Consider the following 72,089-nt stretch of genomic DNA (forward strand, 5'->3'; position numbering starts at 1 on the left):
CATATCAGAAAAGGTTAAAATATTTTGGATGTTTTAGTCTTAAGGCAGCTAAGGGTGGCGGGCATGATAGAAGTTCATAAGAGCAGGTATGGAGTACAGAAAGCTAATAGAGAGAATCTTATTTTTCTCTATCTGCCATAATTAAGGTTGGGTGGTGGAGGAGAGACTTTTTACTAAATATTTGGGCAGAGGATATTTACCAACTTTCTTTATAGAAGAATAAAGCACTGTAAGCCCTCTTTAGATTGTATCTGTCTCCAGTAATGTTTGCTAACTGATCTTGTAAATGGGTACCTGAGTTCTTTTACAATCTGTCATCATTAATGCAGATAAACAGGGTTTCAAATGGTTTGATAATATGCAAGTGATTCTGAATAGAAGCCATTTAATGTGGTCCATCAATGACAAAAGACAAATTCGGAAACTAAACCCAGTATAATTCTAAGTAAACTACATCTATGGTCTAGTTCACACATGTATATGCATCACTTGTTTTTTTTTAAGTCTTGATGACTGTTACCTTGCCAAAGGACTCTTGCCAAAATCATTTGACTAGAGGAGATTTTTAAGGTTCTGTGCATGGATATTCTGTGACAGCCTATCCTTACATGCAAATTATCTGTTATAGCCATGTCCTGAGGAATGTGCAGACCTATATTGAAATGCCACTGTGGGAACAAACCATTGAGGGAGCAAGGGGTCAGCAACAGCTGACCTATCAGCAAGTGGCTTAGTATGTGTGTCAGCAAGCAGCCATGCATCAAGTGATGATACCCAAGCCTGGTTTGATGATTCCAGCTTCCAACAGATAGATAGGAGAGGCATGTATCAATTTGTTGCCTGCATGAAAACAGCACCTATCTCCCTCACAGTGTGCCCCTCTCCCAGTGAGTGGCAGAAGCCCAGGACCACCCTAAGGGAAATCAATGTGATTGCTTTGCACTAAAAGTTTAAAGGATTAATAAAATGAGAGAGAAAGAGAAAGAGAAGGAGAGAGGGGGGGAGGGAGAGAGATTTTTTAAAGGAATTAATGGCTTAACAGGACTCAGGTGTATAAATAGTTTGGGTGATATCTCCCCATTACACTGTAAAGCACCCTCTGATCCTTAGATGATGGGTGGTTTATAAATTTAATAAATAATCATAATAATTTATCCATTTTCTTTGTACAAATAAACGATATTGATTTGAATAAAAATAGAGGACCACCTCTGCTCCATTTTCTGTTCCATTTCTGATATTCTATTTCTTCATGCCTAGGGCTGTAGCTGCATCACAGAGAAGAATATCCCTGGGTCAGTCCTTGACATCTCCATTTAAAGATCATTTACCAGGTGATGAGGAAGATCCTGAAGATCCTGAAGATCCACCATCAGGAGGCAAGAGCAGCTCCTCTCTAAATGAAAGTTATATTTGGTGCTTTTTTAAGTTTAGGAGTTGAAAGGTGAATTGGGGCACATATAGAAATCTACAAAAATATTCATGGATGGTGTGGAGAAAGTGGACAGGGAGAGAGAAAGTGTATGTGAGAGAGAAACGAGGTGTTCTGTTATAATATTAGAACTCAGGGTTATCCAATGAAGTTGAATGGTGCTTAAGGAAGATTAAGTCAAAGAGAAGTACTTTTTGGAACACCACATAGTTAAACTATGTCATTATATCTCTGGGTTCAGAGACAGCATACCTCTGAATATCAGTTATGGGGGAACAGAAGTACTGTATAATGTTGGAAAAATGTTGGTTACATGCCTTGCTTGCAGGCTTTCAATATGCAACTGATTGGCCACTGTGAAAAATGGGGTGCTGGACTAGGTAAGCCTTTGGCCTGATCCAGCAGAGTTTAGAGTAGTCAATAGTCTCAGCTGTATGGACCAGTGATCTGACCTGGTATAAAAGGCAGCATTCTATGTTCTCAATTAGAAATATTTTATTAGGGCAATTTTCATGTTATATGGGCACACTGGTTTACCTATGCCTCTGCTAGCTGTCTGTTTCATTGCTTTCCAATATCTGAATAGCTTGCTGTGCAAATATATCTTCTCTGAATTATCCAAGGTCCTGAATTTGTTTAAAAAATATGGCAGAAGTACCAAAGTGTTTTTCACAGCACTATTCATATTTTCTCGACTCGACAACCTATGCTTTTATCAAGTGTGGAAATGTGAATTGTATCCTCTTTCTATGGAGTCATTTATTTGCTATGGCAAAGAGAGGGTTACACACATCCATTCACTTGAGGTAGAATGTCTCAAATACAACTGACAGAAGTAAATTTGGTTTTTATGCAGGATCTAAGCATGTTTAGAATACTAATGTGCCCATAAAGGACATTCTGACTACAACCATTTGTCATTTGCCAGGCTGTGTTTACCGACAGCCTAAGAAGGGCTGAAGGAAGAGAGAATCCTCCAAAAAGCCAATTTCTTTATTCCTCTTGCTTTATCACATTTTTGTCTCTTGAAATTTAGAAATGGTGTCTGGTAATTTAGAATGTGTCACCTTCCCAAACCCACAGTCCAGCTGGACGTATAATCGATCACCCCACACCTACATAGACACAACACAAAGACTTGTCTTCTGCTTTGCTGAGCAGAGGAGCTGCATAGAAATGCAAAACACAATAAATGCAAATTAATATACATTTCAACAAATGTCAGCACTTTATTATTTTTCACATTTATAATTATCCACATCTTTCTCACTAAAGCAGGGATGGGGATAGTACTTCAGGTGTTGTTGGATTCCAGCTCCCATTATATATGGCCTTTGATTATGGTGGCTAGGGATAATGAGAATTGCAGTCCATTGGAGAAACACAGCTTCTTCTTTCCTGTCTTAAAAAGAGGTGGTGAAAAATCACTCTGGCCATAACTGCAACCTGAATGTACAGATAATAATAATAATAATTTATTATTTATACCCCTTTATTATTTATACCCCGCCCAACAGTTTCCCCAGCCACTCTGGCTGGCTCCCAATCAAGTGCTAAAAACAATACAGCATTAAATATTAAAAACTTCCCTAAACAGGGCTGCCAGATATGGAGACTGATCTAAGAGTTGGGAGGAAGATGCCAATTGCCCTGACTGCTACACCTCACTAGATCCAACACAGCTGAGTGTAAACACAGCTGTGCCAGATAGGGGTAATATTCCAATATTCTTTGTGAAAACCATCACAAAATTTAGGCTTTAATTTAATTTAATTTAATTTTTTTTTAAAGAAGCATGACATTATTCTTTATTGTCCTTAATTGATCTAAAATCTGCAACATTTTTTGTCCATACTTAGTATTCTCTGTGTGAGAAGTGTATGGGAAATATTTTAGATAGTTAAATTTTAAAGAAGAAAGCCCTTGTGGTTATTTTATCATTTTTTGTTCCATTTCCTAGAAGAAGAAGAGTTTGGATTTGATATCCTGCTTTATCACTACCCGAAGGAGTCTCAAAGTGGCTAACATTCTCCTTTCCCTTCCTCCCCCACAACAAACACTCTGTGAGGTGAGTAGGACTGAGAGACTTCAGAGAAGTGTGACTAGCCCAAGGTCACCCAGTAGCTGCATGTGGAGGAGCGGAGACGCGAACCCGGTTCACCAGATTATGAGTCTACTGCTCTTAACCACTATACCACACTGGCTCTTTATTCTAAAGCAGACCTGAATGGAACCTAGAGACAAGAGGAAACATCTTATGTACCTGTTAGGACTCTGTACTAGTTGACCGTTTTAAAGTTCTGATCCAAACTGTCTGCTGTATGTCAAGTGCTGTAAGATCATGTCTGCAGCAGATGGAGAGATGGGACTGCTGGGCTTCTCCATGGGCTCTCCAATTCCATCATGCTCCTCTTTCTTCAACTGTCATTTGGGAGCAAGCATTCCATCAAGCTAAATGTTCAGACTGCAACATGATGGTTGTAGCAACTGATTTAAAGATGAAATGTCTCTCAGCCATTTCTATCTTCCAAGAATGGTGTGAATGTACCTTTTATTACACAGGACCACTCCAATGGCTTTGCTGGGAGTCCAGCTCCAGCTGGCTCCTTCTCTCCTTGAACTATTTTCCATTCCAGCAGGTCATTATGAGAACTATGTATCTTTAAGAACAGGTGCCTAAGTTTGCTTGTTCCCCTCTACTCTCTCATTCCCCTTTTCCTTTTGTGCTACGTCTTTTAGAATGTAAGCCTGCAGGCAGGAACTGCCTTGCTTATTGATCTCATAAATGTAATAAAGTAGGTATGAAAACAAGCCACCATGGGGGCTTCTTCAGTAGGGCCAAAATGCTTTAAACAAACAAACAAACGAACGAACGAACTATAGGCAGAGCAACGACTGAACAGAGAGTTCGACTTGGCTCTGACATTATAGCCATTTGATGCCTTTGAGCAGCAATTTGTAGAATGATCTAAAAGAATGCAGCAGTATTTACAATGAGCAGCAAATGAAAAGAATTCCTTTATGAGTCATTAGATATATCTCACTAATTACAGAGAAGGTTTTGCCTTGTTTTGGTCTTTTTTGCTACCCTGCTAATAAGTGATACAGTGCCTTTACTCAGAGTAGGTATGCCAGTCGCTAATACAAGGAACTTCATCCGTTGTTACATCCTTTGAGGGTATGTGTGTGTGTTTGGCAATAATTGTTAGATAGCAATTGCAGGGTGTGAAGATCTGGCAATTAGAAACATAATCAAGATCATGTAACAAAATCCATCTTAATGTGGGTGCAAACATTGTTGAAGATATTTGCCTTTGTATTCCATTGGATTTAGTCAGAGCAAACTTTAGTGAAACAAGGCATTGTTCTTTAGGTTCTGTATTCCTCTCTAAAAGCAAAAGTACATCATACAGCTCCATAAATATTAAAGGGATGTGTTCACAGGCTCATGTTTTTACCATGATCTTTTTGCAATGCAATCTTATGTATGTTTGCTCAGAAGTAACTCCCACTGTGTTCAATTATACTTACACCCTAGTACACGATTTAGGATCGAAATTTAGCCATTACCATTTGAATCTATTCATCAGTTACTGGTGATTAGAACTTGTAGTCCTGTTTCCAAGAGATGTAAAAGAATAATCACAAGGTCCATCCAGCAGACCTAAATGAACTCTGAAGAAGTTATAAGGTTCTATTCCAATCAGTGTGAAGACAGATATATAAATTCACAGTGGGTTTTTCACACTTCAATGTCTGTCTTGCTTTGCATCTTACATAATAGCCAAACCTGGATGCTGGTACTGCCAAAGGGAACACAGCCCCAGTGAAGCTCTAGCTATACTTCTGGTTCCCATTTGATGGGAACTGGTTTGTGAGGGGATCCTTATTTTTCAAAATGCTGCTGCCCACCCATGTTCACATTTGGTTAGGAACTGGCTAAAGCCTAACTGAGCCTGTAACCTCAGGAGTTGAATTGCTTTGAGGGACTGAGGGGAGAAATCAAGCTCATGATTGGCTCAAACAAATCATCGCTTTCACAGCTAGCTTCTGCTGGTGATCTTTTCTTAGCTGAATGGTGGGTGGAGGGAGAGAGAGAGAGGAAGAGGAAGTGTGAGGTGATTTAATGTGATAAGAGTGCTGCTCAGCCACTCTATAAATCTGCCCTAACCTTCAGGTTTGTTGGATTTTTCTTCTCTGCATTAGTTAATTATTTGGGCTGAGCTACACATTACACTTGACACAGGTGACTGCCAAAACCAGCATTCCAATGCTGAATTAGTCTTATTGCCTCCTCCATTAATCACAAGATCACTTGCTCTATATCTTGACATCAACACATCATGTATTTCTACACAGGCTAATTATGTGGAGCATAGAATGAGACATGCAAGATGGCAACATCAATATGTGGGATAATTGACCCTAGATGCAATGGGAAGGGAGAAGGAGAACTTGATGTAGGTGTGCCCTTTGTTTAGTGTAACATAGAGTTCAGCCCTTATTATCAACCTTTCTATAAGTCAAAATGGTTATTTTTTTATCATCTCTGCACACTCACTCAGATTCTGTGCGTTCTGGAGGAAAGTCAATCATTTTAGCCTCCTATAATGGTGAGCCGGAGGAGAAAGTGAAAAGCTGGAGGCAATGGAAAGAATGTATGATCACAGGCAGTATGGTTCTGATCCTGCACACCTGGAAAGTTAACAGGAAGATAGCATATTGCTGCCGTGGGCTCCTTCAGAAGGAGGGAAGGGTATGAATTGAATCAATAAAGGAATATTAAAGGAATATGTCCACAGAGGCTCATGTTTTTACCATGATCTTTTTACAGTGCTGTCTTATGTATGCTTGCTTCAGCCTTTAAACTCTTCCATTTCTGCAATTGCATTGTAGCCACTGAATGTGTCAGACTCAGAAGCCTCAACTGGATGGCAAGCATCTGTGGCAGAATAAAATTATAGCATGAACATTTGGTGAGGCTTGATTCCGGAATACATTTCTTTAAGTTCATTTAAAAAATAAATGCCAGAGACCTTGAATGCTGACAACTGCATTGTTACAAAACATGTTTTCTGGGAAAGGGGAGCATTCATTTAAAAATCACGGACTGAATGAACAAATTTAGCTTATTACGGTCACAGACCAGCATAAAAAACACAGACTAAATTCACACTTTTATCTATTTATACGCCCAAGTTGTCACAGCCAAACAGTTGCAGCAAAGTTGGTGGCGTTCTCTCCAATTAATCTCAAACTGTTGAGAAATACCTCATTCCTCCACTAACTGTGACCTAGTTTAACCATAGATGTGTTAATTTGCTCCCTTTTGATCCTCCTCACTTTTATGTAAATTTTGTCAGCCCAGCTGCTATGGGACAGCAAATATACAGTACAGTACTCAGAAAGTTCTAGAGTTGGTAGAACCCACAGAGAACAGAACATCATGACCTTTAACATGCAACATTACAAAATGCTGTGTGAGTTGTAAGAGGTATGTTGAGGTTTGGTCCTCTTTGTAAACTCCACCAGACTTGGAAAGCTCCAGAATAATTGTGGAAGAAATTAACCTTATCCCTAAATTTACATGTTTTAATTTTCACCCAAATAACAAAGCTCTGGCTGTGGCTCAATAGCTCTTTTGTCTTCCACAGGGCCTGCAATTACTCATTTTTACTCTCAGGTTGGCCTGAACTGAAATATCTATCATCCATGACATCATCATGACATCACCATGAATGAAAGTTGGACTTGGTCTGCTTTATAGGAATTTGGATGGATGAAGTAGAGAGAAAGGAGCGTTCTGTTTGATCTCAATGACTTTTAGCCAAATATTCTGCTCAGGAATGACCAATAGTCAGTGAATGAGGTAGTGGTAGTCCATAAAGAAACCAGTCTGATACAGCACATTTTGCATATGTATACCTTGTGTTGAAGATTACAGCAGAATAGAGCTATTAGGTGGTGTGCTGACCTCCCCACATCAAGTATTTTACCTGAGCTGAAGAAGGTGATTTCAGATTTGATCTTAATAACCCTCAGATTTACAGTTCCTGGGATTTCAGGCTTTTTAACAGTGAAATACAGTGGTGCCTCGCAAGACGAAAAGAATCCGTTCCGCGAGTCTCTTCGTCTAGCGGTTTCTTCGTCTTGTGAAGCAAGCCCATTGACGGATTAGCGGATTAGCGCTATTAGCGGTTTAGCGGCTTTTAGCGGCTTTTAGCAGATAAGCGGATAAGCGGCTTAGCGGCTTAGTGGCTTAGAAAAAGGGGGGGAGGGAAAAAACCCCGCAGGAACTCACAAGACATTTTCGTCTTGCGAAGCAAGCCCATAAGAAATTCGTTCTGCAAAGCACTTCCAAAACGGAAAACTCTTTTGTCTAGTGAGTTTTCCGTCTTGCGAGGCATTCGTCTTGCGGGGCACCACTGTAATCAGATAATTCATGGCAGATATGGATCTATATGAACCTATTGCTGAGCCAGCCCATCTGGCAGATTATACCTAGGATGTGGTGTTTTGTACTGGACAAGATGGAGATAACTGATTGGTCAGGGAGCCTCTGATGACTCCTTTGTCATTGACAAATAACTACAGGATAGGGTTTGAAAGATCTGTCCATTCCAGTTCTTCCAGTTTCTCATTTTCCCCATCTTAAATTCATGTTTCCACGGTAGTTTGTGAATAGTTTTGAATAGTTTTAAAGGGGAAAAGACTCATGAAATTTCTTCAACATTTTAGTGTGAATTTTTCTAGTAAACACATCTTTGGATGCAGTTCCGAGTAATTTACACATTTTTTTCAAGCAATTTCCCCTAATACAATGCATTTCTGTATGTTATGTTCACAAATATATTAATTTTATATACCCTTTCCCCTAATATATGCATTGTTGCAAATATTGGTTTGTCAGAGAAGTGCATTGCAAAATTCACATTAGTGCAATGATGGAATAGAAGCTCAATCTAGCCAAGATAAAGGTTATTATGATGTTAGGGGCAGTTCTGGGGTTAACATTCAATCCTGCAACTTGGTGGTACTCCTGGACTCAGCACTCATATGTATTTGTAGCCAGAAGTCTCTTTTACTGATTTTCATGCTGTACCAGGGCTGGTGCTGAAGGCAGGTTTGAAATCAGCTGATTCATAAAGCAGTAGCACATATTTTGTTAGGTTTATACAGGTCATTTAAAACTGATCTTTTTTAAGCTTATTTTTTTAAAAAATACAAAATTCAAAGCATTAAACCCATAATGGCTTGAGTCTGATAGAGTTCGCTTCTATCATACATCAAGCCATCTTATGAGTTGGGCTCCACTGGAAAGAATTTACTTCAGGAGTCACCCTCAATTTGAGGTAAAATTGACAACCACTAGAAATAGATTTTTTTTCTCCGGTGGTATTCAGACTTTGGAAAGGAGGGAAGATCATAACTCAGTAACAGAAAACATACTTTGCAAGCAAAAGATTATAGGTTCAATCCCTGGCCTCCCCCAGAGCATTTGGAGAATGTGTGTTCGATACCCAAAAACACAGCTGCCAGTCAGCATAGAAAATGCAAAACGAGATGGAACACCCTCAAAAAATATAAATATAAATATAAATATAAATATAAATATAAATATAAATATAAATATAAATATAAATATAAATATAAATATAAATATACGTTTGGTCCTCAATTGCTTTCTTTTTGTGTATGACATGGGGTGATTTCTTTGAACTTGCCTTTCAATCTACAGCCCGCCATCCTGTGCCATAGACTACACCATTCCCAATGGTTCTCCAATCCATGGGGGCACATTCATGGGCTGCAGAAGCAATGGGGAGGTGGTGAAACCCTGCTCCTTTCACAAAAGTATAGTTAAGATCCAAGCAATACAACCACACCACACACACACAAACAGATCATTGCCCTCCTTAATCCATTATCTGAGGGACGCGGGTGGTGCTGTGGGCTAAACCACAGAGCCTAGGGCTTGCCGATCAGAAGGTCAGTGGTTTGAATAACCGCAACGGGATGAGCTCCCGTTGCTCGGTCCCTGCTCCTGCCAACCTAGCAGTTCGAAAGCATGTCAAAGTGCAAGTAGATAAATAGGTACCACTCCGGCAGGTAGGTAAACGGCAGCTTAGGCATGCTGGCCACATGACCTGGAAGCTGTACACCGGCTCCCTCGGCCAATAAAGCGAGATGAGTGTCGCAACCCCAGAGTTGTCCGTGACTGGACCTAACTGTCAGGGGTCCCTTTACCTTTAATTCATTATCTAATATTTAAAAGATTACACTTCGCTAATATTAATTGTACTACTAAGATGCAAGAGGAATCTTCTCACATACATTCCTCACATGAAATATAGCCACATAAAATGTCATTGTTTTATTGAGAGCTGATTAAAATCAGCACTAAATCATTCATTCATGTAAAATTGCCGCTCACTGTTAGTCAAATTTGCACAGAAATGGAGTGACACAGAACAAAAATGATTACCGGTATTTTATTTTTTTAAGCAGTTTTCTCCACATACCTTTTGTAACCCTGTTAAATATTTCTGCTAATCTGACACAAATTATTTGCAAACATCATATTAGCAGTGTATAATTATGGTTATAAAGCATATCAATTTAAAAATCCCTATAGTAAATAAATGCTGTTAAAATGTCTCAAGTAGGTTACTAGCCTTAGTGTTTATTCAAATAAGGCTTTTAATGTGGGTGATTTTGCAAAAACTGCTTCCTGTCAAATTCATTGCTTCCTAAAGGAGACAACTGGGATCCAACAGCATGTCGCTGTGGCCGTGTCCCTGATGATGTCACTATAGCCTTGCTACCTATGGTGTTACCATAAATGTACTGGGGAAGACAACTGCTGCTCAAAAATAATAATGGGTTTTGCAGTTTCTGTTTGATGTGGCTTAATGAGAAGTCATCACATATAGCACAAAGAAAGGCCATTCTCTTAACACAAATGTTAATAACACTTAAGCCCATTAAAATCAACAAGGGTAAGCATACTTAATCTGTGCTGAAATACTGTATGACCAGCATTTCAAATCACTAAGTAGGTCACTTCACTCTCTAATATTCTAGCAGTGTGGATGGAGACCTGGGTGAAATCCAGTCATCCTAATTCAAAGACCTTAAGCACACTTAAGGTAAAGGTAAAGGTAAAGGGACCCCTGACTGTTAGGTCCAGTTGTGACCGACTCTGGGGTTGCGGCGCTCATCTTGCTTTACTGGCAGAGGGAGCTGGCGTACAGCTTCTGGGTCATGTGGCCAGCATGATTAAGCAGCTTCTGGCGAACCAGAGCAGCGCACGGAAACGCTGTTTACCTTCCCGCCGGAGCGGTACCTATTTATCTACTTGCATTTTGACGTGCTTTCGAACTGCTAGGTTGGCAGGAGCAGGGACCGAGCAATGGGAGCTCACCCCCTCATGGGGATTCGAACCGCCAGCCTTCTGACTGGCAAGCCCTAGACTCTGTAGTTTAGACCACAGTGCCTCCCGCGTCCCTTAGCTACACACTTACTTGGAAGTAATTTAATTATATTACCATGGGAAGTGAGACTTGGTGAGCTGCCCAAAAGTGTGGAGAGAAGCCTGAAGCATATTATTATTATTATTATTATTATTATTATTATTATTATTATTCAGATGCAGGATCCGCTTGTGTTCATCATTAGTTCCACCCAGTGCTATTGTTCTATAAAAAGAGGTGCCAGAACTCACAATGAATGCCTCACTTGTTCTCTTATAATGGCAATGGCACCCACCTGAAAAGGTGCTGGAACTGAGTTCCGGCTGAAAAAAAGCCCTGGTTCCACCACTCTGAAAGCCTATTAGCTCCCCTGGTGTGGCCTAGTGATAGATGCATGTGGATCAGGCTGGATCTGTGTCTGGACAACAGCCAAATTCCATCATTTTCTGTTAACGCTCTTCTGACCCTTTCCAAATCCCTACACTCCTGTCTTTATTACCTATTCCCAGACTTTCTGTCTGCCTGCTTGTCTTCCTGAGTCCCTCTGGTAGATCAATCCAGTGTCTCCCACCAACTTTCAGTCTCATCGTGCTCACTGTCATTCCCCAGCAATCTTAATGTCCAAGAAAATCCAAGTCAGATTGCAGTTTTACATCATTATCTTGACCATATTGGCTTCGGTTAAGCTTTCTTTCCAAGTACTTGTTCTAAAGATTGCGGGCTTTCTTGGATTTTGTTTCCATTTCCTTCATATCCTTACAGATAAGTATGAATAAATAAATATAAAACCACAGCTTCCAAATCATGGCTGTGCTCAAAAGTATGCTCTCCGCTTTCCTTTAGACTTACACAGTTTGTCTCTTTTTTCATTCTTATTTTTATTATATATTATTAAACAATGAGCTTTATTTGTGATAATGGTAATTGTCGAAATGCTCTCTTAGCAAGTTACCAGCTTTTCATAAATATTAAATTCTTCCTTTCTGTAGCTGAGCTCTAAGACTATGAAAATTTGGTAATTTTAGAGGATGAATTATTTATCCATTTTATAATTTGCATAAAGAGAAATGCTGTTTGCTCATTAAATTTAGAACGACAAGGATGGGGGGGGCAGTTGGCTATTTCATCTTCATAACCAATTGCAGCATTATTATTATTAGAACAAAATGAGAGTAAATGTACAGTATGGAGGATGCTCTAATATTGTTGGAAAACTGATTCACCCCTTTGCCAATCTGCACTCACATAGGTGTCAGCCAAGTTAAAGCTATCATCTTTCCTTATTTTTGTCTCTCTGCACAGGATTATTAACATTTCAAATTAGCATTAATTTTCTTCCAAATATGTCTCTTTTCTTTTTTCTTTCGGTTGCTAGCAACTCATCCGTCATATCGCTAAAACCCACAGTAGCACAAGAAGGAAAATAAGCTCCATAAACCATGTTATTGATGAGTCGTTGCTTTCCATCAGCATAATACCCACCCACATCTCTGAAATAGAGATTTCCAAGCCATCCTCATTGATGTTTCAATTCTTTGACGTTTCAATAAGGCTCCCATCAAGACTACATCATGCCTATTATTTCTTCATCACTACCACACAGTAATAGCTCTCGTTTTCTCCTCCATTATATATGCAGGCACAGTGAATGCAATGTTTTCTTACAGCCCAATCCTATTAAGTGTTAAGGTTGGATCACATGAAATACTTTTCAGTTAGCTGATGATAATAATAATAATAAACCACATTGTGATACTGCAGCAGCAGATACACTGGCACCAATACTCGGGATCAAAAATGGTAAGTTTTAATCTTAGGAAAGCAGTGTTTATTGGAAAAAGCATTCAATGTGTATATTCTAATTTCTTAATAGAAGCCACAGGGATAATAGGAAGATCTGAGTAGGATCTGGATGATGGTGCGTGGAGAGGATTTTTAAACCCCTTTCCCTGTGTAGTTCAGTCCCACCAAATACCTCTCTGAAATCACTCACTGCTGCCAAGGGGAGCTTGAGATGAAAAGTGGGAAGACTTCAGTCCTATACTTCATTATCTGGTGTAGGAGATATCAAACAGCATGTAGCTGTAGCTTAGCCACATGAACAGAGAAAGGGAAGGCAGATTGCTGTTTCCTAATGAGAAGCCAAATGCACAGAAATTAGAGTGAATGAGGCTAGAGTGAATGTAAGAAAGAGGAACCCGTCCATAATATATTCCATGAGGGCACATGGATGTGCCACATGGAAGCATGGAAGAAAGTGCTCAGAACAAGCAACTAGGGATATGTAGCACATATCTGGCATCTGGGGTGTAGGCTAAGGGGGAAGCTGAGAGAACCATTTGGGTACTGGAATTCCCATCAATATCTTTTATGGAACCCCAGTGATTTAAGTCCTGTATTAGTAGGGATAGAAAGGTAAAATGAGTGTGAGTTGTTTGGCCTGCACACTGGTGGATTGATTTAAGGATTAATCCTTTTAAATACTTGGTTGGGTTGATGTGTTTAATGATGCATTGGACTCACCACTGCTACCTAACCTCTACTAATTCAGAACACAAGAAATGCCTCTTTTCTTGTGTCCTCTTTAGATGTGTGAAGTCTATATGGGGCAGGGTCTCTCTGTGTGTGTTCTTACTAAAGCTTTTGTCAAATGTTAAGCTCATTTCATCTCGGCTGCACTAATGTGAGGCCAGCGGATGGACAAAGCCCCAAGAATCAGGGAAGAGAAGTTGATAATGAGGTTGGCAGGAGACCTCCAGACCTAGTCCTGGTAGCCAACTAAAAATCTTGATCAAATCTAATTTTTATGCTGGAAGTAAATTTCAGTGAACTTTACTTGCATGCATGCATAGGATTGCGAAGCAAGGAAGGCTATCACGGTTAACAAGCTCACCCATTACATTACTTGTACAGTGATACCTCAGGTTACATACACTTCAGGTTACAGACTCCGCTAACCCAGAAATATTACCTCGGGTTAAGAACTTTGCTTCAGGATGAGAACAGAAATCGTGCTCTGGCAGCACGGCAGCAGCAGGAGGCCCCATTAGCTAAAGTGGTGCTTCAGGTTAAGAACAGTTTCAGGTTAAGTACAGACCTCCGGAATGAATTAAGTACTTAACCTGAGGTACCACTGTATTAATGAAGAAGTCCTCTTCAAGCAAGGATAGTGTGCAGGTCATATCTGCTCATACGTTGAAATAAATGTGCAGTCTACACCTTGAAGGCCTTTGGTGACTGAAATGGCACGTTAAATGTTGGCATATGCAAACATTATTGTTTTGAAAAAGGAAAAAGAAACAGTTTTTTTGCAGGTTGGGTTTTATAAGGAGTGGAAACAAAAATCCTGAGATCTCTCCTTACAACCCCATCTGGCTACTGTTTGTTTATAAATGAAAACCTGGAGGAAAATTAAATTACACTTAAATTTATACTTCACTATATTTTTTATATTATTGCAGACCACTGTTTGTTCGTTATATGAACCTCAATGCTATATCTCAATGAATACCTCCATGGGTATTGGAGGCACTGTACTATATTGGTTCTGTACTTGCTTGTAGGGTTCATAGAGTAACATTGGGGGTGGGTGCTCTTAGACCTGCTGGCGTTTGTGCTATTGTGTTCGGCAGGGAATGTCTGAAACCTTAGACCAATGGCCAGACTCAGTATAAGGCAGCTTCTTATGTTCCCAACTGGGGAAGAGCAAATTGCTTTCAGAACAACAGTATGGTTTCCTAATTTCCATAAACACGTATTAAACATTTTCTTCACAGTGGGGAAAAACGATGAACACTAAAGATAAAACAGCAAATCCCCTTTGCTCTGAGCAGTGGGTGCATGGCAAATTTGCAAGAACAGAAGCTTTAGGCCTGCTGAAGTAAAGGAGTCATGGTGATAAACATTTTCGGTGAAAAGATTTCATACAATGAACATCTGAAAAGAGTAAACCCTTCCTTTTAATGTCAGACTAGATTAAGGGTTTTGATGTGAGATGCATCTACCTACAAGCTATCATTTGAGTGATGCAGAGGCCACCTCAAAACTCTTACAAATATATAGGAGCACAAGAAGAGGAGGAGATATGTAATTTTTCTGTTCAGGTGTTCAGGTATTTAGAGATCTTGCAAGACTGTCTTATAATTTTGCTCAGGGAACTGCTACTTTTCAAGGCTCTTTTAAAAAGACCCAATAAGGGTAAAAAGCAGGTATGTGGCAGTATAATAATAATAATAATAATAATATGCTGAAACCCATAATTAGAAGACATAATGAAGACATAATGCAGGAAACAATTTCTATACCTGTTCAAAGCAATTAACATCCATCCATCTTTCTATTAGATTCTTATACGACCCTCATACCACATACAATTATAGGTGCAGTTAAAGTAAAATCTGCTGGTGCTTGGGCAAAAAGATGAGCCCAGCAAATCACGAATCACATACAGAACATAGTGAAATCAGGGCACCGCATCATCAATCAGATATAATTAAATGAGAGGTGAACCTAGGGTCCATCTTTCAGTCAGGGGGACTGAATGGGATTGATGCCTCCTGTCTCAGTCTGCTGCATCAATGCAGTGATTTCATTGTTTGTAAAAGAAAGACTTTCATGGTGATCCAATGCTAATCACATGTAAGCCTTACTTAGGTATCCCAGCTAGTCAACCACCATCAACTTGACTGTGTTGTGCCACATTGTTTTTTCTATTCTAGCAACAAATCCAGGTCAGCAACTGCAAAGAACAAGTGTCATCTTGAAAGTCATTCAGGTTTGTGCTTGTAACAAAAATAATGACTGTCTCCCAAAGTGCACAGTTGAAGTAGAGATACCATAATGAGGAAGAAAAATACAAAGTGAAACTGAAAGAAAAATGAGGAAACTAATGAGCCCTATCTTGGATCTTGTTGGTTACCAAACCAACTGGTTCAGTTAACATTGTAACAAAGGTGAGTGTTAAAAGGACATTAAAAAGAGAAACAGACATTTTGGAAATGGTTCTCTATTACATGCTCAGTCATCAGTTATTGCCTTTGGAAGATTGGAAAATGGGCCAATCTGTCTTTCTAAGCAGCCCACTGAAACAAAACAAAACCAAACAAAAATACCCCTTGAAACATTCCAGAAAATTGCAGAATATTTACAAAGGAAATTGTCAGTTGGTTGACAAGAGAAGTAAAGTGGTTGTCATTTGCTGTGGAAGCTCCAAATGTCAATGCAGGAAACATCAGAAAACTGTCCCTCTGCTACATCTTGTATTTAACAAAGTAAGAAGGGAAGAAGAAGGAGAAAAAACCCCAAACATTTTAGAGGAATATTAAATGGGAAGCTACAAGGAAGATAATTTAAAAAAAATGTTAGGGACATAGAACAAGTGTTAGTCACAGATATCATTTAGGTTTGAATGCTTGAGACAGGATTTGCATTATTAAAGGTGGCACTGAATTATTTTTATGACTAAACACTTCCCTGGATTTCTGGTAAGCCTTTAAATTATTTTCTTTGGCATGTTAACAAGCAATAGATTGTGAAGCAATCCTCCGGATGTGGCATCGCGGTCACTCAAGTTGATCTTTTGTTTCTTCTTTCCCTCAGGATGTGGGATCTTTTGATTGTCTGAGGAAATAATTTGAATGGCACATTACAGTTTGAACATGGAATGTACCTAATCTACACCCCCTCTTTCTGCAAACAGCCAAGAGCTCAGAACTCCCCTCTCCACGCATATCAGGATTATCTACAGTTCAAGATTAGTTTCTGCAGCATTCAGAGTACAAACAGAAGAAAGGCTATTATCTTTTTTTCCCTTCTCCCCCAGGCCTAATTAGCCAATTAAATCGGACCCTGGTAAAAGCTGGATAAATACTTCCTGATTGTATCCCATTTAACTTGCTTGTTTCAGAAATATAAACACATCTCCAGGTGACAGGTTATGCAGCAAAGGCTATTCTAACAGCTTCCTTTTCTGTCATTCTGTTTCTGTGTGTACATATTGTAACTGTTAACCTGAGGGCGGGAACCGTAAGTTAGGCTCTGTAACAGATAGGAATGAATATGAAATGTGTACAGCTGGCAGCGGAGAGAGCAATCTATAACCAAAGTGCAGAAACACAGGAGTTCGAAAACAGAAAGAACTGCAGAGACAGTAAGAGCTTCTTCATCGTAATTGGAGCGTTTTCATTTCCCTTGAAGAATTCCTGCTACATTACATGTACTCTGTGGCTAATGAAGCAAATAAATATGTCATGGTACCCAATGGAACTGCACTAGTGCCACAGGTTGCAGAAGAGGAGAGCTAAAAAAATATACCGTCAAACATCAGCCTTCAGAGAAGGGCACAGCAAGACAAAGGACCCAGTTATAGAGCTGCAAATAAAATGTTTTAAGTGAAATATACAAATGTGACACTAGAGGCTGATGGTGAGCTATGCCGAATTCAAGGTATTTTTCAAAACGTTTTTTAAAAAAGCATTTCCCCAACTTTTTTATATGTGTGTAGATTCTACCAAAGGGAAAGCCAACAGATTCAATGAGTGGGTTTCAAACACAAACAAGGAGCTTTAACCTGGACTTGTTTATCAGGCTGTCCCTAGCATCCAATTACTGAATCTTTGCTAATATGCATGAGTCAAAGAAAACTGGGAAGCTCAAGGAGCCAAAAGAACTATCCCTTACACTTAACTGCATCAGAAAGCCAGTGTGATCATGGCAGCCTTCACTAAAAAGATGTCCTTTTAAAAAAAATGGACTACACCTCCCATAATGCCCAGCCCTCATGGCCTTATTGGCTGGTGTTGATGGGAATTGTAATCCAAATCACCTAGAAGTTACTAGGGTTGGGAAGGTTTGCTTAGAGTTTGGGACTTGGACTGGAGAAAGTTGGCTTCTCATCGTGGTTCATCTCATGGGGAGATCTCTGCCTAACCTCTAAGGGTGGATTTTGGAACAGACTGGGACACAGCTGTATATCCCATGGTACCTTGCAGTATTTTTGGCAGGATGGAATGGAGGTAGCCCATGTATACCACTTCTTGGAAGAAGGATGGGATATAAATGTGAGTAATAATAATAACCTAAGAATTGATGCTTTTGAATTATGGTGCTGGAGGAGACTCTTGAGAGTCCCATGGACTGCAAGAAGAACGTATCCATTCTTAAGGAAATCAGCCCTGAGTGCCCACTGGAAGGACAGATCATGAAGCTGATGCTCCAATACTTTGGCCACCTCATGAGAAGAGAAGACTCCCTGGAAAAGACCCTGATGTTGGGAAAGATGGAGGGCACAAGGAGAAGGGGACAACAGAGGACGAGGTGGTTGGACAGTGTTCTCGAAGCTACAAACATGAGTCTGACCAAACTGTGGGAGGCAGTGGAAGACAGGAGTGTCCAGCGTGCTCTGGTCCATGGGGTCACAAAGAGTCGGACACGACTAAAAGACTAAACAACAACAACAATAATATAGATCTCATGATGTATAATTTGGGAAATAGTAAACTTCCTTAAGTCAGATAATTGGTCAATCTAGCTTGGTAGTGACTCTGTACTGATAAATAATAATTTCAAAGTTGGGGACAGACATCATAGTAATTTCAGGGTTGGGGACAGATACTAGGAACTGAACCCCTGTCACAGTTGGTAGTTCACTAGGCTTGTGTGTTCTTTTTAAAGGAAGGCAACAGTGTGTTGGGAAGTTCTCCTGGAAATGCAAATATTGCAATTTTATTCCCTGTGCAGATGTGGTGTCTTTTAATCAGAAATCTAGGTAGAATAACTGGACAAGAAGGTATTGTAGGCAACTGATAGCATCCTTGGTAAAGCGATTCTGCAGCTGAAGTTGAAGTAAGTGGCTTGGTTAGGGATTAAAATTATTTTTGTTTTGTTCTCATTACATCTATTGGAGAAAACATGGCTATCCCTAAAATCCAAGGAGCAGTTCTAGTAAAATCCTTGACTTCTAAGTTGATATGGTCTCATTGATTTTAGCTGGCTTAAACCCAAGTACTCTGGCTTAATTGATCTGTGTGAATTCCGTTAGAAAAATATTGAATCGACGCTTGGCAGACTGAGACATAAAAAAAAGTACAGCAATATATGACCTCATTTAAAGAGCGTTACAGAAATTGAAGAGTAGGAAGCTAAAACACCATTTTAGAGAAAAGGGATATGAACTGATCAATTTGTGGGGGTGGGGAATGGGGAGGGAGAATTTAGTTTAACAGCTGTATTCAAGCAGGAAGGAAAAATAATTGAACAAGATATCCATAGACAATTTCTTGAGGAGTGGTTTCATGCAGGGACCACGCCATCTCACAAGGAGGCACTTTATTTATGCAGAAATTCACTAAAAAAAGAAATTCACAGAAATTCTCTCCCACACTGATCCCTGGATCTGCATACTCTGCTCATGGATCTAGAGTGTGGATGGGGAAACTTTTCCAACCTAACTTTCTGTCATTTTTACAATGCAACAATTAAAACTACAAAGACAGGAATTAATTTGAAACAGGATTCGCCAAGGTTTACCTGTTCTGAATACCAGGGTTTCAGTGAAAACAAACAGCGCCTCTAACCCTCTACACCTCATCACTGAGTAACCATAACCTTGCCTTAGACATCTGGGATTCAGGACAGGTCTTCCTCTTTTGTCACAAGGCTATTGTTTCAGGGATTGTTCAAACTAGAATACAGTGGTACCTCGCAAGACGAATGCCTCGCAAGACGAAAAACGCGCAAGACGAAAGAGTTTTCCGTTTTTTTGAGTCGTTCCGCAAGACGAATTTCCCTATGGGCTTGCTTCACAAGACGAAACGTCTTGCGAGTTCTTGCGAGTTTGTTTCCTTTTTCTTAAAGCTGCTAAGCCGTTAATAGCTGCTAAGCCACTAACAGCCGCTAAGCTGCTAAGCCGCTAATAGCCGTGCTTCGCAAGGCGAAAAAACCGCAAGACGAAGAGACTCGCGGAACGGATTAATTTCGTCTTGCGAGGCACCACTGTACTAGAAATCAGGAGACAGATCATACCCCCTTATGCTTACAACCCACTCTTCAATCCAGACATTAGCAATAGATGTTCTAAAAGAATTTAATGCCACTGCCAGCACATTTTAGACCAAACCACTTGGATTTTTACAAAACATTTTGGCATATAAATTAAATATGTATTAATTAACATTTTGATATGAAAACTGCACCAGGGTGGGGAGCCTGTGGCCCTCCAGATGTTTTGGGACTCCAGTTTCCATAATCCCATACCATTAGCCAGACTTTCTGGAGCTGATGTGGGGCTGGAGGAAAAATTTGTTCTGTTCACATTTAGCTGAGGCAGCCCAGAAAGATGGGCAGCGTATAGATAATAAATTAATGTTGTTGTTGCTGCTGCTGCCATTATTATTATTACTATTATTATTAGGCTTTGAACCAGTCTTCCTGATTTGAAACTTAGTATCTTAGTCCCCATGCTACACTAGCTACACAGTCAATTTAAGAGTTCTTTCTAAATGCAGATACAGGAGTACCTCGGGTTACATACACTTCAGGTTACATACGCTTCAGGTTACAGACTCCGCTAACCCAGAAATAGTGCTTCAGGTTAAGAACTTTGCTTCAGGATGAGAACAGAAATCGTGCTCCGGCGGCGCAGCAGCAGCAGGAGGCCCCATTAACTAAAGTGGTGCTTCAGGTTAAGAACAGTTTCAGGTTAAGTACGGACCTCTGGAACGAATTAAGTACTTAACCCGAGGTACCACTGTACATGAGGAACTGAGAAGGAACCAAGGAGAATTTACCTACGTCTTTCCAAATTTCCCAGTGTTTCACACCTTCTTTCAAGTCACTCAACAAACTTTTGAAGTGGAAAGAAATCAACAAGCCAGCATCTGTCAAACGAGTGTGCTACTCATCTAAATAATCAGTGCATTGAAATGGTAGATAATCTCCTCTGTATACCTGACTTAATGGCAGATGTAGACTTAAATGCTTTTGTGATCACGAAGCATCTGCTTAGAGAGCAAAGTGGACAATATTTTCCAAAGGTTGCCTAAATCTTTGTTTTACGTAAACCCTAGACATATGCCAGATTGGCACTCAAGGGCAGGAAATTATGTGGTTAAAATATTTATACAATGCCTATTTAGGTTGTGCTGTGTCTAGAAATGTTAAGAAGTGGAGTTGCTTACTAATGGCTCCTGCACACCAAAGTGAAAACGAAGGAAAGTGAGGTGTTCGATACCAGTCAGGTATCAGGGGAAAACAAACAAAACAAAACAAATATGGCCTGTCTGTCAGGTAAGTTGTCTGTTATGGGCTGTTTTGCAATTTGCAGAAGGAGACAGATGCCTGCATTTCCACAGTGTGTCGACCAGAATCTTTTTTCTCTAACACACTGGAAGAAGTGATGCATTTATGCAGACATCTGGGTTTGTGGGGAGGGGGAAGAGCCAGAGAGCCTTGCCCAAAAGCAGTTGGTGTGTCAAAACAGTCAAGCTTCACCAACACATCCCCTTAGGCCCTCAGGATGAAGATGAAGGATGAGGAGAGAAAGCATGCAGGTTTAAAACCTCCACATATAATTAACACTTCCAACCTCTGGGAAAAGTGTTTGCTTCTCTTGAAAAATTATGAGGAAATGTCATACTGATGTTTCTTATGCTGCTTTTTGGCCCTCCTTATAGGACAAGGTAGGGATGCTGGTGGCGCTGTGGGTTAAACCACAGAGCCTAGGGCTTGCCAATCAGAAGGTTGGTGGTTCGAATCCCTGCGACAGGGTGAGCTCCCGTTGCTCCGTCCCTGCTCCTGCCAACCTAGCAGTTCGAAAGCATGTCAAAGTGCAAGTAGATAAATAGGTACCGCTCCAGTGGGAAGGTAAACGGCATTTCCATGCACTGCTCTGGTTTGCCAGAAGCAGCTTAGTCATGCTGGCCACATGACCCGGAAGCTGTACGCCGGCTCCCTCGGCCAATAAAGCGAAATGAGTGCCACAACCCCAGAGTCGGTCACGACTGGACCTAATGGTCAGGAGTCCCTTTACCTTTACCTATAGAACAAGGTAGGATTGTAGAACTCTGGGAATGGTGAGCACTGTCCTTTATATCCCAAATCCATGATTTGTGATACTTTTGTTAAAACTAACCAATATATCGGAAGTTAGCAAGCAGACTTTTAAGGCCTCCAGCATTCTTCACCAGGCTGGACATTGTGCAAATCAGATGGTACAGGGGGTGGCAGGTGGATCCAGAAGTGACTTGATGCTCAATCCATGAAAGCCTTATTCAGGCATTTAGAACCCATGATAAATCTCCATGTGCATGTTGAACATATAAAATGCAGCAGTTACACAGATGTGTCTCCAGCCCCAAGCAAAACACACCAAGAAAGAGCAACACCATAGATGTTGATTCTCCTTCCTTGCCAGAAAGAACACTCAGCTCCAGCTGTCCTGTTGCCCTGGAACTGCAGAAGCGAGAGGAATGGACACTCTGCCCCCATCCATCTACCAACAAGACAAGAGTCTCCAACTGCTCTTCAAGTGTCAACACTCCAGCAAAGAGAAGATCAGCAGAATACAAAAATATAGCATGCAGCTCATTCCACCAACATTCATGCTTGTGGAGAAACTGTCAATCGCCACAAGTGCTCCTTATAATTTTTGTTTCTCAGAGAACAGTTTAAAGATACAAAGTTTCTCCTCTCCCCATTTTTCATTGCGGCAACCCCAAATCGAAAATAATGTGCATTGACTATAAGGAAGACGGTGGAGGGTGTCTGGGGACAACTTTCCATTTATTTTGCTTCAGTGATTTACTGAATGCAGAAGAGAGAGTTTATATGGAGGGGCTGAGAAGGAAGTCTTTCATAACTGCTATAAATGAACATTTTGTGAGGATAGAAAAGGATCTTCTTCCTTTTAATCATTGGGTCTGTCTCATGGAGAGAGAGAGAAAAAACCCCGACAGTTATGTGATGTATGTATGAGCACCATTACCTTTTACTGTAATATACACATGTCAAGACATCTCATATATAGCTCTTCTCTCTGGTGGATTAGCTGATGGAAGTGGTTCTTTAACTCACTGGTTAGGGACATGTGTTTTTTTGAATCTCAGCAGCGCAAGTTGAGATTTCTGTGTTAGAGGGCTATGCAGTTGCCTGGTGACTGGAGTGTGAAATAAGGTTCTGCCAGCTCCTGCTTTCAAGTACCTATTTTTCCTCTGCAGAACTGTCATGATTAACTGGCAACCCATTTGTTATGTATCTATCTGTAAATGCGAGCAGAGGGCTACTGAAACTTTTTACTTTTCTAAAGTGTAAAAATAACTTCTCTAGAAGCAGGTACTTAATACATGCCATTTCCTCCAAAGCGGGGGATATTTTAACACTATATCAAAATGGGAAGCCCACCAATATGGACAGGGATTAGCTGAACATGGAGATAAACTGCACCCACCCACATCCACATACTAAATTACTCATCTATCTTTTGATGCCTCTTTGAAGCCATTCTGTCTTTCTCATTGGAAAGGCATGGATTGGATCTGTCAGACTTGGACAATCCATACATGTTAGCCTTGTAAAGCCACTGAGCCAGAAATGAATGAAATGGAAAGAAAGCTATTGGTACACTTTGTTTGGTAGAGCCAAACCAACCAACCTCATGCTCCTTAAAATTCATGGACGATGAGGAATGGAAACCTTAGGAAACCCAAGTTCTCATCAGTATCATCATACTTGAATTCCATGGACTGAGGCTTTCCTGAACTTGTCCTTATGTTGTCCTTGTGGTATCATATAATATAGCTGGATAACTGCTAATGGCCCAGTATAACCTCCTTATCACTGCCCTCTCCATGGGAACATAGGAAGTTGTGTTATACTGAGTCTGATCATTGGTCTATCTGGCTCTGTATTGTCTAGAATGAGTGTCAGTCACTCTCCAGGATTTGAGACAGAAGACATTCCCAACACTCCTAATTATGGCTGAACCCTGACTCCTCCCCACTACTGCCATTGCTGCTTCAACAGCCACCTGGGGAGTGAGGGAATAGAGTCTGGAAGTGTTTTTTCTTCCCTAGTTCAGACTGAAATCTGAACTAGAGAACTTTGGTATGAGGGTATGCTGGCTAGCAATACTGACATGCTTCATGACATGAGCATGCCTACTGCATATTAAGTTTGACAATATCACCACTATTGGCAACACAGAAGCTAAAGATTTCTCTCTGTGTTTGTATCTATATACAGTGGCACCTTGGGTTAAGTACTTAATTCGCTCTGGAGGTCCGTTCTTGACCTGAAACTGTTCTTATCCTGAGGTACCACTTTAGCTAATGGGGCCTCCCACTGCTGCTGCTGCCGCGTCACCACCGCACGATTTCTGTTCTCATCCTGAAGCAAAGTTCTTAACCCAACGTACTATTTCTGGATTAGCGGAGTCTGTAACCTGAAGCGTCTGTAACCCGAGGTACCACTGTATGTTTATCTATCTATCATCTATATCTATCTATCTATCTATCTATCTATCTATCTATCTATCTGTCTGTCTATCTATCTATCTATCTATCTATCTATATCTATACACACACACACACACACACACACACACAGTTGCCTTGCAATCTCTTGTAGATAAATGGCTGTAATAACAACCTTCTTCTTAACCTGCTTAAAGTCCCTGGGAAAATATGTCCCAAGGTTTAAATTATGTTTACATCCTGGCATTGTCTGCTACGAAAGAATCTTCTGAAGATGTATCGGGTTACTGGAGAATATTTCCATTTGATAACATCCATAGTATAGTTCAAAGTCAAGGTCAAATGCAAAGGAACTGCATGGAGAAATCTGTTCGATGAGACACACAGAAGAGGAAGGCAAACAAAGCAGGCGAGCGTGTATCTTCTTGTTAATTAAGATTTGCTCAGCTCGTGTTTATATTTCAGTAATGACAGAACAGTTCTTTTTATTATAAGTTGGATGGCTCTCAGGGTTGTTGAAAGGTTTACAAAATGGGTTGGTATTAGTGTGGTTCATGCAAAATAAACAGAGGAACTATCAGTTCCAGATGTCCTCCCATGCTTTGAGAAATCAAGTTGCTTGCCAAAGCTTTACTGGCTCTGCACCTTCATTTAGTGAATCTTGAATGACATAAACAAGATTGTTTTCTCCCTAAAGGGAAAGCCATATGCTCATAGATCTAGCAAAGCCCTCCAACCCAATGGATGCAGACAGTGCAGTTGTCTTATGGCTTCTCCTCTAGCAAGTCTTTGCTGTCAGTTTGTTCAAACACTCAGTCATTACTAACTTGTTTTCTGTAAACACACATGCACACAAAAACTGCTTCTCGGTTGGGAAAGCCTCTCTCATTTTCCTCACTAATTCTGGTTCTTCTCTCTGTGTTGGAGCAATTGAATGGCAAAATCATTTGCCAAACTGTCAGTAGGAGATGATTTTTTTTTTCTTTTTGCAAAAGGAAAAATGGGAATTGCATTACCTTTGTTGCATTGTTAAAGAGTGGAAATTTAAACTCAGAAAGTTAAAGTAAAGGGGAAGCAGTGGTCTCCTACCCTAAACATAGGCATGCTCCAAATCCAAAGTACACAGAGTGGCGTCACTGAAGAAATTTTCCCAAATGTACTGGGGTTGGAATTTTTCTCCCTCTTGTCTTATCCCCACAATCTCCTTGTGCATGTGTACACATATACAATTACACAGTGCTGAAAGCTCTGCTCCACTTGTTACATACATTCCTCTACTGTTCAGCCATGTGCCAGTAAGCTAACTATTTCATTTCTTTAAGAAACATACCTGCTTAATTAGAATGTAGAAACCCCCCAATGGGTCTTGTTGGAGAAGACTGCAGCTCCAAACATGCAGAAACATTTACAGCTGGGTTAGCAAACATTGAATAAAGTAGAATGGAAACTGCAAATGGCAGCAGTAATGAAGCATCTAAGTCCTAACCTGTTCTGCTAACAGAAAAGCAAAAATGAAGTTATACTTTGAAAGAATGATTGTCCGATTGTACACTAGATGATATCTTAGTATCCATGCGGATGTTTTCAGGTGTGTGTGGCTTGCTGTTTGCTCTGGTGGAATTTTACATAGTTAATTAAGTTATCATTCTATTATTCCACACCTTTTCATTTCAATGCCAAGGCCATTCATTTCAATGCACACGGGGACAATACAGGCATCAACTATGTATCATTTATGGACAGAAAACAAGTGACTATCAATGCATTTGTAGGATTGATATTTTGTTATGGATGTAAGCAAATATTTCTGTTCTTGTTCACATTTCCTGTCTGAGCACTCTGACATTCTTAGTCAAGGCAGATAGACGTGGCTTGGTCCACCATGCCACATGGAAAGGACCATAGGCCAGATGTTCCCCATCACTGATGTAAGAGGAGATAGCATTTTCCAATGTCCCCATCAAATTTGGATGTGTCCATGCCTCAAAACAGAAACAGTTGGGGCATTTGAAAATGAAGTAGACTGGAATTTTCAGTAATAAGATTAGATCACCTGCTTTTTTCTGCTGTTTTGTCGAAATGAATTTATTCCTCAACCCAAATGTATAGGTTCCCAAGTCCAAATTTTACTTCAGCTTCAAAGAGCCTTGTTCTGTGTTGTGTTTTCCCCTCAGAATCAAGAGAAGTTTAGACTCAACAGGATGGTGTCCACCTGAAGAAAAAGCAAAGTAAGCACATTAACCAATTAGAAGAGATTCAGTTCTAAACCGAAAGATAAGGAAACGTCTGCTTCAGCAGCTGGAAAAAAAAGTTCAGCTGGGTCTTGTGAAGCAGAATGTTCTCCTTTCTGGCCTGAGGGAAGAAAAGATCTGTCATCCTGATATCCCTGCCTTTTCCTTATGGCAGTTCCAGTAATGATGCAACTTGAAGATAAAGCACTTCAGAATTTACCCATTATCTAAGAGCCAAGATTTCAACTTCAGGCTTGTTCCCCTTGATTTTCATTCCCTCTCTCTTCTTCCCACTCTTCAAATCTTCTCCTTGGTTTTTCCTTTCCCTCCACAACCCACAGCAGCATCTGCCTTACATAGGGATGATTTTTTTTTCTTAAAACCTCAATTCGTGTGAATTTTCTTCTTCCTCCTGAATCACTCCTTGATATCAATGAGATGTGAGGTTTTCGTTTAATGGTTTCACTAAAAATAAGAAAGGGACAAGGCATTTCTAGCTTCTGCCCACTTCTCCCTCCTACTGTCAATTACCAGTTATTCTTGAGAGTACTTCTTGCCCCATTTCCTGTCCCTCCACAAAAGCATTCCCATCTGGATCCCTTGTGGGACCTTGCAGCAGAGAGCAGTATTCTTTATATAAACAGAGTTTTGTGATTTTCTAAAGAATATCATACACAAGCACAAACACATACTTGTGCACATACTTATACTTATTTATTAATACTTCTAAAATTATGCTGCAGAAATATATTATATGGAGCTTGACCCTTGCTTTCTTTTATTTCTTTAAAACATTTATAAACTGCTTAATATTTGATGCACAATATATGTCTTTTTTCATAGACTTTTATCTATAATACAGTTAGTCAGAAGCATACCACCACAGCATAAAAGATGCTCTGAGATAAGGGCCTGGAACCAGAAGAGATGTCCTGTATTGTCCTGGTCCCAAGAGGGTTGACTTGTGTCTGTATGTTGCTGAGGTCAGTAGTTGACAGGATGAGTTAAAGAGTGAGAGATTAGGGTCTCTTCTGATGTAGTAGGGGTTAAAGTGCTAGTGCTGCTAATGACTTGGAGTTTGGTGTGTGTAGCCTTCTACCACCATTTCAACTGATGATCATACCAGTAATGAAAAGTGTCAAAGTACGTTTCCAAAATAGCCCACCCATTTCATAACATTTTACAGAGGCAACAGGAAAAGGTTGCCTACCTTTGGCCAGGAGGGCACCACACTGGAGGAAGGTAGTTGCACTGAAACAACAACCCACTGCAAAGTGCTATAAACTTCAATAAAACTGCTGCTCACTAAAAGCCAATGTCTTCTCTCTTCGTTCCATATGTGTGTGGGTGAAATTGATCTCACTTTCTCTTTGAATCAGGGATGAAACAAAGCTTCAACTTTTAAAACTGAATAAATCTGAGCTGCTTTTTCTTTAGAAAAAGAACAAGAACACTTTTAACAGTTTTTAATAGAATATTTAAAGAGAGAAGTAACTGGATGTTCTTATTTTGAAGTTTAAAAAGTTTGTGGCATACCAAGTCAGAAATCAAAGTTAAAGCACTTGCAAAATTAGGTTCATTGCATACGTTTAGGTAGGATCAGGCAATCCAATAGCTGAATCTAAGTCAGTATTTGAGATTTTATCCTAAGAGTCCCCAAGCCAAGTTTGGGGGGACAAACTGGGATCACACCAAATTGTCTAGCAGCAGGACAAGATCAAAATCAGGTGGTCTGTTTACAAAGTGAATGGGAATTTATGTGCTAGAGTAGGAAATAGAAAACTGGAGGATGTAGGTATAAAGCATGGCCAAATATGCAGTCATTTCACATAATAGAAGATACATCTCAATATAGCCACGATCAAAGGAATATATTACAACTCTAGGACATACCACAGGAAGCCTGGAACTATTCATGGTCAGCATTGAGCCAGAATCCTAAAATATGGGTGTTTCTCTTGGAGTAGACTTCTGGGAGTTTGAGCAGCCAGACCTTTAATAAGAGAGTGATCCAGGTCATAGGCCTGCAACTCTTCACAATTACTAGTTTCAACTTTCAAACCTGGATGCTAAAGACTGGTAACTGCGCTTCCCCGGGAAATGTAAGCCAAGCAATTTCATTCTTACATTTTCTAACCTCAAAATTTATTCTGGTACATTGATTGCTCAATAACGCCGTATTAATGTGCTAAAGTAAAGGTAAAGGTACCCCTGCCCATACGGGCCAGTCTTGACAGACTCTGGGGTTGTGCGCCCATCTCACTCAAGATGCCAGGGGCCAGCGCTGTCCGGAGACACTTCCGGGTCACGTGGCCAGCGTGACATCGCTGCTCTGGCGAGCCAGAGCCGCACACGGAAACGCCGTTTACCTTCCCGCTGGTAAGCGGTCCCTATTTATCTACTTGCACCCGGAGGTGCTTTCGAGCTGCTAGGTTGGCAGGCGCTGGGACCGAGCAGCGGGAGCGCACCCCGCCGCAGGGATTCGAACCGCCGACCTTTCGATCGGCAAGTCCTAGGCGCTGAGGCTTTAACCCACAGCGCCACCTGCGTCCATTAATGTGCTAGAAGTGGTTAAACCTAGTGTGGTGGGGCATCAGCACTCACCTGACCTCAGAGGCAATTCAGTGTTTTGCAGGTCAGAAGAGTGGCACCACCCCACCCCACCATCTACTATTGTTGAAATCTCACCTTAAATAAAATGAAATACAACTAAAGGATTTCCATTTAAGAACCCAATTGAAGAGCCTATGAAGTCAGTTTTATCCTTAAAATGAAGGACTCTTCACTGACATCCACTCTTGGATTTCCTCTCATGTTGTTTAACTTACGATGGTACAAAAGCCTTGCTCTCTACCTCATTCCCTCCATAATATACCTTTAGCTTCTGATCCTGCTTCTGCTTTATGAATGGAATATCGAACCATGCAGAATGATAAAATATTGCTTCACAGATCATCTCTACATAGTTTCATTTCAAGATGGAGAAGAAAGTTCTCCCTGTAAGAATCTTCCAGCTAATGCAATGGCTGTTCTCAAAGGTGAAATGTCCAAAACTTAATTTTCGCTTCGTATTTTGATGGGTCAGGCTCTTTTTAATTATGGATGTTGCACTGGGCATGTGGTAGCATATTCCTTCTCCATTCAAGAAAATTAGAAAGACTGATCCCATTTTTTAAAAATCTCAGGAGATTGCTCATGTCCTAATCATCCACTTGGTGTATGTAGCTCATGAGCAATATGAAGAAACACAGGTCTAGACAGTGACATGAATGCAAGGGATACATTCTGCCCATTCTTAAAAAAGAGATTCACTCTCACATTTGAATCAGTTCACATTTAAAGGTGAACTGACGTAATTCCCACTTTCTGAAACAAATCCCACCTTTGGAAGTTTCACTTATTAAAATGTTGTAATGTTGTTCTCCAGTTATGTGCTAGCAATGCATCTAGTAGCGTAAGTAAGGTAAAGGTACCCCTGCCCGTATGGGCCAGTCGTGTCCGACTCTAAGGTTGTGCGCCCATCTTACTTAAGAGGCCAGGGGCCAGCGCTGTCCGGAGACACTTCCGGGTCACGTGGCCAGCGTGACGAAGCTGCTCTGGCGAGCCAGCACCAGGGCAGCACACAGAAACACCGTTTACCTTCCCGCTATAAAGCGGTACCTATTTATCTACTTGCACTTAAGTGTGCTTTCGAACTGCTAGGTGGGCAGGAGCTGGGACCGAACGACGGGAGTTCACCCCGCCGCGGGGATTCGAACCACCGACCATACAATCGGCAAGTCCTAGGCGCTGAGGTTTTACCCACAGCACCACCCACGTCCCATCTAGTAGGGTAGAATATAAATAAAAATGAATATGCATGTTCATATATTCAAATATACATTCATATGAAAATAAGAACATGCATTATGTTAGGGGAAATTGCTTTGCAGAAATGTGTATATTAAGCAAAATTGCATGCAAGCCTGTGTCTATTAGGAGAAATCCACACTAATATGCTAGTGAGATTTCACGAGCACTTAAAAAAAAAAAGAACTCAGTGTTTTTTTCCCCCCTAGGGTAACTTAAGGTTATGCATTACCAGCACTTTCCCCAAAATGTTAAAAGTCCACTTACTGTAACAGCATGGTGAGTACCAGCGCCTTTAAAAAATAAAAATCACTGTGCCAGCTGATGTGGAAATGTGAAGAACTGAGCATAAGATTGGAAAAATGCAAAACATAATTGGCGGATTAACCCATCCCTATCTGGGAATAAGCCTCATTGACTTTAATAGAGGTTACATCTAAGTAGACATGGTTAGGATGGTGCTGTAAGCAAGTAAGGATTTCCTCCTAAGGATCTCCCCCCCCCCAAGAGAAATATGCCAGTTCTTGGCTCATACAGGGAGGCCTATCAAAATCCTTTCACTCTTTATGGAAAGCCCCAACACACTGTGAAACCTTGCCAAGAGCTGACATCTCTAATTGGCAGCTGCTGCTATCACATGGACGGCTGATTAATAAATTAGTAAATTCTTCAGCAGCAAGGAGCTGTCTGATATTATTAAGAACTACTTGCTCACCACAGATGCTCAGTCTGCCTATTTTCCACATGAGTTCAATGTGGAAAGACTGTGATCCGTGTTGATCATTATTCAATGCACAAGCAATGGCTATCGACAGAGATTTATACAGTCTCAGCAGAAAAGAATAATAAAAGTAATAAGAAGCCTCATAAACTGTGTGGGGAAAGGGGAGGTGGCTATGGAGGCATGTACAAGCGCAATTGAAAGAAACTATGAAGTGAAGAACAAGCAGCTACAGTCAGCAGCATATCATATCACACACACACACAAACTTCTTACTAAATAAGAAATTCCTTGAAGAACTGATTGTCAAAGTAAAAATGGGGGATCTTTCTCATAAGTGTGTTAAGAGATGTCTTTGTATCCACACTTTAGGGAAAGTTACACTAAAAGCCAATTAAGTCCCACTGATTTCCATGGGTGAATTATCACATGCTTATATATCTTTAACTGAAGCCAAGTGGGCTTATGGTGAACTCTTTTGCATGTCTACTCTGATGTAAGTCCCAGTGAGTTCAATGGGACTTACGTCCATTCCAGAGTTTATAGGCTACCGAGCTCAATAGTTCTCAACTTTGGCTACAACATTTCTCTTTTGTCTTTTTAAAAGGGGGGTTAAATATAATTTGGGATCCCCTAAAACAATACAGTCGTGCCTTGGAAGTTGAACGGAATCTGTTCTGGAAGTCTGTTTGACTTTCAAAACATTCAAAAACCAAATCGCTCCTGCAGCCAATCAGAAGCTGTGGAAGCCCCATCGGATGTTTGGGTTCCAAAAGAATGTTCGCAAACCAGAACAATCAATTTCGGGTTTGCGGCATTCTGGAGCCAAAACATCCGAGTTCTAAGGCATTCAGCAACCAAGGTACGACTGTAATAGAATATCCACTGAAATAACAATATTCATCTCAATACTTTTCTTAAGATGGTCAAAGGAGCCATTCTAAAGAAAACTGGTTCTATTTATTCCTGATAGGGACAGCAACCTATACATGGAAGTTAAGTTGATTTGTTGCAGGTTTTCATGCGGGGATGGTTCTTATTTTCACCAGGGGGGCGCAGTTTCATTCCTATAAATAATGAATCCATCGTTTATGGATATATTTAATCTGGGAATTGATGTACTGTCATTTGTAGTACTGTCATTTGTAGCGACTCACTCAACACAAGAAGGCTGCCTAGACTAGCGTGATTGAAACCATGCAGCACAAACAGCTGAACAGACCATTGTGCATAGATGGCACGAAAGACTGATATTATTGGTAACTGTGGGTCTAATTATAACAGTGCTAAATAATACAAACACTGAATGAGCCATATCAGCGGGGAGAGAGAGGATCTGTCTCCAAAGACGAATAGCACATACCCAGATAATGTGGTCTTGCTTCCAGTCAGCTGATGCTTATTCCAAAATCAAGAGGAAATATCTATAATTAAAAGCAGCTCAATTTTGTCCTGATATTTGCAGGTATTTTGTAAAAGAGTACTTCTTCCTTCCCAGAGGGGAGTGGATGCCTTCTTCATATTCAGTAGTGCAGGTATGCATTGCTCTGCCCCCTACAGTCAAGGTGTTTGGGGCACCTATTCACATCTCTGGAACATCTGTCACTGGTGATGAAAAACATAGCACTTGTCTGCAGTCCCATCCTCCTCACACATTCCTTGACAGAGAAGAGGAATGAACTGTTTAATCACTTAAAGCTTCAATTTAATTTTAGGACTAGTGCTACACAAGCCTAGCAATTCTTGGTCGCATATAATCTTTGTGCCATTCCTGGATTCCTGTCAACACACCACTCATACATATCCAAAGTTGAAAGTACCTCATTTTAAAGTAGTTATGTGAGCTGTTTTGTCGGGTTCACAGGCAAGACACTCATACATTTCAGTGTGACATGTTAAATTGGAAGTTACATTAGTGTGAGCCAGTGGCGTAGCGTGGGGGGTGCAGGGGGGGCCGGCCGCACCGGGCACAACATCTGGGGGTTAGGGTTAGGGGGCGCAAATCCACGGGTTAGGGGGCGCAAATCCATGGGTTAGGGGGCGCAAATTACTTGCCTTGCCCCAGGTGCTGACAACCCACGCTACGCCACTGGTGTGAGCTTCTTAATATGGGTGAGAAGACACCAGAGACAAAGGAATGTAATCACTTTGATGCAGATAAATTGGTATAGGAAGAAACAGGGCATCTCTTCAATAGGAGAACAGAAAATAAAAACTTTAAATAAATTTTAGGAGATTCATACAATCAATAATGATGAGATTCATACAGTGGTACCTTGGGTTACATACGCTTCAGGTTACATACACTTCAGGTTACAGACTCCGCTAACCCAGAAATAGTGCTTCAGGTTAAGAACTTTGCTTCAGGATGAGAACAGAAATCGTGCTCTGGCGGCGTGGCAGCAGCAGGAGGCCCCATTAGCTAAAGTGGTGCTTCAGGTTAAGAACAGTTTCAGGTTAAGTACTTAACCCGAGGTACCACTGTATAATTAAAAAGGTACCCAGGACGTCAGCCCTGCTGTGTCTTACTGGGGCCTTCCTGCTCATTCTGCTCAGGCAGGTCTTCGACTGCTGGCCTCCAAATCCTACCCCAGCCACTGAGCTCATTCTTGAGTCTATTACTTGTATTTCACAGCTTCAATCTTTTCTTCTATTTTCTTCTTCCTTTTCTCTGTAACTCCCTGTCTCCTGACATCTTCACCTCCTCTTCTTGCTTGCAACTGCTTAAGCATCTGAAACAAGTACCTTAGTTTAGAAAGAACCTCTAAAATCTCACTGCACCACACTGGCTAGGCTACAGTTGCCCTCCGCCCCACCCAGTCAGCAGAAACATAATCATTCTCTCCCCTTCTCCAGCCACTATGCTATTTTATCATCACAGCAAACCTGTGGGGTAGGTTAGGATGGAAAGTGATGGGAAAGTGACTGGTCCACACCCAGTCATCCAGTGAGCTTCATATCTCGGTAGGGATTTGAACCTTGTCTGACATGCTAACCATTATACCACACTGCTCCCCTTCCATGTTTTGTTAGTATGATACGTATTGACACTTAGATTTCAGAATTACTTCCAAGCTGGTACCTTGCCCTCACAGTTCTTTGACTTCAAATTATAAACAGTGATTCTCCCTCTGAACACAGCCTAATGCAGGAAGGTGGGGAGGAGAAGGAAGAAGAGCACTAAAGCAAGCCATTTTAGCATCTTAACGGAAGCATCTCTGACAGCAACAGGGAAGGAGACTATTTCACCAGCCAGCACACATGTGTGCAGGTGTGGGCGGGTGAAGTTATAATGCCATTACTTGGAAACCTAGTGCCTAAACATTTCAAGTTGCAGCTCTTTAAAGTGTATCATGTCATTCTTTGTTCGGAATCAAAGCCACTGTTTTGCATTTCTTCCCCACCCCCTTGTGGTCCCCTCGTGGTCCCCTTTGGTGTCCTTTTTTTTTAAGAACCCACCCCCTTTTTTGCTTTTAGATTATTCTTCAGTGGCAGCTTGAACTAAACAACAAATTCTTCTCCTTGCTCCCTCACTGCAAAGAGACAGTTTATCATACATTTTGCATAGTGATGCATTATACTCTTGCGGCACTCACAACTTCCCCAGATCAGCAAAAGACAAGAAAAGAGTCGCAATTAGAAAGGAAAGCACAGTGTGATCTGAAATAATGTATGCTGAGCTTTAGATGGCAATGAAAAGTGGGAGGGGGAAGGCATCGGTGTGAGCAAAGTTCTGCAATGCTGAGATTTTGCAGCATGACTCAAAGCTCATGTGTTGAAAGCACAACATGCATCCAGGACATGCTTCTTACTGGACCCGCTAGTCATGTGCTATGTGACTGTTGTCCCCCCCCTTTTTCAGACGGTACCACCTCCTTCACACTGCATACCACTGCACTGAAACTAGATAGGATATAGCAAGAGGCGAGAGGAAGCTCTGGGGTTTTAATTGTAACCTCTTCAGTGTGCAAGAGGCTTATATGACCAGAGTCCGTGACTGATTGACCTAAATCCTTTTGTTCGGAGTTGGTTGGATAAAGGTGAAGCCATGCCATAGCAAAAAAGCTATTAACTTTTGAAAGCTAAATGGCATTTCCCCCTTCCTTGGAGTGGCTTGTGACAAGAAAACAGCCCCTTTCACAGACACAGTCTGTGAAAACTATTTCTCCGAAAGCAGGGATTGTTTTCAACAGGAGCAAATGGAAGGAAAGGTGACTTTGCTTACCTCAAATGTTAGATGTCTATCTAATATGTACTATATTAACAAAGAGTGAAGTGACAACACAGTTTTCTTTTATGTATTATACTGTTTCCCAGACTACTTAGAATACCTTTTATTGACTTCCAACCAGAGGCTGGAATACCTCCACACATTGCAGTAGTCTGTCACTTTTCTCTAGCTGTTTAAATATACCCTATCAATGTAACAGGGTGGTAATTTTAATAAGCAACTGATGGAGAAGGGGAGATGGTTCACCACTACAAGCCTGAAAAATATCCACTGAAGTTAATGAGGACATATAAGTATAACGGGCAACAAAAATTAATTCTAGTGTATTTCTAAGGTGCTAAATCAATGAATACCCAACAGCAACAACTATTGCTGGGTTTGCAATAATATGGACACACATTTTTGCATGTCCGTATTGCTGATTAATTGCCTCCTTTCATCAGTTCACAAGCCTAATATTTGAATGTCAAGGTTTACAGATAGGGTTGCAAATCTCACAAGGCATATCTTAGGGGAAGCCAGTGTTGCCCAACTCCCATCAACACCAGCCAGCATGACTGCAGGGCCTAGAAATGCTGCTCTTCTGCCTTCTGCCTAATTCTGTCTGTTGGTATTGCTGGGGTGTGACCACAGGTTTGTCATTTTAATTTCTGTTATGTCAATGATGAATCTCATACTGTCTTAGTCCATGTCAGTATCTTTTTTGGAAGAGGGCACCTCTGTCTAAAATTCAGGTATGTCCAAAATCCGTTTCGGTGACCTAATCTGGCCCGCTGGTTGGTTTAATCCAGCCCCTGTGGCAGTTTATTTTCTGGGGTAAAATCCTAAAGAAAACCCCAACAACTTCAATCCTAAAAAAAGTTTAACAACTTGATCGGCCCCTTGGCTGGCCTTCACGGCCCTTCACTTCATCAAATCTGGCCCTCTTTGAAAAAAGTTTGGACACCACTGAGACTCTAAATCAATGTTCATTGGCTTGGCAGCAAATATCTATCCCTTGATATCTCCTCCTCAAATTCTCCTGCTCTAGAAGCACTTCATTATTACTAATTTAATATATCTAGCTAGCTAACTGCCTATCTATCTCCCAAGAACAACTTTAGTATACAAAGTAGTAGCACATATAAATCTGAATCATCTTAAGAAGTCTATTAAAGGCCAAGCATGAAAACAATGTAGGTCCAAGTATAAGAAGAGTCCATGTGAGAGGAATAGGAATGGGCAAATGTGCCAGTTTTGATTTCTCCCAGTTCCTTATTTTTTCCAATCTTAAGTTCAGTTTTCCATATTTCCACATAATGTAGATTTTATTTAAAATCATGAAATTTCATCATATTTTCCTAATATACCCATTTTTGTATCCAATTTTCCCTGATATATACATTTTTTTCAAAACTATTTCCCCAAATATTATGCATTTTGCGCATATATATATATATATATAGAGAGAGAGAGAGACTTTACCCTCATGTGTGTATTTTTGTATGCATTTCTTTGCTAAAGACTGCTCACCATTCATGGTGGGTGGCGTTGCAGCTGGGCATCTAGGCCCCTGTAACAACCTGGCTTGGGGGTGTGGACTGCACTTCAAAATTCTGAGAAGTGTAAAATTTAGAAGATTTTTGTGTACTTTTTCAGAAAGGGTGGAATAGGTAGATTTGCCTTTAAATGTGAACTGAATCATAAGACCACATTTGTTAAAAAGCCAGAAGCATTTCTGTTAGGTATTACAGGCCAAGACATGCCAAAAGAACAGAAGATATTATTTATGTATGCAACAACAGTGGCTAGGATTCTACTAGCCTAGAAATGGAAAGATGACAAGACACCAACTAAAGAAGAATGGCAAGAAAAACTGATGGAAAACTTAGAGACAAGGACAATAGAGACTTCAAAAAAGACTGGGAACCATTTATATTATATTTATAGAAAAACTATAAAGAAATAGACTCTCTAGCAGGGCTTGACTAAACACTTACAATTAACAACATAGAAATTAAGAGGTAAAAAATGGGAAATAATAAAGGTTAAGTGGGAATGTGAAAACAAGTATGGTATAAAAATGTTAAGAATATAATAATATTTAAATTAAAGACTGCAATATTAAGGTAAATGAAAATAAACAGGGGAAGCAAAGTCTCAAGAACCAGAAAAGGAAGTTGAGGGAAGTCCTGAGGGGGTGTGGTGGGGAATTATATTGTAATTTTGCTTCTGAAATAATGTTGATTATGATTGACAAAATTGTAAAATTTAATAAAAAGTATTTTTTAAAAAAGTGAACGGAATCATATTTATTCCCCATACCTAGAGAGGATGTACTGGTACAGAGCCTGTCAGGTCCCTTGGATAAGTTATGTTGCTCTCGAAGGGAAAATAGTTCTGGGAAAGTTCAACATTTTGCCTGGAGCACGACATGTTTTCACCGGTAGGTTCACAAGGCCGTGTCAAAGATGATGGTGACAGAAAGGATTGATATACTAGATAAAACACCACAAGAACACATCCATTTGGACCAAAGTTTGTATTGTTAGATATCATGTGACAAATTTCAAAAAGAACAAAAATCAAAATCAAATTACAGGCAACCAAGTCACAATTAAGACCTTTATTAGGAGAATGAGGGGAAATCTAGGAATTTGATGAGGTATACTTTTTCTCTCTCGCTCCCAAGGCCAAAAATGCAATGATGAAAGATTACTGAGCTACGAAATAGTGCTGTCAGCATTTCTCCCATGAAAGATAAAGGATCGCTTTAAGATAAGGAGGTTGCAGATAAAAGAAACATAAAATTAAAAATTAAAAACACTGCAAATGTTTAGCGCTGCACAATAGGCCGCAAAATCAACAGGGGAAAAGTTAAATATCATAATTAAAAGAGGAAGTCACCATACCTGTGCTAGACATATGCTATTAAATTATTTAATGCATCTTCCTCATTAATTCATTGTATGATCAGTATTCAGATTAGCATGGAGGTAATAAATCAGCAGATTAATAAGTGTTCTCTGGGGATACATGAAGAATAGCTGGCAGAAACCTCAAGTCCCAGGTCTTAGCTCTGCTTCATCAACACTCATAAAGTCATGTATGGATTCGTATTGGTGTTATAGCGACATGGATCTGTTTCTATGAAATTTTATCTTTGTCTAACTTTCTATGCAACCCTGGGCATGTTGACTCACAATTAAGGCTGCAATCCTAACCCCACTTCCATGAGAGTAAACCCCATTATATACAATGAGAATTACATCTGAGTAGACATGGTTAGGATTGTGTTGTAAGTCCCCTTAGGGTGGTTAGGAACTGTGTTTAATATTACAGCACTAATCACTTAGGATCATTTTTTGATTAGGTGGCAAATAAGTCTTGTTAAATAAGAAATATTACATATTTGACTCAGTATGTTGCCAAGCACAATTCAAAGTGTTGGTGCTGACCTTTAAAGCCCTAAACGGCCTCTGCCCAGTATACCTGAAGGAGCTTCTCCACCCCCATCGTTCAGCCGGACACTGAGGTCTAGCTCCAAGGGCCTTCTGGTGGTTCCCTCACTGTGAGAAGTGAAGTTACAGAGAACCAGGCAGAGGGCCTTCTCGGTAGGCATGCCTGCCCTGTGGAATGCCGTCCCATCAGATGTCAAGGAAATCAACAAAAATCTGACTTGTAGAACACATCTGAAGGCAGCCCTGTTTAGGGAAGTTTTTAATGTTTGATGTTTTATCATGTTTTTAATATTCTATTGGGAGGTGCCCAGAGTGGCTGGGGAAACCCAGCCAGATGGGCAGGGTATAAATAAATAACAAATTATTATTATATTATTATTGTTTGTTGTCGTTTTGAAGTTTTACCTGCACTTTACCCTGACATCCCATGGCAGGTCTCAGCAATTTAAAATACACTATAATTACAATCACAAGTTTAGGGTGACTCCTAAAAATAGAAATCTTGAGTGTCAAAAGCCAAGGTAAAGATGTATTCAATGAAAACTGTATGGTGAAGTTGCCAAACACACCTCTGTGGGGAGCTAGCACCACAACTCAGGGGCTGCAACAGAGAAGGTCCACTCCCAGGTCACCACCAACCAAGCTTCTGAGGGTGAAGGAACCACCAAGTGGTCTCCCTCTTCTGATCTTAACACCTGAGAGGATCTGTAGCGAAGAAGACTGCCTTTCAGATATTTAGGATTTAAGTTTAGGACTTTAAATTCCAATGTGAGTGCCTTAACTTGGCCCCAGAAATGAACTACCAACCAATGCACCTGTTTTAAAACAGATATTATACAAGTTCTAAGTGGAATCCTACCCCAGTAATCTGGCCGTTGCATTTTGGACCAAGTGAAGTTTTTCAGTCGTCTTCAAGGGCAGTCCAATAGAGAGCACATTATAATAATTTTGTCTGGACGTTACTACAATATGAAGTCCAGTGGCCAAGTCATTTCTGTCCAAAATAGGTCATAGCTAGTGAACCGGATGGAGTTGGAAAAAGTCTCTTCTAGCCACTGAGGCAGCTTCAGCTACCACTGAAAGTGTCAGATCTAGGAGTACAGTGGTACCTTGCGTTACATACGCTTCAGGTTACATAAGCTTCAGGTTACAGACTCCGCTAACCCAGAAATATTACCTTGGGTTAAGAACTTTGCTTCAAAATGAGAACAGAAATCGTGCTCTGGCGGTGCGGCGGCAGCAGGAGGCCCCATTAGCTAAAGTGGTGCTTCAGGTTAAGAACAGTTTCAGGTTAAGAACGGACCTCTGGAATGAATTAAGTACTTAACCTGACGTAACACTCTACTCCCAAGTGATGGAACTGTTCCTTTTGGAAAGATGCAACCCCATCAAGAACAGGCCATTTCCCCACCTCCCAGACTCAAGAACTTGGGACATATAACGTCTCTGGTTTTTTATCAGGATTCAGCATCAATTTATTGGTGCATGTCCCATCCTCCATTGCCTCCAAGCACTGATCTAACAAATATGTTGCAACCTCATACCCCTTCTGTCAGCCTCGGTAAATCTTAACTTTTGTTTATGTGTTGAAACAGTGGAGTCAAATTGACTTCTAAGTTAAAAGGGAAGAAAAATCACTCTCCAGGGGGGCAAAATTCTGATGTTATAAAATGATTGAAGAGGACTGAAATGAGGCAGAAAGCAATGTTTATGCAATGTGCAGTAGACAATAAACATATAGGGCTTGGCACAGGTTCGTAGCTCTGACAGAGTTACACTGTCCATGCCAAGCCTCAACAGAAAACAGCATTGCTTAAATAAGTGGAAATTCACAAGTCATCTTTTTTTGGCTTGCAATGAATGAACAGATAAATGCTGTCATTCAGTTAATGTGTAACCCATGACAAGCCCAAGCTTAATACCTTTAACCGACAATCGATATTTCTTTCATTTTATATTGATTGTCTTTTCAGCAGGAGAAAAGCCACAATTGCATTGTACTTCCCATTAATACATTTTGTATGCAGATGACATTGCTCACCTTCCCCACAGGTGTTTATGGTAGACTTTTGACAGAGCAATGTGGATACCACAATTCTGTGCAAGCTCAGAAAAAGTCACATAATTTGGTGTTAAGAATCTCACCTTTTATCTTAAACTAAAATCAGGTATCTTGTCCCTAATGTAGGCTTTGAAGTAGGAATGAATGGATTACAAGAGTTCCATTTATTTAATGTTATACGGTTTCACTCTGCCCTATTTTCCACTTTCCCTAAAGTTCAGTTTAGAGGGATTTCTAAAACTAATTTCAAGACTGCATCTTGCATGGTTTGCCACAGCTTTCCATTCTTTCCATTCCACCCTTTGCATCTTTCACCCACTCTACAATGCCAGGGAGCACTGAGCATTGATAAAACAGCACCAATCAAACAAACCCAACAATGCAACAATCTTCAGATTATTTGTATGCATTCTCACATCAAGAATTGCTTGGGGGGGGCCTTTTTTATCAAGGTACATTTGTAAAACACCATACAAAAACAATATCGAAACAAATCATAGGTAAAATCACACTGATAACTTTTTTGTAGGGTTTTGTTCACAGGAACCACTGATATGGATGGTTAAAGGGAAGACAAAAATGAATTGGGGGAACTAGCAGGTGTGGCCAATGGAGCTCACAATAAAGGTCATTTTAAAAAGAGAGAGAGAGAAAAGAAAATATAAACACTAGGATAATGGAGCAAGCAGGTTCAAGTGTACCCAGCTCTGCCTGGTACATCTTGTGTGTAGTGCTCACTCTTGAAACCCTCTTTCCCTGCTTGAAGACAGAGAAACTTGAAGACAGAGAAACTGAGCTTGAAGACAGAGAAACTGAGCTTGGGACAACAATGGCTTCTACAGTCCGGAAGAGCATCATTTCCTACCAGAATCTGAGGCTGAAAGTCCAGCAAACCGCAGGAGAAATAACACATAGCAAATTTGTTGCTGGCCAGGGATTCTAGGAAGAAAAATTTATTCTGTCTTGGACTGAGGGCCCCTGTTATAAGCTTTCCCTGCCCTGAGGTAATTTTCAGGGCCTTGGGCCCTTGGAACTTGAGGCGGAGGAAATGGGAGGTAGAAGGATCAGGTGCTTTGCCTTTGTGTTCATGTTTTCATGAGTATTCAGCTGGAATTCTTTCAAAGACTGTATCCCTTTCAGAGCCTGCCCTGTGGCACTCTGGCATCCCTACTATGACTATTTGGTTGCAAGTAGACTTTCCATTTTTTAAGAAATCCCAAAATGCAGGGGAAACTAATATAAAAACGGATGCTGCATGGCCATTTCCTGAGCAAAAATCACAGATCTAGCAGAACGCAGACAGTTATCTAGGCTTATACTATGCTGCACATTATATCCCCATAGGCACATTACGAGGCACACGGTGGAGTCCTTCATTTATATCCTATGCCCTATATTTAATTCTTGATCCATTACTGAGGGTAATGCAGTAATGAAATGGGTGGAGGTGAAAAGAATACTGCTGTGCTTTGAAATAATCTGAAAAGTATTGCTTAACATTGAATGGGTTTTTCATGCAGTATCTGCCAGTTTTGATTATGTGCATCCTACTCCCTGAGATGCACACGAGCAAGCACACATTGTCTTAAAACCCCATTTTGACATCTGTGAAGAAATACAAGGCTGCAATTACAATGCTAAGAGTTGAAAGAGAGAGAAGCTTACATGTGGCATTGACAGTGAAGTGGCAATGAAGTGTGCCATGTCTAATGGAATTGCACTTTTATCATACCATCAAAGATGGCAGTGGAGGGTCAGCCTGAAAGGAGAGCCCAAATAGATCCACTTTCATATTCTTTCGCTTCTCTGAGCATCTTATGATATTTCTCAAGAGACAGAAGTGCAATCTGTGACAGCTGGAATGTCAGCCATTACAACTAGCCCTAGTGAACTGTACTTTTCTTGTCTACATTTGTGTTCCACTAACAGCTCATTTACAGAATCAAGAGTGGATGGGGCTCCCTGGCTCCTTTTGGAGTAACTCACTATTCATAGCTTATGCTCTTTCAGGTCATTGTTTACTTGCTGTGAATTCCATATATCAGGAGGTATTCAGCTGAACCTTACTCAGACTAGAATTTAATAGATCTACATAACTTAGTCATATTAATTTCAGTGGTTCTACTCTGAATAAAACTTCGTTGACTACAACCCATTATTTTGTACCGTGTCTTTGGGGAGATTTGCAGTGTGTGCATCAGACAGAAATGTTTTCTAGTGGTTAATCAAAGGAACTGGAAGATGTGCTCAGATCCCAGCTCAGCCATGAACTGACTGGATGGCAACTGGGAAGTCACTGTTGGTGACAGGAACTGATGGAACTCCAAACTGTGTGGGGCAGAGGCAGGGGATGAGGGGAGTGACCCAGGAGAGGAGACCAGTGATTTATGGGGTTTGGTGCCTCCCGCAGGGTAGGAGCTAGGTGAAGGAGGAAACTCAGGGCAGTCCAAGATGGAGGAAAGCACACCAGATGTGGACTTCCGGGTTGGTGCCTCCGGTAATGGCGGAATTCCTCTGATTGGGAGGAATTTGCCCCGTGGGAATCTGGGTCTGGCCGCCACGGCGAAGGCGGAGACCCGTAAAAAATCACAGGCGGGAGAAGCCTGTGAGCGTGGGATTCGGCAGGCACCTTTTGCGCCTCCCCTACTCGCGGGGAAACCAGGTTTCGGGGGTCTGGAGCGACGTGGGGTGAGCGGTGCGGTGCTTCGAATCGTCTGCTTCTTCCACGGAGCGAAGCCGCATAGCTGTTGCCGGAGAGCACTGACTTTTTCCTGTGGACAATTTGATTTTAAAGTAATTACCCGTGAGTAGAGCTGAAGCGGGAGAATTGGATTTTTAAAAAAGTTTAATTTGGCATCGTAACGGGGAGGTTCAATACAGGAAGTCCACCTTCCCCTTTTGTAAATAGACTGAGGCAATGAGGCTGCAAGCTGAAGTCTTGGAAAGCCTACTGTAAAGGACTAAATTTCCACTGGTAAAGAACTTTAACCCCCCCCCCCCTTGGAGGCAGGAGAAGAGGGGGGAAAGTGTGGATTGAGTATGCCTGCAGGAGAGAGCGAAGAGAACTAAAATACTGCCGCTCTGACTCTGGAAACTCTGACTCTTCTAGCAGGACTGACGTCTTTTGGAATGCTTATTGACAGTGTTTAGAACGTTCATTGACAGCTAGCTAAATAAGAGAAATACATTGTTTCTATTGTCTCCGGCTGCTTTTAAAAAGGAGTAAAAGTAACTGAAAATTGAAACTAACTTTGGATTGTTGGAAACTGTGTTTAAAAGAGGACATTACTGATTAATATAAATAGAAACTGTTTCCCCCTAATGGAAGCCTTTGAAACTGGTTGCTTTACAAGAGCTGGGCTAGGGGAATTTCCAGCTGCAAGATAAAGAACTGTGAGACTCTGGGACTGACCTTGAATTTTTTAAGTGTTATGGCAAATGGAAAGGAAAAAACAGACCAGCAAACCGCAGAAAAAAACATTAAGGTCTGGGAGGACTTGGCAGCAATCCAGGAGAGGCTCAACATCAGGCCCCTCTGCCTCTTTGGCTGCTGCTTTTGTATCAGTACACTCAAAATCAAGAGGAATGTCGACAGAAGAAGCCTTAGCGGCTGCATTAAATAAGATACATGATTCACTGGAACAGCTTAACAAGAAAACAGACGCGATAAATGTGAAAGTGGATGCTGTAACTACTAAAATTGACTTAAATACATAAAGTATAAATAATTTGGGACAAAAGGTGAATACCAATACAGAAACTATCCAGAAATTGATACAGGAATCTACTTTTATATGGCAGACTGTGGAGGAAGCCAGGGAGAAAGCCGTTGCTGCTGAATGTAAAGTAACACAACTTGAGAGAGAGAGAGTCCCAGCCCTACAGAGGCAACTTGATGAACATAAGTTGACGCTTGTTATGATTGAACTTAAAGAAAAACAGACGAATTTGAGGACCAAAGCCCTACCTGAATTGGAGAAGGAAAGCTTGACAGATTTTCTCATACAGGAATCTGCTGACTTTTGGGACTTGGACTTGGGCCAAGAAGAGTTTAGAATTGTGAGGGCCTTGAGACTTGGAAGAGGAGGGAAAAAAGAGATTAAGAGATTAAGAGACTGCTTGATCACCCTTCGAATTAAAGAAGATAGAATCTTGGGTTGGCATTACCAAAAGAACCTAGAAGTACAACAGTCAAGAGTGGACATTTTTAAAGACGTCCCGAAATATCTTTTGGATTTTAGGCCTAACTACGGAGATATTGTTGCCCTGCTGAGAAGGAACAAAATCATCCTTAGGTGGGAGTTTCCCCAAGGTCTATCCTTCAGTTTCAAAGGAAGGAAAATAAAAATAAGATCAGTAGAAGATAAAGTAAAGTTTTTGTATAAATATGAAGAAGATCTGCAGAAGGGACTTGGAAAAGAGCCAAGAGCATCAGATAGAAGATCACCAGGATGAAGTTGATGGACTATACGGACTATACGGAACTGGCGGAAATGACTGGCAGATTCCGAGACCAGGGAGAAGAGTCGGCGGAAGAAGACTGGAAAAAGTTTAAAGATTATTTACGGAAATACTGTAAATTTAATGAATGTTAGAAAAATGTTGGAATGAAGTTATATGGCTTTAGTAGAAATGTTATAAGGAATTAAGTATAAACAGATTAATAGAGTATTAAAGGGAAAATAAGGTTAGAATGTGCTAAGATAATTATAGGATAGAAAACAGAGGACGATGGAAAGGAATTGCTGAAACAATTAACAGAAATGGAATACAAAAAGGGAGGTGTGAGGAGGTCGTGGAAATAAGATATTGAAATTATTTGATGTGCTTTAGATTGTTTTTGTTTTGTTTTGTTAGTTTAATGTGTTGGTGTTGTGTGGTGTTTGTGTATTGTATTGTATTGTTCTTGTTTTTTGTGGTGTTTAAATTGTTGGAAAAGTAATAAATATTATTAAAAAAAAAAGAAAGCACACCAGATGTGGCAAAAGAAGAAGAGGCTGTAGACTTCCCCCGTCCTGCTGTCTCCTAGAACCAGGAGGGGCTTGAAGCAGAAAGACCAGCGGCAACGTCTGCGCAGGATAAGTCTCAGGTTACGGGTGTGCAACCTGTCAGGAGAGGGTATATAAGCCTAGACTTATGGACAGCTGCCTAGAGGTTAGAAGCATGTGTGGATGTGTATCCGGAGCAGTGTGAAAGCTTTTCTTGTCAATAAAGAGTTACTTAGCAGCTGTATGTCTGATAGGACAGTTGCTCTCACCACCAGTTTTATCATCTATAAAATGGGGATACATAAAGGGTTTGTGTACCACCCACAACATTTGACATATATCTCTATCTGTAGCTTCAGGAAGCAGCTACTCTATTTTGGAAGCACTCTGTCTTTCCAATCCTAATTTGATCTGTTAAAAACAAAAGCCAGTCACCCAATCCTTATTCACTATAATGGGGAATCTAAAAATAGCTATAACTCTCCCCCCCTTTTACAGAAGTATATGAAATTTCTGGCATATCATGCATGAATTAAGACTGCCATATTAAGGACTGGAAACTTACTTCTAAAAAGCAATGAAAGCTGTGATTCCCTGGATCCTGAGTTCTGCACTTGATGTGCATGGGTATTCACGTGTGGTGCAATCTTGGAATACTCTCAAAAAGAATAACCGTGATATTGTTGTTTGTGTTCTCTTTTGTAAATAGATATGATTCAATTTTCTGCAGTGTCATAAGGTTTTATTTATTCACATGGCACTTCAAAACGGACAGTGAACTGAGAAAGGAATGAGTTCTACATAGCCAGATCCGAAGTCATTCTGTTGCATTCAGTATAGGTTCCATCCAGCAGGAAGCATGGGAAAAGCCTATACTGAATGCAACATATGCTTACAGTTCTGCTGCTGTCTGATGCCGCATGTTTGGTAAATTTCTGACCCTTTCAATTGTGTATGCTGACAACTGGGATTTTAAGATTTGAGTATTTGTGTGGAATGTGCCATTATCTGAAAAGCAGCGCCTCTGGGGCTGGATTGGTTTGATTTCTTTGCTGTTTTATTTTTGATTTGCTAGCCTCCCCATCTGAACTGTGCTGGTTTCTGAGGCCATAAACAAAGTGAGAAGTGACATTCCCAGTCCCTCAAATTCAGAATACTGAAAAGGCCAGCATTGTGCATTCAAAATCATAATAATTCAATGAATATCCCAGACATTCATGTTCTGATGTTTCATTTTGTGACACTGAATGCAACAAGAACAGAAAAACAGTGTGACCTTATGTCATGCTGTCGACAAAAGATCGTAACATCTGCAGAAAACAGCACAGGCAAATAAAAAGGCTGAATTGCATAATGGGTGTAGTCAAAAAAGAGAGGCAAATAAATGGCTAAAGGCAACTTGTATTTTTACATTCAGTGTTAAAAACTGATCACATTAGGGAGCAGTGTAGTGGTTAATAGTGTGAAGTTCCCAGTCCAGTTCCAGTATCACTCCAGCCAGAACATTACTAGGTAACCCTAAGGTTCAGCAAGCCTCTATACTATCAACACATCCTTCCCAAACCCCTCCTACCTTACAAGGTGGCTGGAAAGATTATTGAGATGATGCATATGAAGCCATTTATGGGCAATCTCATACACGTCTACTCAGAAATAATCCCCATTGAGTTCAATGTGTCTCACACCCCAATAAGCTGGTAAAGGATTAAAGCCTAAGGCACTTGAATTGTGGAACACAGGAAGCTGCCTTATACCAAGTCAGACCCCATTTAGCTTAATATTTTTTGACTCTGACTGACAGGTTTCCATGCTTTCAGGCATCTCCCACGTGGATATGCCAGGGCTTGAACCTAGGATCATCTGCATGCAATGCTGATGCTCTCCCACTGAGCTTAATAGTCCAGTCAACATGCCATATGTGCTTTGTTGAAGCAATGGTTCTTCAACATCAACTTTGTTGGACTGGTCATGTTGTGCGGATGCCTGATGATAGTCTTCCAAAGCAATTACTCTGTTCCAAATTTAAAAATGGAAAGTGTAATGCTGGTGGTCAACAAAAGAGGTTTAAAGACTATCTCAAGGCAAATTTTATTTTTTAAAAAATCTAGTATAAACACCAACAATTGGGAAACACTTGCCTGAGAGTGTTCCAATTGGAGAACAGCCTTTACCAAATGTGTCATGGACTTTGAAGATGCTCAAACTCAGGACGCAAGGGAGAAACGTGCTAAGAGGAAGGCACACTTGGCAAATCCACAACGTGATCAACTCCCATCCTGAACTGTGGAAGGACGTGTGGATCCAGAATTGGCCTCCACAGTCACTTACAGACTCATTGTTAAAACCGTGTTTATGGAAGACAATCTTACGCGGCTACGAATGATTGCCAAAGAAGAAAGATCTGCTTTGTTCTGATCTCTTTCAGCTTCTGCCTTCTGGAAGAAGGTACAGGGTTATAAAGACTATGACTAGCTGCCTGAGAAACAGTTTCTATCCAAATGTGATTTTGGTTCCTTACACACAGTGTAAGGTAGTCTCTATGGGAGTATATTGTATTTAATTATGGGCATCAGAGTTTTTTAAGGTGCTAACCTGGCTGGGATAGCTGGGATAGGAGGCTTGTTGGTTTTTGAATGTCTGGTGTAGATTTTTTCAATTTCGTTGTTCTGTATGGGACAATGACAATAAAGATTATTGTATCGTATCGTTGCAGCAGCAATTTGTTGTACTATTTTTATTATCAATTTATTAAATGTATATGCTGCCCTTCATCCAGAAGGAGCCCAGGGTAGCAAACAACAAGTGCTGAAACAATAAAAAATAAATAAATTTAAAAATCCAATACAAATGCAGACTGAGAAAGATCACAACTTAAAAGGTTTGTTGGAAGTAAGTAAGTAAAGTAAGTAAGTAAGTAAATTTCTATTTATACCCTGCCCTCCGGGCTCAGGGCGGCTAACAGAAATATCAAATACATTAAAACACAATCAGGAAGAAGGAAGATCTTCAGTGAGTGATGCAAACACAACATATTACCAAATATTCAAGGGGAGGTGCCTCACCACGAATGACCCGATTCTGAAATTGCACAGAACAGACCTCCTGATAAGTTTGTATCTGCAGGAGGCCCTCACCTGCAGAGTACAGTGATCTGGAAGTAGTAATGACGGGGCTTCTTTCGGTTACCTCTGCACTGGGATCCGTAATATGCTCCCGAAGTGTTTGTTGACAAATGTAAATAAATAAAAGCAACACACAAGTTTACAATCCCTGCTGTGATTAAGTAGCTCTTGATCTGCTCCAGCTTCTTTCTGCAGCTCGCAAGCTTGCTTGCTGAGTCTGTATCCTTTAAGCAAAGATACCACAAGGCATACAGAACGAAGCTGTTTTCTTTATGGATTGACCACCCGGGCAGCCCTAGTTCTGCTGAGTTTGTGTCAGCTTGTTTCAGAAACTCAAGTTACGAATCAGTCAAAGCAACAGAGGAGAATGAAAGGGGGGGGCTGAACCCTGCTTATCCATTTTGGGAAGCTGATCAATGAAAGAGGCAGTGTTTCCTAGCTTCTTTCACAAAGGAGGAAGAGTATTTAGTGGATTTTTCAGCAGTGTGTGTGCTTTAATATGGCACTCACCTTATTAACAATACACAGTGGCTGTGGGGTGTATGCAATCTTCCTTTGTCTTAAAAAAACAACAACCCTACACAGGCATGGTCCTGTGCTCCACATTATCACTGGCTGCTTGAACTTCGTGGCTTGCATTCCATATGGGAGGACTCATGAGCATCTGAGGAGGTTACCTGAAGAGCACCTGAGGATGCTGCAGAAAGCAGCCTCCCCAGCTGCCCATTGGTCTTCCTATGAGGAATACATGCCAGGAAGTGGCGGGAATGCTGTAGATCATTGCACAAGGTTTGTATGGGGATTTTCTGCTAAAGGGGGGAATACATACCTAGGCTACCTCAAAGCTGTCAGGAGCTCGGCCTATACTTGAGTAGGACCCTGGCAGAGACACATGCCCAACTGGCATGTTCTCTCCCTCCTGGTTGTTCGTTTGGGAGCTTCAAAAGCTTTCTTCAGCTCAAACATCACAGTGACTGATGCCAACCGGCACAGGCACACTTAGGGATCCGCAGAGTTTGCGCATCATGCGTAACAGACCTCAGCAACTCAGCATTTTGGCTAATCTACTTTATTTACATATAAACACACATGGAGCACTGCAACATGGCTCCCTCTCTCTCTAGCATCAGACAGAAAAGAGAAAAAAAAACAAAGGACAATAGTCCCACTTCATGGAACACAGTAACACAACATCCTGTCTCCGTCACTTCCCACTCTGTGGAGTCAAAACATATACCGTCATGTGATAGACAAAAATCCCATGACTGCAATCATGGAGCAGGAATTCTAACAAAATCATGTTAAAGGTAGAAAGGTGGAGGGGGTATATTGATTGAGAATGGATTGTATTGTAACTGTATTGTAACTTTTGAATATATTTTTGATATTTTTAAAAAAGGAAACAAAGGTAGAAAAAAATTAAAGAAAGTTAAATTTCACATAACTACATCACTTTGAAATTTAAGAATGTTTCCCTCCCTGCAGAACTGGTTTCAACAACATGTAGGGCTGGTTAACATATGACTTCAGTGTGTAATTTTACATGCACAGGAGAGTCAGGATCAAGTCTTAACTTGTGTACACTACCAATACAAATGCAGAATATTTAATGTGAACTGGAGATTGGGTATATAAATGACTATTCAAGTAAGATCCCACTCATATGATATATTCGATACAAATAAATATTTTTTTAAAAAAACAAATGGATCAAGCCAGTGGATCCCTATCATGTAGCCTGTTATTATGTGCAAAAATACCATGTATTTCCATTTGCATAAGCACCTCGGGATGGAAAGATATGTCAATTTTGATTCTTCCAGTTTCTCATTTTCCTCAGTTTAAATTCAGTTCTCCACATTTTGCAGCAGCTTGTAATTTTTTTAAAAAAGAAAAACTTCACGAAAATTCATCAGAATTCTAGTTCACATTTTATATGCAGTTTTGACTAATGTATAGATTCCTCCAAGCAATCTCCCCTGATATATTTTTGTATGTTGCTTTCACTAAAATCTTCATTTTTATGCTCATTTCCCACTAATATTTTGTAAACCATTTTTGATTGGAGAACAGTACTGAAAAATTCAGATAATGTTCTTTGGCAAATTATTTGAACATTATCAGCCTTCAATTGGGCCTAGTTCTACAAAGATGCAGCCAGCATGGGTCTGAAGCCTGCCATCACCATCAGGCATTCTGGTTCAGGTTGCAGCACAGCAGGACCACCGATCTGGATTTAGATAAATACATGGCAGCATGTAATGCCAGTAGAAATTGGTGTATGTGCCTGTGTGAAAGTGAGAAAGACAGGGATAATTTCCATTCCCATGGAAAACCTGGGAAAACTATTTCCCACTGAAAGGTACTGAAGAAAGAATGATGCTAGAGTTAAGATGCTAAACTGGGATACTAGATTCACACCTCAGATCAGTTCTGCTCAGCTTTCATGATTGCATGTAATTTCTCATTATAGCAGTTGCATGCTTTTAAATTGGACTGAATGGTTCTCTAAATCAAAAGATTTGTTGATCTAATGAATTCATAACCGTTTCCCTAATGATATAAAGAAGTATTTAAGTTAGGAAGTCTGGCGAGAAGCCAAGTTTAAAGCAGTAAGAACAAAATCAGAAAATAAATCCCAGCCTCATAAGGAAGGAAAACAGAAGAAGCAGGGTACCCGGAATAGCTGTGATTTGTTTATTTCACATTTAAATAAGCATTCACTCAACTATCTCTCTTACCCGCTAAAAGAAGGGAACGGTGTACCAGATTAAAGTGCCAGGCAGTTAAAACAGCAATCTGATCTGTAGCAACATGCCAGGGAATCAGATACATGGTAACTCATGCCAAATGAACTTTGAGGATACAAATACCCAAGTATGACAGGTTGCATTGTGCTTTGGTTCTTGACAGATACATGACGTAGTGTATGTTAACTCTGAGAACAGAGATATGGCAAGATGTTTGACTTGACAGCACACGTCACAGCTTCTGTGTAAGTTTTACTTTCACAGCCGTTGCTTTGCCCTTTAGTTTTTGGCGAGAAATGGAGGAGAGAAGGTTGCTTGAGTTACTGTTTCCGGAGTGAATAATCAAGCAGTTGTCCAGGAGGGTAGCAGAGGTGGGGCAGGAGATTTGCTTAAGCACAACCTGGACAGTGGAACAAAATGGGCATCAAGGGACTCACAAGATACTGACTTCTCATTAAAGCAACACTGCATTATGCAGTGGTTTCTTTTCTCCGTATAGAATGATAAAGCATGTTTTCAAGTTGATAGATGTAAAGCCAAAGACCAGCTCACTTAAAGGCTTCAGTGAGGGCAAGACGCCTGGCAGAGAGCCATGATTGCAGTGTCTCCTTGGCGTTCTGCCTGAAGACAAACACACTCAAGCCTATTCAGCGACTAAATACTGTTGGTGAGGGAAAAGAAAATTGGAGATGTGATGTTGTACAACAGCAGCCAGCTGGGTTTTGCAGTAGTAGCGGTTGTTTTGCAGAAGAGCTTTTTGAGCAAGAAGCATTGATTTATTTAAGCATTGATATCTCCCCCTTAGATCCAAGAGGTTCTGGTGTGGCTCACAAAGCATTAAAAAACAAAACAAAACCATGGTGCAAATTAAAACAATAACCTGAACAAATAAAAGTCCTACAGCAATCAAGCAACAGGTGGAAAAACAAGTAAATAATAACTAATTCACTAAACAGCAGAAAAGTCAATGCTTTCTGCAACAATATAGCACCTCAGACATTGTTTAGTAAATGTCTTCCACCCAACAGCAGGGCTAGATCTAGACACATCATAACAGTGTTTCAGTTGAATGCTTTGTAAGCTTCATAAAGGGTAATCCTGTTGGTGAAAGGCGGGACTCTACAGTGCCATCTGGTGTCACAGTGTCATAATGCATCTAAAGCGCTTTTTCTTTACGAATGTAGCTGAGTTCCCAGGTGTGCTGCAGGTGCAGTGGAAGGAACATCCTGTGGTTACATCCACATTGCACCAAGAATCCTACTGCCTGGCCCTAGCCCCTCCTCTTTCCCCCTTGCTAACATTGCATGATGGTGTTGGGGAGCCTGGTCATCAATGTAGCCCCACAGATACAACCTAGCTGGCCCCTACTGGCTCTGTAACAGACATGGGAAACCTATAGCCCTCCAGATGTTATTGGACTATGGCTTCCATCATCCCTGGCCAATGGCCAGGCTAGCTGGAGCTGATGAGAACTGGAGTTCAGCAATATCAGGAACACCCATAGTTTTCCCACCCCTGTTCTATTATGTGCATTGTCTGATGCTCTTGACAACTGTTTACCTTTCACCGCAATTAGCAAGTCCTATGCAACTATTATCCAACAAATAATTAAGAGGCAGGTTCCATTTTGGCTGCAATGCATTACATAGATGCTTGAGGCTCAACAGGACTGACTTCTGTGTACACATGCATAGGAACGTGCGGTGCACATCCTCATAATGCCCCCCCCCCAAGGTACAAACTCAGTTTGGTATTCTTTGTAACTTCAAAGCCGTGCACACTTCATAATTTGAAAGAACAAAAAGAACAATTTCTGGATTTCTGATGAGCCCTTCAGATTGTGTCTTTAATTTCTGCTCACATCGTATTGTCCAATTAGCACAGTTAGGCTGAAACACTTACTCAAGTTGACATGCAGTATACCATTTCGAGAACCTAATATTCTTGGGCTTTATGGATTTCAGCTCCCAGCCTGTCTTCATAGCTCATAACCTTTAATCCTCACATCAATCTTGGTGCTGTGTTCAATTACTACAGTGCTGTCTGCTGAAAAGTAGTAGGAGCTCAAGGGAAGTTTGTGCAAACTTGCAAGTTTCTCATTCATTTTCATTTAAGGGGGGAAAACTAGCAGGACAAAAAAAATCATTCAGATGTTCCTTAGAATTCCCACTGCCTGTCTGTGATGTATTACATTTAATCTTGTTTTCAGGACTGCTAGCAAAATACTGTGTCTGATTGTTTTAGAAATTTTTATTAGCAGGCAGTGTACAGGATTCCCCAAAGAATTCAAAGCTTTGAATTGATTTTTTAAAAATAAAAGATTCCATATATTGTACAAGTATAGATCAAAAATAAGCTTTTCAAATCATTCTTTGGGACCACGAGCTCACTTTGCCCTTCCACTGTAAGTCTTAAAATCTGGCAACTGAAAATCTTGGCCTATGACAGAGACCAATGGCAGTGCCAAAGTTTTCAAATCAGTTGTGCAGAAATAATTCCCCAGGGCATTCCTGAATAGTCTTCACATTCTTGTTTGAACAAGACTTTTGAAGAGTAGGGTTGTCATTCATTGTAAAGAGCTCTGAATTTCTAAGGAAGCTTACCAGAAGTTATAGTAAGTTTCTTCAGTGCTGTGATGGCTGGAGTTGATGAAAGTTATAGTTGAAAATATCTGGAGGGAAACAGATTGAGAACGGCTGTTCTAAAACATGGGTTGTGGACTGCCTTCAGCCTCCCTCAGTGGCACCTCTCACATTTTGTAGAGTCAGTAAGAGATTCATATCCTGAAACTGGAATGTTTGTAAGAAGTGTGGGGAACCTTTGACCCTTCAGATGCAGTTGAAATATAACTCCTATCACCCTTGGACATTGGCCATGCTTGCTGTGGCTGATGGGACTTGTAGTTCAGCAACATGTGGAGGGCCAAAGGTTCCTCTCACACATAATTTCACAGTCTTAAAGACGGATGTAATACAGTTGGTGCTTTAAAAAATGATAGAAAGCTGTAAATGAAAGCTGTCTGATTTAGTAAATTGATGGACTTGTAGCATCTATTACAAAGGGAATTAGAATAGATAGCAAGTGATATACAGTGATACCTCGGGTTAAGTACTTAATTCATTCCGGAGGTCCGTTACTAACCTGAAACTGTTCTTAACCTGAAGCACCACTTTAGCTAATGGGGCCTCCTGCTGCTGCCACGCTGCCGGAGCACAATTTCTGTTCTCATCCTGAAGCAAAGTTCTTAACCTGATGTACTATTTCTGGGTTAGCAGAGTCTGTAACCTGAAGCATGTGTAACCTGAAGCGTATGTGTCAGAGCTGCCCGAGGTCCCAGCTCACAAAGGACCAACGCCAGTTCTTGTAATATACAAAAGTCTTTATTGAAGATCAGTTTCGATTTCAAAGCCGTGGCGCGCAGCTCTACGTCTTGGAGTCTAGACCGCTGAAGCTCCGTCTGAGTCTCCTCCCCCCAGACACCAGTTTAAGACTCTAGCCTTGCTCCACCTCTTCCTTTGCTCTTTCCTCTTCTGGGTCCGCCTGTCCACTGGGGTCTTGCCCTTTCTAGACTCTTCTGACGCTGAGTCCCCTGAGTCTTCCCCCTGCCTCCGGCGGGCTTTAGGACCTGGTTCCCAATTCGGGTCTTCTGCTGTCCCGCGCGCCTGTACATTTGAACTTGGCGCGCGCGCCCAGCCGGCAACCTTCCTCCTGACCGTTACACTGCTCCTGTCACTGCTTCCCCCTTCGGGGGGGGGGGGGCTAGCTGGATCTGACTTCCCCTCCGTTCCCTCACTCAGCGATGGAGGCGTGGTCAGCCCTGACTCATCTTCTCTCCCTACTGGAGGAGACGCTGGCCCTGATACATGGGACTCCTCCCCCCCGCTACGCTCTGGTGGGGAAACTGGTCCTGATCTCCAGCTGCTGCTTTGGGAGTCCCCGCTGGCCCCTTGCTTCTGGTGCGTCCCTCCTGGGACCCCCCTTGCCCTGGCCAACGGCGCCCCCTTCTGGGAATCTTCTGAATCGCTGGAGAGGCTCATGGAATCTCTCGGGCCACTGTCATACTCCCCTACGCTGCCCTCAGATTCTTCCCCTTCGCTCTCCATTTCCTCTCTCCCCTGTGCCTCTGCTCCTGAGCCCCTGACAGTATGTAACCCAAGGTACCACTGTACTGTATTTCAAAAACCATTAACTGTATGCTGAGGGTATCAAAACAGCTTAGCTGTCAAAACTAGGCATGGAGACAAATTATCAATAGAACTTATCACCACTTGAAAAGCCTTTTCCATGTTATCTTTCCCTTCCTCCAAAGATTAAGTTCCATTTCCTTCTTCCTCTCCAAACTTTGTACACCAGTCATCATGATTCTTGTGTGTTGCATATCCTTGTGGTCAACACAATAGACGAGTGTTTGCCCACCATGCAACTCCTAGCTGGAATGTGCCTCAGCAAATGTGTTTTTTAAGGATTATGCTGTGTTAGTACAGCTCCTGCTCTTTATCCTCAGTGACATAAAGATATGTGCAAATTTCTCAAGAATGCTTAAGGAATTTGAAGATGGTAACAAAAAAAGTCAAAGTCAGACTTGAACTTTGTCGGCAACCAACATGCCTCAACAGTCCCCATAAAGAGGACAGATGTGCTTTGCTGTTTCATATTTTGTAAAATGCAGACCTTATTCTGACTTAGAGGGAGATTTGTGAGGGAGATTTGTGAAGGGAGTACTGCTCCTCACACATACTGGCTCCAAGTTTCTATGGTGGGAGGCCCCCCCCAATTGGAAGCAACTGTTTGTCTCGCTCCCAGTTTTTAAATTTAGTTTAAATTTATCTCAATATACATGTATTTGTATTTAAATTTCCCTAATATACATATTTCTGCAAGCAATTTTTTCTAACACAATGCACATTTGTATAATATTTTCCCTAATATATGCATTTTAAAGCACACTCTGCCTTAATAGGCACATTTTAAAAACACATTATTTGCAGATCAGCTACTGCAAAACTCAAGAGAAGGTTTTTTTAAGTAAAAAAGATAGCTGTGTTTAGGTTTCCATATTGTTTCAGTAACTGCAAATTAGAAAGGCTTTCATTAAGATGCACCCCAAACTAATTATCTCCCTATCACTATGGTAGATACAAATTTTCCAGTGACTGCAAACTTCATCTGAGAATTGATGTTTTGGGTGAATTTCTGCATGATTCTTGGTGTGCATCTTTTTCAGAGGGGAAAGCCTAGCTTCTTCCAGAATTCAGTTTGGGAAAATGAAGGACTCTATGAATTGAAAACAGATACATTGTATGTATCCTTTTAAACTATGAAAATACTTTAATAAAAGCAACTATAAAATAAATATATCTCCAGGGATGCTCATTGAACATCAGTTGAATGCCTGGCTCCCTAGGAAAAAGTAGTATGAAAGGCCAAAAAACCCCCACAACCTATGATAAATAATATATTGTTCTGAACTATGTTGCTCTGAGGGTCTGCAAAGCTTCAAGTTGAACAAAATTATTCATGAGGCAAAATTGTATGGTGTCTCATTCTCAGGTACAATAAGAACAAATTTATTTATCAAAGGAAATGTTTTATTTATGTCAGACAGATGTTGGCTGAGACACAACACCTATGATACAATACACTGACCAATTGGGAGAGACAGATTTGGAAATAATTCAAGAAGACAGGGTTTCTACTTCACCAATTTTCATTTGTATTCAACCTGGTTAGAAGTTTGCAATTCCTAGGCATTTTAAAGTACCAAACACTGTATTTTGATGTCTCGCTGTGCTATAGTCTGGAGTAGAATGGAGATGTAGGCACTTCTTAATATTAGAGAGAGTAGTTGACATAGACAGTGTTTAGTGTAATAATAATGGAGTCTCACTTTCCCAGTAATACCTAGTAGGCAGGTCTGTTCCTCTTTGGGCTGTTCTTCTAGCTCTGTAATAAGAACTCTGAGGAGGGATGATGTCCGGAACATTGTCTCCCAGTTCAGATATGTTACCCTTTTAAACAGTCTTATGACACCACTCTAGATATCATGAGAATTGTAGCAAGAGATGTGAGCCCTACTATTTCAAGCATCACCACCACCATCATTATTACATTGTTAAGAAATTGCATTGCATTTTGGGGGTACATATTTGGGACCATCTTGGTTTTGAGTCCTGGAAGACCTGCTCCCTGCCTTTCAGACCTTTTCCCACATGGCCTGGGAGACCAGGCCCTGACCGACTCCAGCTACAAAAGTGAGACTGCTGAACAGACTTTTGGTCTGGAGTATTGTTTAGGAGTTTTGTTGTGGGAAGGTTATTGCTGTTATTGATATTAATTTTTGCTATTTTAGATCTTATTATTTATGTGGAAATTTGGTTGCGTAATTTTTGACGTGTTATTTACTGTTTATGGCTACTTTTGTTGTTTGCAATTGTGTATATTTTCATGTTGTAAGCTGCCTTGAGCATGGTTTTAGCTATGAAAAGGTCAGTATACAAATAAATGATGCATGTATGTGTGTATATTAACAAAACCAGATGTGCAATTTGAATGTTGGCAGATGGTCTATACCAGAGTGAGAAAAACGGGGTCCTCCATATGTTGTTGGACTACAGATCCCATTATCCCTGTCCATTGGCCATGCCAGGTGAGGTGATAGGAGTCCTGCAAATCTGTAGGGCCAAAGGGTGTCCATCCCTGGTCTATATTCTTATTCCAGAAGATGTTTCTCAAGAAATCTTGGATTCCAGCATTATTGCACTCCCTTCCTCATCTAATGCACAGAGACCAGGCTCAGTTGTGCATGTCAGCTATTGATCATCTTGTTCCTCATGCACAAAACCTAACCAGTTTCTATTCCTTATACATACAGTGGTACCTCGCAAGACGAATGCCTCGTAAGACGAAAAACTCGCAAGACGAAAGAGTTTTTCGTTTTTTGAGTTGCTTCACAAGACAAATTTCCCTATGGGCTTGCTTCGCAAGATGAAAATGTCTTGCAAGTTTGTTTCCTTTTTCTTAAAACCGTGCATTCAGGGGGTGCAGTTGCGACTTGACTTCGAGGAGCAACTCATAGCACGTGGTGTGGTAGCCTTTTTTGAGGTTTTTGAAGACTTTGGTGATTTTTGAAGCTTTTCCAAAATCCGGGCTTCGCAAGACGAAAAAACTAGCAGAACGAATTAATTTCGTCTTGCGAGGTACCACTGTACATTCATGTATTATAAGCTGGCCAACAGCATTTCTCATCACCATATTTATTACATTTACATCTTGTCTTTCCTCCAAAGATCATAAGGCTGCATAGTGCACAAATCATTTCTCCCCATTTTATCCTCACAATATCCCTGTGGGGGTAGGCTAAGGATAGCAATGGCATTGTTCTCAGCTACTTCTATCTAGCTTAAGAAAAAAACAACAACCCAAAAAATCACACCATGCTTCAATTCTCTCAAATGACAATTGCAGATAATTGTTGGATTCATAGCCCCCAATATCACAACTGCACCAGCTGGCCTGCTATTTAAATTCTCAAGCTGGGCTGCACATAGCCAATGTTCAATGGCTGGGCATTGTGTAGTTCATTGTGTGGATTGGTAGGACACAGGTGTGGAACCAGTGCCTTATAGAGAGGACACAGGCAACATAGCTCTTCACTAAAACATAAAGCATTGACAGGAAATGGCACAGTCTTTGACTTCTATTCATCTTTTCTGAAGAGGACCATTCGCTAGAAAACAGCCTGCTACTGAGTTCTCTTATTTTCAAATGTGTCATATACACCATTGCATTTGATAAGCTCTCACAATAATAAAAAAGTCATTTTGCAACATTTCTGACTAGAGAAAAAGTCAGGGAAAGGTTGACTTCAGGGATAAGTATAACTTTTGCACAATAAAGTAACAGGGATTTCTAGAAAGAACAGAGAATATATTACTTAGGAATAATTGAGATTGTGCTTCAATCAATAACAAAACTCTAACCATTTCCCCCCACAAATTGAACAGTGGCATTCCACCAAGTAACTCATCATTTGAAACCATTTTATTCATATACTCCAGAAGTATCCAAAGAAGTCCTTTGATCTTTTAGTGGCTTTGCAAAATCACAGTGGAACATAGCTGTCAAGTGTCCCTTATTTGAAGGGACAGTCCCTTATTCCAGCGCCATGTCCTGCTGCTGTCCCTTATTGATGGATGTCCCTTAAATGTCCCTTAAATGATGTCCCTTAAATTTCAAAGGAAGCAGCTCCTCTCCCTCCCTCCCTGCTGGCCAGGGAGGAGGGAGGCTCCAACTGTGTTGCTTGGCTATGTTGCTCACCCAATAAGAAGTCTAAGAAAGACTGGGGGGTGGAGCTTGCATGCCTTGAGTGTGGCTAGTTAATGCAAGCTGAGGATTTTTTTGAATGCTGGACGCCATTTTGTTGCATGTGCTGCTGCAAACTTTGCAGTGCAAAGCCAGGCGGGGAGCCATCTTAAGTTGAGGCTGCATAGGCCTTGTGGTGCATGTGATTCAGATTCTATTCAGTTGAACCTCTGGTTACAAAGTTGGTTGGACAGTGCTACCAGCTACCAGCATGAGTTTGACCAGACTGCAGGAGGACAGGAAGACTTGAGTGCCTGGAACAGGTGAGACTGCAGGTCCCTTATTTTGGCTGCTGGTCCCTTATTTTCAAGGCTGCTGGTCCCTTATTTTTAAATCTGTAAGTTGACAGCTACGCAGTGGAATGATTCTGTACGTTGTATTGATAGTTTTCTCTCCCCCCCCCCTGTTATTGTTAAGCTGACTTTGTATTGTATCTATATTCTTGTCCAAATTGATGCACAAGATCCTATTAGATTAGCAGGAAGAATTGTTTGATGTACAAAGGATGGAATAGTAAATGTCACTGTATTTATTTTGATGAAGGTCAATCAATACAGCTGGCTGCAGAACTCACATGTAGTGAACACGCTTTTCCAGATATTAGGGGGATGATTAGAAAACGTTGACTTCTCTATACAAGCAAAAGATGCAAATGTCAGATTTTCTAAATCAATAACTTGATAAACTTGGAAGAATGCTGGTGCTAACTAGACTTATTCAATGTGTTAAAATGCTGCTTAATGCAAGGAATTATTGAAATACACAGTGTAATTTGTTTAAGGTCTGTTAATATAATTCTTGCTGATCTTCCAAATTTGCTTCACAAAGCTGAGACATAGTGTCTCCTGAGAATCAAGCCAAAATACTTACAGTTCCTGTAAGTCGAACTGCCTCAGCTAGACTGTTGCTCTCTTTCCACACATTAAGCAGGAAAATATGAAGAGAAATTCTAAGTCTGATCAGCTGAAGGCACTTAGAAGCCTTCCCATTATTGGGAAGCATATTATACAGGTTTTCCAATTGCGGGGAGACTTCTAAATGTGTTCATCTGAATGCAGGAAGGTTGGAGATGGAGTCGATCATGACAGGGATGTTGGAGTCAGTCAACACATTATTATTATTATTAATTTCATTTCTATACCTCTTTATGTCTTTAAGAAAACATCTCGAGGTGGTTTACAACACATTAAAACATCAAATAAAGCAATCCAGAACAAAACATTACTGAAGAAAGTCAAAGCAACATAATTAACAGGAAACTAAAAATATTATCTTAAAGATTTCAAAATAAAACATTAAAAAGGAGATCAAGTACAGAATGTACAATTAATACAGCAAAGTATAAGGTGTGCATTTAAAACAGCATAATTAACAAGAGAATAAAACATTATCATAAGCATTGAACTACTGCACTAAGAGACATGCTCCCTCTCAGCCTGTTTAATTTCACAAGACCTGAACAGGGCTAGAGAAAGAAAATGTAAATTCAGCATCATATGATGCAGTATTTGAACTGATAGATGGGTACTCTCAGATTCTAGTGTCCCAGGTCTAAGAGGTATAAGCCTCTTGGTAAACTATTCACCAATATAGAAAGGCTTGCAGTTGTGGCACAGTCCAAACAAACCAAGCTGAAGCACAGAGAAAGTCTTGGCTGTAGTCTAGGTCCATATTGGTTCAGAAGGAAGACCAGAAGAAAATCCTGGGTCAACACCACAGGCGACTGAGCAAGGAGGAAGGTCTAGAACCAGGAACCAGGAGTCCCACACCTCTGTTGTTTAAAACACATTTAAAATGTATTTCAGACATTTCAAAACATTAAGAATATCTAAAAACTTTTAAAATGTGACTTAATGTAATAAATTCCTGGCTCATCTCTCTATGACTATTGCAAGGGCCCGCAAATATTATTCAAAGCTGGCATTTGAATAATATGCATATAGATATTGCAATTCCATCAAATGATTGCAAGTAACTGGCAATTGCTCCTTTAAGTAAGAGACCAAGGGTGTCTGAATGAGATAGGGGATAAATTTGATTCTATTTGTATTTCACTAAGAAATTACCTGTTTCACCATTCTCAAACTGACGCATGAACCGAATCACAAATATCCTTCTAAATCCCTGCTTCTCCGAATTTTGCAATGCAGTTCTTCAAACAAATAATGTGGTGTGTTTTTGTTTTTTAAAAAAGACTATATTAGGGAAAAGCAAGCATGAAAATACATGTATTGGCAAAAAAAGCATACAGAAAGGCATATTAGGAAGAATTGCAAAACCGTGTCTATCAGACTTGAAACTACATACAAAAATGCATTTATTGGGAGAAACTTATTGTAAATTTTTTTACGAGTGCTTTGAAAATAAATAAATTAATAGCAAGCTGCTGCAGAAAAGTGGGAAACTGAATTTAGGATTAGAAAGAGGAGAAACTGAAATTGACAATAAAATCTGGAGAATCTTGGGAACTGCTAGGAACAACAGCTCTGTGAGGTCAGCCTCCTTAACAAACTACAGCTCCCAGGTTTCTTTGGGGGAGCCATGACTGTTAAAGTGGCGTAATAGTGCTTTAAACATATGGTGTGTGGATGTGACCTCTGCTTGCTTTAGTCCTATACCCAGTGCCTCATCAATCGTAAACAGAAATTTATTTTTTCATCCGCTGCCAGCTGTCAATGCTATATTTTAAAGCAGGTGGAGAGAGCTGCCAATTGTCAGTTAAGAGAACAAATGAGTAAGTTGGATTACGGTGCAATCATGGTTATAAACATTTATATTAATTTACTACCAATCAGATAGCAAATATGTGCAATTGGTTTTAATTTATCTGGGCTGGTGCACATGGAAGCATATTCCACTTTCAATTACATTCATCATTTGATCCATCCTTCAGAGATTTCTGCCTGCAACTGGTGTGTGCAAAAACATTGGGGTGGGTGGGGAGTAAGTATGACTGTAGATCTGCACCTAATTATGTAATGAAAATAATACAGGAAGACCTAACCTTCAGTTCCAAGGCACTTGCAAGTCACGTAGTTTGTGAATGCAGCCATACTATTGCAGGGACACTGCAGAAAAACTGTACATGTGTTGTGTCCATAAAATAACCAGTATTAATGATAGCCTGCATATTCACTTATAGAATAACTAAAGCCTTCTGGCCATTTAATTTATGAACTGTCACTTGTACTTCCTGGGCAGGAAAGAAAACAATGTTGTCATTAACAACAGTGACATTTGCTGCTTTGCTTCATTTCATGTATTTTTGGAAAGACACTTTCAATTTTAAATGTCAGTGCTCTGACCACATGCTCTAAATAATACATATCACGGATTTCTTTCTTTTTTTTCTTCCCCATAGCAAATCTCAGGCTGAAGCTAGGATGAGATGGGAGAAGTGTGGCTTCTACTGAAAAGAGCAACCCCACATCTCCTCATTCTCCTCTCTTTCTTGGTAGCATCTACTAATGGGGGTCATCAACATGGAGGCAGAATGGAGGCCTTCAACCCTCCTTGGCCCCCTTCCCCTCTTTTCTTTTATTTGGCCCCCTTCCCCTCCTTTTCTTTTTAAATTGTCGTGTTGTTTGGAGGTGGGTTGACTGCTTTTTTATCTCTGTTTTATTTGCGGGTTTGGGCACATGGGTAGGTTTTGTCTGTTGCTTTTGGATTATTATTTTAATTTTGATTTTATATATTGTGATCTTTTTTGTGTGACCCGCCCTGAGACCTCTAGGTATAGGGCACTGTATAAATTCAATAAATGAAATGAAATGAAATTGAGTGTTACCATTTTTTCCTGTGAAATGTGTAAAAAAGTAATGGTAAAGGACCCCTGGATGCTTAAGTCCAGTCAAAGCCAACTATGGGGTTGCAGTGCTCATCTCACTTTCAGGCGTTTGTCCACAGACAGCTTTCTGGGTCATGTGGCCAACATGACTAAACAGTTTCTGGCACAACGGGACACCATGACGGAAACTAGAGTCCACAGAAATGCTGTTTACCTTCCCGTTGCAGAGGTACCTATTTACGTATCTACTTGCACTGGAATGCTTTCGAACTGCTAGGTTGGCAGGAGCTGGGACAGAGCAACAGGACTTACCCCATCGTGTAGATCTGAACCAACGACCTCTGATCAGCAAGCCCAAGAGGTTCAGTGGTTTAGACCACAACACCATCTGTGTCTACCACAACCAGGAAACCTAAAAGATAGCCTCTCCCATTAAATACCCAACCAATCATGTGCTCTGCAGGGGAGGGCCTGACGAGGATGCCATCTTATCAAGAGGTTTTTAGTGTTGTGGCACCTACCCATTGGACTCCTCCATTCCCGTTAGACAGGCAGCACCTCTGTTGTCTTTGTACTGAAGACCTTCCCCCGGCAGCAACGAAACATGTTTCTCTTGCACTGGTCTCTGCAACCACAGCAGGTGCTGTAACCAGGGGCGGAGGAAGAGGGTGCAGTGAGTGCGGTCTGACATGGGTGTCACCACTGAGGGGGGTGACAAAATGCCAGGCGGCACTCACTGCGGGGCCTGCAGTGTGTGTCTCCCAGGAGGGATGCAGTGGCTTGGGCATGCGCAGGCTCCGCACTGCTCAAGCGGTTCGCCCGCTGCCTCCCCCCCCCCCAGCTGTAGGGCAGCTGAGTGGGAGGAGGCAGGCAGACTCTGGAGGCCCCATGGTGCACCCCACCCCTAAGGGCAGCTCACCCCTTCCCTGGGCACACCACACCAGGCGCCTGAGCGGCTTCCTCATCTGCTGGCTGTAACTCTCCAATGGTTTGACTTCACCCCTGAAGGCACATTCTTCCATTGTCTCCATTGCCAACCAATGGCATCATGTAAGTTGGAGTTGCATTTTGAACTGCAAACAAGTTGGGGGAACAGATACTATAACTCGCACAATGCATGTTTCTAGATTTGGTGGTGGTCTTCTGGTGTGTGAAACGAGCACACAAAAATAGGAATTTTACACCCAAAAATGCATACAGATTTTTTTGGAGGGACTGCATTGATATATGCATGTATTATTATTATTATTATTATTATTATTATTATTATTATTAAAAAGGTGCACCAAACATATCCAATAGTGAGTTAAATTTAAATGGAGACTTTTGTGCATTCTTTCCCAAATCCACACAAAATAACATGGAACAGACCCATGATTGAGCCCCAGCTGAGTTGGAAATAGAACAGAATTATTCTGATCAACCCATCACTACTCAGAGTAGGATGACACCACATCCCATTTTTCTAGTATTAGATATTATCAATAGTGAGAGAGAAGAAATAAGAGACACAGGGTTGCTGATTTGGTGGCAGCCATGTATTTCTGGTCCTATCAACTGCTGATCCCATAATTGATTACAACCGTACTCTGGATCTCATGTTAGCATTCTAGAGATATATGGTTCCGTCTGTGTCACATATCTCTGAAAAGGAAGACTAGGTTAGGCTAATTCCATGTTATTGCAAAATGCTGCTACAGTATATTAAACTAACCTGATTACGGTTGCAATCTCTATTTTGCATTTCAGATAAAGTTGGCATCTCAGACTATTGTCCTATAATCACTTCCTGAGAGTATGTCATTTGGGATCTACTTCTGAGTAGACAGGCATAGGAGTGCATTGCTAATTTTGCCTTAAAGTACACTTTGTGTGCGTGTGCCGGTGTGCGTATGCACGCACGTGTGGTTTAATTACAAAATGTGATGGTTCTGATTGAATAAATTACATGATTAAATCCTACACTGGATACAGAACAGTGCAAGTTATATTAAAAAGTCATTATATTTGTAACTCAGAGCAAGGCATTATAATTAAAAGGCAATTGGATGAAATTAGCTTTGAGACTACATGCTTTTAAGCAGGATTTGCTAAATGAACATTAACAGTTAACATGTGCCTTTTATTAGCTCATCTACTTTCTCCCACACACACCAAGACTCCATAGCCAAAGTTAAAAAACTTAAATACCGGCAAAAGAGAACACATGAAAGACACCCACACGGAGTTGTCCCATTGCACTTTGGTGGTGACCAAGCCCATTACATTGTGATCTAAGCCATTGATAAATCAAAGTGGAAGACCCTGAATGGACCACAATGTACTCCTTGTGCTCCTTGTTTTTTGAGATATTTCATTTCCTACAGCTGCACAGAATGGAAAACACACAGCTGCTTTGTGTTGTATACCAGCTATCACTAATTTAATTGTTGGCCATTAGCAGCCAGGTATTGCAAAGAAGAAATCTGGTTTTATACAATCATCATTATGTCCTTAATAGGTAAATCTCACAAGTTTAAATGGGCTGTGGAAAACGTTATTCCAGGGAATAAGTCAAAATAAGACAATTCTTTTCCTCACAGTTGGTTTTTAGTGAACGCCCTAGTCTCATTTTCCCCCATTTGTGATCAATTTTCTGCCTCCTTTTTTTCTCTCCCACTTCAAAAGTTGTAAATTGACTTGGAACTGATGGCCCCAAACTGTAGGTCCTTTAATGTGTGAGCTTTGAAACCTAATGACAACAGTAGCTTTCTCTCCCAGCTCTCCTCCTCCTCCTCCACAATGACAGGCACACTTCCTCTTCCCTGTCTCTTATCTCCCTGATATTGGGCCTGGTGCTTTAGGAGTGTTATATGAGATGGGCAAGGGGACATGGCTCCCTCCCTGATGCTGATGATAGTGGAAGAAGGGGGAACTTGAGCCTCTGCTGATGGCTGTGGTGGAGAGAGGAAAAGGAAGAGAGTGGAATGAAGAGAGGAGTCGTTTTCCCCATTACACTGAAAATGTGAGCGTGGAGAAAACTTAGGGGTCATATTGCCTGACCTGTATTGAAGACAAAGGTTTATGAGTCACCATGATTCACATTCCAAACCAAAAAATGTACAAATTCCATCTCAAAGTCTCTTGTGGTGCAGGGTGTATTTTGTGCAGCCACAAGGTCATCATAGAGGTTTGGATCAAAATGTGGCAATTTGAGGACTTTATGATCCTTTAAAGAAGAAATTATTGGAAGTACAGCCTCTGAACACATGAGCACTATGCTGTAAATATAAGAAACAGGAATGGAACAGAGTATGCCATCCAGTTGGCCAGAAGTGGAGCTTTCTGGCCACTTTCTTAGGGATTGTTTCCTGCCTAGAGATCTTGTCCTGTCCTCCCTCTGTCCATCATTCCTCTGCTTACCACCTGCTACCCTCACAACCTATTCACCACAATTTTCAGCACAAAAGCGGCAACATTTTTGGATGCCTGGAACAGAGCATCAAATTATATCCCTGCTCACAATACACTTTAAGAAGACTTTCCACACCATTTAGACATCAGCTTCTACCTTCATCGACCCACCCCACCCCCTGCAGTAAGCAGCTTCACCTTGCTGCTGGGTTGAGCCATCTTTCAGGCAAACTGGTTTTTGCAGTAATGGTGGCCAACATTCAGTTTTTCTTAAGTGACTTTGAGTTTCATTTGGATTTTGGTGTATCACTGCTGACCATCACATATTTCATATTCCCTTGAGTTAAATACACTGCTGTTGAGGTGTTTTTTTTTTTTTTTTTTTAAAGAAACATTGGCAGCATATACAGTGGTACCTCTGGTTAAGAACTTAATTCGTTCCGGAGGTCCGTTCTTAACCTGAAAGTGTTCTTAACCTGAGGTACTACTTTAGCTAATGGGGCCTCCCGGTACTGCCACGCCGCTGCGCGATTCCTGTTCTCATCCTGAAGCAAAGTTCTTAACTCAAGATACTATTTCTAGGTTAGCAGAGTCTGTAACCTGAAGCATCTGTAACCTGAAGCGTCTGTAACCCAAGAGACCACTGTATACTGTTATTTCCATTTTTGGCAACATCATGCAGCCCCACCCTTCAAGCCATACATTGTCAGGCCAAACATGCATTTCATTTTGCTAAGTACTTTCTAGCCACCTGTTTTAATGGATCCAAGCAAACCGGAAACAAGAAAATCATGAAGCAATGCTGAGTATCAGATTCAGCCTAGCAGGAGGCAGGCAGTTCAAATCTGGGCAGATGGAAACAGTATAACTCTTGAGGTGTTTTGATTCTGAGCAAACACAGAAAAGAGGGGATCAGGGACATATGGACATATATGCACAGCCACCTTGCTTGTTGCATCACTGTCCACAATCTGGAGGCAAAACTTATGAATCAGGAAGTCTCCTGCATTCATGGAAGTTCCCCACACATTTCAGAACCTTGGAAAGTTAGGAGATAAGTACAGGAGATCCCCCAATTCAGACCTTCATCTTTCGTAAGAAGAACTCTGCTGAATCAGGCCAAAGGTGCATCTTAACTTGCATCCTGATCTCACAGTGACAAACCAGACACCTACGGGAAACCCATAAGCAGAACTTGAGCATAAACAGTTCTCTGCTTACGTGTAATTTTCCAGCAATCGGTATTCAGAAGCAGAATTCCTCCAACAGTGGAGGTAGAACACAGTCATTGAGGCTTGTGGCAACTGATGGCCTTATTCCCCCCCCCCACCCCAATTTTAGAAACAGAAAGTGATAAAAATGGTAATGGGAGAACACAAGAATGTTTGTCCCTCCCTGCAATCCTCTCTGATATGTTTACTCAGAATCATAATACCTGAAGAGGGCTAATGTGAGGGGGGTTTGGGAGAGGTTCCAGAGGAGGTTATATTAGCCAGGTGTTTTAAAACATTTTTGACTATTTCGTATTAAATTGCTTTTTAAAACTTCTGTGAACTAGACAAATGCAGTAGGAGGAGACGAGGATGAATTTCCATTTCCAGCCTAGCTAATTGGAGATCCTATCCTCTTCTAAAATAGCAAGTTAAGTGAGCAAAATTGATAGCTTCTGCTGGGAGATGTGAATATGCAGAGAGATAAGTAATCTCGCCTGTGATTCTTATAGTAGACTAAGGCTGCAATCCTAATCCCCTTTACTTCTGTGAAAACCTGTTTAGGATTGCAGCCTAAAATTCTTCAGAGGTTTATTGGGATCCAAAGTGATGTGTTTTACACATCCCACTTTTTAAAATATAAAGTAACTTGCTCATATTATTTCTTGGCCAGCAACATTTATTTCCCATTCTTCTTTCTGCTAATGCATTTTGAATACAAGGTTGACTGTTATTGTACTTCAGTGAGCAAATTGTTCACTGCAGTGAGTCGCTCTGGATTAAATCTGCCAACACTGTTCTTCAGTTTGCAACTTTCCATATTCTCCTGCAGCCAAGATTTAGGAGCCACAAGGGGGAAAGACTATAAAAAGAACCTTGCTGGATACCATCTAATCCAGAAGCCTGTCACCAGCAGTGGCCAGCCAGGTATTCCTGGAAAGCCCAAGAGCAAATCACATCCACTGTTTGCACCTCAACAGTTGGCCTTCAGTGGCTAACCATCTCTGAATGTGAATGTGAATGTTCTTTTTCCATCATAACTAACAGTCATTGATTTGGTGAGCTTCTTCTCCATGAATATGTCCAATCTCCTTGTATATTAAACTAAGCCATTGGCTATCATCATAGCTCCATAAATTAGGCTATAAACACTTTCCTGGGAATAAGCCCTGTTGAAATAAATGGGATTTACTTTTGAGAAGACCTGTATAAGATTGTGCTGTTAAGGTGCTTATTATATCTTCTTTCATCTAAGTCAGGGATGGAGAACCTTTCTTTAGCTTGAGGACCACATTGCTTCCTGAGAAACCTTCTGGGAGTCAGAGGCAAAAGTGGCCAGGACATTAAATGTGAATTTTATCTTTGTATAGTAGATCAGTTTCTTCACCTTCTTCCTTCATTTAGGCAAGCAATATACAGAATCTGAGTTCTGGGACACATTCCAGCAAGGCCAAAACTCTGAAGGACAAAGCAGGCCTGCTGAGATCTCAGGGAGAGGGGTGGGCTGGGGAGAGTCCTGAGGACCAGGTAATGAGTCTGGAGAGAGGCATATAGCCCCTGAGCCTAGGGGTTCGTATCCCTGTTATTAACTATTGTGTTCCAATGATTCTAAATTATAAACTTCCAAAGCACCTTCTTGTAGGAGATGGAGAAGCTGAATTGTACACAGTATTTCAAATGCTGCTTAGTTTTAGCAATGGATTAATTTTTTTAAGTACCATATTGGCGGTTTTATTTTCAGTTCCTATCCTTGTCTTACTTTCACCAGTGCTTCCCAATGAGGCAAAAATAAAGAAAAAAAAGCATATTGACTGAGCAGTAAGCCCCAATGAATACAATAAATAACACCAAACTCCATCTCCCTCCACCATCATTTTGTGATTGGTGGGACTCAATAATTTCCATCTCTTTCAAGGGGTCCCAGTGGATAGAGAGTATCAGAATCCCAGCAAATAAGACAAATAAATCTGCTTAATGTTGCACTATGTCAATGTTTTCATTGAACTACCCACCATGATCTGTTTCCTAGTTAGACACTTTCAGTTTAGCTCTCTACCAAGCATACATGGTTAGGATTTTTGTATCACTATTAGGCTTACTTACATGGAATGTCATTTGCCATTTTGTTGCCCACTCATCCAGCCTGGAGAGATCTTCAAAGATTACAGGTTGGTTGGGTTTTCACCATGCTGGGTAATCTACTGCCATTAACAGTACCTTACTACACTGGTACCTCAGGTTACAGATACTTCAGGTTACAGACTCCGCTAACCCAGAAATAGTACCTCAGGTTAAGAACTTTGCTTCAGGATGAGAACAGAAATCGCGTGGCATGGCAGCAGCAGGAGAACCCCATTAGCTAAAGTGTTACCTTGGGTTAAGAACAGTTTCAGGTTAAGAACGGACCTCCAGAACCAATTAAGTTCTTAACCCGAGGTACCACTGTATTCACATCTGACACCAGATCCTGGATTAATAAATTAAACTGCACAGATACCAAAACAAATCCTTTGGGGACCCTACTACCTCATTTTATCCATGGTGAGATCTGCCAGTTTATACCAGCTCTCAGCTTTCTTTTCTTCAACCAGATACCAATCCATAAGATAACCCCTACCACAGATCCCATATGACAGAGTCATTAAGTTTGTTTAGGCACCTTTGCCAAGCAACTTTGTAAAGAAAATTAACTATATGCCTATTGGATATTCCAGGGGTCAGCAAACCTTTTCAGCAGTGGGCCGGTCCACTGTCCCTCAGACCTTGTGGGGGGCTGGACTATATTGGTGGGGGGGTATGAACAAATTCCTATGCCCCACAAGTAACCCAGAGATACATTTTGAATAAAAGGACACATTCTACTCGTGTAAAAACACGCTGATTCCTGGACCATCCATGGGCCAGATTTAGAAGGCGATTGGGCCAGATCTAGCCCCGGCGCCTTAGTTTGCCTACCCATGGGATATTCCATCAATAGGCTTCTTGACACTCTCAAATCTAAAAGGGCAAGGTTGGTGAGAGAGGCAACTATGCTGAATCATCCTAGACAAGGCTTGTTTTGCTATATGTTTAATGTTTAGCTTTCATAATGTTTAACACAATTTTACCCAGACATTAGACTAACACAGGCTTCCTCAAACTTGGCCCTCCAGATGTTTTTGGCCTACAACTCCCATGATCCCTAGCTAGCAGAACCAGTGGTCAGGGATGATGAGAATTGTAGTCTCAAAACATCTGGAAGGCCGAGTTTGAGGAAGCCTGGACTAACATGTCCCCCTCTCCACCAGCAGCCTGGCCGATCCCTTTAAAAAATTGCATTATGTTGACTAGTTATGCAGTATGAAGGCTGATTCTACTTACAAGTTTCATAGTTTTGTTAAAAGATTGGCTATTTTGCAACTGTGTTCCATCTCGACTCTGCCAATTAATTTGTCCATGATCCTTTAATTTTATTTCCTGTTAGTTCTACTATATTCACCTCAATTCAGCTTCATACCCACAAGAAGTGGTTCAGACATGAGTACCTGTCAAACAACTGCAGTGGAGACAGACAAAAGGGATTCAGTTAGCTT

The 72,089-nt window shown here is 40.9% G+C and overlaps 2 long non-coding RNA genes across 3 annotated transcripts; both read right to left on the bottom strand.

Annotated features, from left to right (window-relative positions):
* Window positions 1–2,637: 2,637 nt before the first annotated feature.
* On the bottom strand, window positions 2,638–9,253 carry LOC307223773. Its single transcript, XR_013842266.1, has 4 exons — window positions 9,157–9,253; window positions 6,251–6,374; window positions 5,994–6,127; window positions 2,638–2,834 (listed from the first exon to the last, which is right to left on the bottom strand). It is a non-coding gene; the product is annotated as an uncharacterized lncRNA (long non-coding RNA).
* Window positions 9,254–15,204: 5,951 nt separating this feature from the next.
* LOC307223770 lies at window positions 15,205–28,579 on the bottom strand. Of its 2 annotated transcripts, none has more exons than XR_013842260.1 (4): window positions 28,496–28,579; window positions 26,425–26,583; window positions 25,702–25,862; window positions 15,205–16,524 (listed from the first exon to the last, which is right to left on the bottom strand). It is a non-coding gene; the product is annotated as an uncharacterized lncRNA (long non-coding RNA). The 2 variants fall into 2 exon arrangements; XR_013842261.1 differs by having other exon boundaries at window positions 25,702–25,865.
* Window positions 28,580–72,089: the final 43,510 nt, after the last annotated feature.

The sequence above is a fragment of the Podarcis cretensis genome, assembly GCF_951804945.1.
Source record: "Podarcis cretensis genome assembly, chromosome: 9".
In the NCBI taxonomy this organism is placed as follows: domain Eukaryota; kingdom Metazoa; phylum Chordata; class Lepidosauria; order Squamata; family Lacertidae; genus Podarcis; species Podarcis cretensis.